The sequence below is a fragment of the Coturnix japonica genome, chromosome 30 (assembly GCF_054131305.1).
Source record: "Coturnix japonica strain WE chromosome 30, WE-NBRP24, whole genome shotgun sequence".
NCBI lineage: Eukaryota > Metazoa > Chordata > Aves > Galliformes > Phasianidae > Coturnix > Coturnix japonica.
This window is the reverse complement of record NC_140692.1, coordinates 2616050-2687992: the sequence shown is the minus strand read 5'-3', so window position 1 is coordinate 2687992 and position 71943 is coordinate 2616050. Positions and strand designations below refer to the sequence as shown.

The window sequence follows — 71943 nt, the reverse complement described above, 5'->3', positions numbered from 1 at the left end:
ACATCAGAAAATTCCATGGATCCAAACACATCTGGCACATGGCTACAGTCTGGCACATCTTCATATGTCAGAGCCTTTTCAGACTGAAATGTTCCATTGAGATTCTTTTGCAGAATTAAAAGGAAGATTTCATCAGAAGATTTCATCACTAAAATCTAAATAAGATTGCTTTGCAAGTTCCAAACTATGGCTAACAGCTAATGGAAGCCAATAGGCCAGCAGCAACAACTTTTATATTATGTTCTTAATACTGTAATTGTGGGTTTGACATTCATATCAAGAGCAGAAGGGAAATTACTCTTAGAGCTTCAAGTCATCTTTCACAGCCTGTGTCAACAAGAGCAGCACCTCACAGCCTTTGGTTTGAAGACCCAGACCACAAGGCAGCTAATGATTTTACACAGAAATCCAGAGTTCAAGTCATTGTTTACTTTAGGGCTGCAATTCTACTGAAAGCCTTCAAGTTCATCACACTGAATTATCACTGGCACAACACATAACTCCACGTTACATATGTGATCACAAGCAACCTGGCAACTTCAGACAATTCCCAAAGCACTCCACGTGTACTTCGCTACTAAAGTACAGAGAAAGGAATTAACATCAGAAATAGCTGCAGTCAAAACCATCTAAGAATCCAAGTCTCCAGGAAACAAGGAAAGCAAATCCTCTCCAGGACTGTGTTCTAAAAGGAAACAGATCAGAAAGGTGAGTTCTTCCCCCCTTTGACCACCCACTCATGTAACGTCCATGTCATTTCTAAGTATGCTGCCCAGACCAAGACTGAGGATGCTTCAGAAGAAGACCTTCCCTGCTAAGCCAAACAGAACAAGTAAGGTACCAAAATATGTAGAGCCAAACGAGGAAAGGTGCTCTAAGAAGGTAAGCATCACAAGAGACCAACAGGAATGCTTACACAATCCAAACAATGCACAATGTCTGTTCCACAAGCTGCCAAGAGGAATGTGTGCAGTACTCACAGCGCACCATGTACACTGCTTACTGCAGTCATACTACTTCGTAGGACCAGCCCAACTTAATAAAACATTTTAATGAGCAGTCCGAACTGTCTGGATCAGCACAGTTCACTTGGAAGGGACCTTCATAGATAAACCTGAAGAGGTGAGGCGACTGCACTATCTAAACCTTAAAGCATATAGGACCTTAAAGCATAAGCTTAAAGCACAGAAGCATGACCAGCAGGTCGAGGGAGGTGGTGCTGCCCCTCCACACTCCTCTCATTGAAACCCCATCTGGAGCACTGCACGCAGTTCTGGAGCCCTCAACACAAGAAGGACTTGGAGATGTTCAGGCAGGTCCAGAGGAGGGACATGAAGGTGATCAGAGAGGGCTGAAAGCACCTCTACTATGTGCACAGGCTGAGAGAGATGGGGCTCTTCAGCCTGGAGAAGACTCCAAGGAGACCTTAGAGTGGCCTTCCAGTATCTGAAGAGGGCCTACAGGGAAGGCTGGGGAGGGACTTTTTATAAGGGCAGGTAGCAACAGAATGAGGGGAAATGGCTTTACATGGGAAGAAGGTAGATTAGGATTGGATATTAGGAAGAAATGCTTTACTATGGGTGTGGTGAGACACTGGAGCAGGTTGCCCAGCAAGGCTCCAATATAATTGCTTTGCAAGTTCCAAACTATGGCTAACAGCTAATGGAAGTCACAGAATCACAGAATCACAGAATCGTAGGGGTTGGAAGGGACCTCTAGAGATCATCGAGTCCAACCCCTCTGCCAAAGCAGGCTCCCTACACCATGTCACACAGGTAGGTGTCCAGGCGGGTCTTAAATATCTCCAGAGAAGGAGACTCCACCACCTCCCTGGGCAGCCTGTTCCAGTGCTCCGTCACCCTCACTGTAAAGAAGTTCTTCCGCACATTTGTGCGGAACTTCCTATGCTGTACTTTCATCCCATTACCCCTAGTCCTATCCCCACGCACTACTGAAAAGAGACCAGACTCACCACTATGGCTCCCACACCTCAGGTATTTATAAACCTGGATCAAGTCCCCTCTCAGCCTTCTTTTCTCAAGGCTAAACAGACGCAGTTCCCTAAGTCTCTCCTAATTGGGGAGATGCTCCAGGCCCTTCACCATCTTAGTGGCCCTCCGCTGGACTCTTTCCAAGAGATCCCTGTCTTTTTGTACTGGGGAGCCCAGAACTGGAAACAATATTCCAGATGAGGCCTCACCACGGCAGAGTAGAGGGGGAGGATCACCTCCTTCGACCTGCTGGACACGCTCTTTTTAATACACCCCAGTATGCCATTGGCTTTTTTGGCTACAAGGGCACACTGCTGGCTCATGGTTAATCTGTTGTCCACCAGGACGCCCAGGTCCCTCTCAGCAGAGCTCCTCTCCAGCAGCTCTTCCCCCAGCCTGTACTGGTGCATGCAGTTATTTCTACCCAGGTGCAAGACTCTACACTTGCTTTTGTTAAACCTCATCCGGTTTCTTACTGCCCAGTCCTCAGTCCAGCAGAAAAAACTTTTATATTATGTTCTTAATATTCTAATTGTGGATTTGACGTTCATATCAAGAGCAGAAGGGAAATTACTCTTAGAGCTCAAGTCATCTTTCACAGCCTGTGTCAACAAGAGCAGCACCTCATAGCCTTTGGTTTGAAGAGCCGGACCACAAGCTAGGTAATGATTTTACACAGAATTCCAGAGTTCATGTCATTGTTTATGTTAGGGCTGCAATTCTACTGAAAGCCTTCCAGTTCATCATACTTCATTATCAATGGCACCACAGATACCTCACAAAGAAGCATTATGACATCACAAAGGGGCATTATGATGTCAGAAAGGGCATTATGACATCACAAAGGAGCATTATGACATCACAAAGGGGCATTATGACGTCACAAAGGAGCATTATGACATCGCAAAGAAGCATTATGACATCACAAAGGGGCATTATGACGTCAGAAAGGAGCATTATGACATCACAAAGGAGCATTATGACATCACAAAGGAGCATTATGACGTCACAAAGGAGCAATGTGACATCACAAAGGGCATTACGACGTCACAAAGGGCATTACGTCATCACAAATGGCATTATGACGTCACAAAGAAGCATTATGACATCACAATTTGGAATTATGACATCAGAAAGGCTCATTATGACATCAGAAAGGGGCATTATGACGTCAGAAAGAGGTGTTATGACGTCAGAAAGGGGTGTTATGACATCACAAAGGGGTGTTATGACGTCACAAAGGGGCATTATCACGTCACAAAGGGGCATTATGATGTCTCAAATGGCATTATGATGTCACAAAGGGCATTATGACGTCACAAAGGGGCATTAAGACCAAGAGTAAAGGTTGGAACAGCTTGTAGAATAGACCAATCTTCATCACTTCATCCTCCCATAAGAAAAGAGCAGCTGTAAAAAAGGACACAACTTGCAGGCTTCTACCTCCTTACCTTTCACTTCTAGAATTCTAAAACTAACTGAGAAGTATTAATACGCTGAGTATGGCCTAAGTAAGGCATATTTTCTATTCATTCTACTCCCAATCTCTTGGCCTCTTCATCTTGTACAACACTTTGCCACAGAACTGGGCAGTTCTGGGACACACAGCAGCAGAGGGGATTGTCTTAATCACCTTCCTCCCTATCTCTTTCTCTGCTCTTCAGAACATCCCATGCCTGCTTTCAGCTTCTGCTCACTGACACAGATCAGGTGATGAGGTGCGCAAAGATGAACAAAATCTATATAGAAGTTCCTTAGTAAAAATATTCCACAGCCACATTTTCACCTCACTACCACTACATTAAAAAGGAGAATCCAATTAGTGGTGTGGGTCATTGATGTTGTTCCAGGGGGAACTGTGGCTGTTCCATGCCCACAGGGTAGAAGACAGACAGTCTTCCTCTAAGCCACATAAACAGCTGCTTAGTGCTCCCAAAGCGAATATCAGCTCTTCTGTTGAAACAAAGTGTCAAATCTAGGCAAGAAAGAACCTAGGAACTGAAGGAACCAAGAGGGTCCTTGAACACCAGTCCCATGGTTGCAAGTCACTATGCAAACATATTGAACCCAAAAGAACATCTGTCCTGCAGGCAACCAAAACCTGAGTTCCTTTTACTTAAGACCCACTGTGAAACATCAAAACACATAAACATGTGATAGTCAAACCACTGGCTGCCTTTTCATGACACAGAACAGTACTCCTGGCTTCCTGATGGAAGGTTGGGAACATGCAGCCAAAGGGACAGGATCAAAGGCCTCCCTGAAATCTAGAAAGATTACATCCTTTTCCTTCATACACTGAGTCGGTGGCCTTATCATAGAACAAGATTTGATGACCAAGACTGGTTGCACACATGCTCCCTCACCGATGTTTAGGCCACCAGACTGTTTACCCGGGCAGAGCTTCAGCACACAGAAGCATTTTGACCAGAACCTTGTGCTGAACTCTAAAACTTACCCCCAGGCTTCCTGACTCTGTGGTACTGGCACGTCCTCTTTGGGATGGAAATCTCAAGGGAATGTGCTTGCCACGAGCCTTCTTAGACTGAAGCAACAGATAGGTTGCCACAACTGGTCGTAATTCTGCTAGAAAACAAGAGGATGTAGATCTCTTCAGAAACATTGTCAGTACAAAGAAAATTTCTGCATGTCTGCCATATTTTCCCCTTGATGTGCAACCTTCACGTCTGATCACATTAAGGTAGTTTCAGGCCTCAGCTGATTCACACAATATGTCTGAGATAAAGAAGCAGACTACGCTCGTTTTTGCTTGAAAGTTAGTGTATTGTACAATTGCTGGAAGTGAAAACTAAAGCTGGTGCCAGAATCTCTCTACTGAAGTGAATGGCAAAGCTCCTACTAATTCAGTTTGCACAGCATTTCAGCTGGACTCCCATTTCTGGGGGCAAGTTCCAGCCCAGCTCCAAGGAGCATCGACATTCAGCTGGATTTTCAGCAGCTTTTTGACTTCTATGAGAACCGTGGGTACAATGCTTGACAGACTCAGTGTAGTATAATAAGCTTGAATTACTTATCAGGCATTAGAAGTCCTTTGAGTTAAGACTGTGAAAATATCACAGACGTGAACGGAAGAACGTTTTTCCCTTGTAGGTCGATTGTTCTCTTTATTCCCTGTACCTAAAAAAGAAGTAACAGTGACTCCACAAACGATCTCGCCTAGATAAAACTTATATTTTATATCTAGTCTTACTAAGGTTATATGGAAATCTTAACAATCCTTCAAATTCTACCACTTTCTATTTAATAGAAAGACAACTCAATTGCAAGAGACAACTTTCAGATTCAGTTTAATGCCAGAGTACCCATCATGTTTTAAATCTCTTCTACACCTTGGAATGTCATTATTGACATTTATACAGCATCTCTAGCAGCACTCAGTTCAGCTTTTCCCATTTATTTTCTAAAGTTACTGGAATTAATTCATTTTCTGAAGTATTTGTGAACTGTAATTCCCCAAATTTGCTTGGTTGTCCTACCTGACGTGTTGATATTTTCCACCTATTAGTGAAATATTTCAAAGCAGGGAGTTAAGCCAGCATGTGACATCTGCTGTTCATCCATCAGTTTCTGTTTTGAGTCTGCCTGGACTTTCAGAGATTCATAAGGATTTCAGCATGGTAGAATATAACAGAAAGGCTCAGAAAACACAATTAAAGGAGAAAAAAGGAATAAATGTGAACTTCAGAAATGTAGTTATTAGGTAGACTATGAAGTTCTGCAGTGGTACCTTACCTCTGAAAGGTGTGAAATATTTCATGTTTGAGAATAAGTGAGTGTTAGAGTCTGTTAATACAGTAAGGTTATTTACTGTAGTAGCGGGCTTAAATACAGAGAATTACTGACATACGTTTATTACGTCTGACGTTAATGCTGATCTACTCTCTCTTCTCTTGTTGTGAAACACAGAAAGCTGTTACACAGTCTTCATCAAGGTGTCCCAGCTGCATGAATAAGACCTATACTGAGGAAACAGCTTTCAAGTCATCTCACAACCCAATCTCACCGTGGTAGTGTTCTGCTGTGCAGCAGTCAATAATTAGCCATGATTTCAGATGTTTTTTAAATAGTTAGTGTTATGGCTACATATTACAAGGAGTAAACAGGAAGAGTCATCCAACTTCAGCAACTAGTCCCTCTGTGGCAACAGGTCCTGAGTTCTGAATTCAAGTACAAAAGCCTGTCAGCAGATGAGACCTTTTACTAGAGCAGAAGTGACGCTTCTATCTCTTCTTGATTCCTAGTTCCATGGCGTGCACAGCATGCTGTGCTGCATGCACAGCACAGCTGTTCTTCAGAGCAACAGTGGCACCCAGTGACCAACAGCAGCCATTGTCTGCAAATACACAGCAACTTCCCAGGATCTGCAGCAACAATCTCCCCACATACTCCACTTCACACAGACACTATGACCCTGATTAGACTCAAGCAGCAGACTGAAAACAAGTCAGAGTTTTATATTTCAAGATCTATAATGTGTGAAATTCAGTTACACAACAGTGCCGAGGTGCCTGCGTTTCAAGCAACTTTCAGATCACAACCATGTAAAATAAAAACAAATTCAGTGCAGAAATAGCAAGCCTGTAACTTAATACCCATGAGATTATCAATTTTTATACTGCATTCTGATTAAGTTCTCCGAAAGGAAACAGAACTAACTGTTGGATTCTGAAGGCAATCTGTGGGGTCCTACATTACCTCCTGATTCTGGAAGAGGAAATTCTAATAGCAAATGCAGAACTTTGCTCTTCGTAGACATGAGAAGGGCTGGCATTTAGGAACATTCATTTCAGGGAAATCAAATGATGTGTCTGTATTTTTACTACAGATAGTATAGGGAGCAGCCAGTTGAAGAACCAGATACAAAAAATCCAGCCCATTGGCAAGAAAATACTTCTCCTTAAATTCTGTATGCTATCATGGTACAGAATTAGGCTACAGTGCCACATAGGCCAACCAAGCGTAGAACCAAATCCACAAAATACTGGTAGACAAAGCAGCAAAAACAGGGACAATATTCAGCAGACAGGCCTTTCTACCCACAGCTCAGCATGTTCTGCCATCCGAAAAGCAAGGCCTCTTGTCAAGCTCAGCTATTTCCCTTCTCAGTGTCTTCTAGCACCACTGATACCCACTGGTATCCTCCTGTAGAGTGCCATCATATTGTCATCATCCAAAGGGAAAACCCACACAGCAGAGCATACAGCAGTACACCCATGCTCCAAATATCCGCCTGAAAAACAAAAAGACAAGCTTACAAACCTGAAGCACCACAAATGGCTTACTGACAGACTGGATTGTCTGCCCTTTCCAAAGCCCACATATAGCCCATGAAAAGCTGGCTCTTTCCCTCAGGAAAAAAAGCCTTATCGTCCCAGAGAAAGCATATAACCCTAATTCAATTGCCCTTCCACTCAGCTTAGAGCACTACTAAAACCAGCATCTTCACCTTAGCTCATCACACTGCTGCAGTTCCTTTTACAAGGATTTCACTGGCAAAAATGAAATCAAAGCCATCACAAGGGATTTAGCACAGTTACGTGTTACTGGCTACGAGAGCTGTCAGCACAGTCACCTGTCAGGCTTTGCTGCTGTTCTATTTATGTAGAGGCACAACAAGGTTCAGACACCTCACGGTGTAATTCTCACTTTGACTGTAAAGAAAAAGGAGGCTTGAAAAGCAGCGTGTGGAAAACAAAGAAACAAGAATTAGAACAACAGTGGGGCCATGGCACTTGTAGGAATTGCTCCGCCTTTAACAGCGATTCAAGAAGGATGAGGGCATTCCAAACCAGACCAGTTTGGACAGATTAACAACTGCAAGTAGTGGGTTCCAAAATTCCAGACATGAAATCAAAGCTGGAAAAACTCTTTGCATTAACATCTCTCAATTTTTAGTACATTGTGCATTACAACGGAAACAATTCTTCACATACAACTTGGAAGCTAAAGACAAGTCTGACAAAACAGACTGCACAGAAATGATGGATAATTAACAGAGCAAATTGCTCTTTCAAACACTTAGTAATAGAAAGAGATCTCTGAAGTTGCTGTTCTGTAGAGCCCCAAAGCAGTCGCTTGAGGCAGTTCAGGATTAGCCAGAGACAAACCAGCCAGCTGTGTGAACTGAGACCAATTGCACTTTTCTAGTCTGTGGCCACTGACAGCTTCTGAGAGCTACCAAGCAATGCAACCTAGCAGAATTCAGAAGGGAAACCAAGAGAGCCTACCTGAGCTCCACTGCCTTTAAATGCTCTGTGGAGAGGGAAGGGAAAGAGGGGAAAACAAACACCGCTCTACATCCCTCTGAGCCAATAGACGCTTTGCCCTGGATTAGCTCTGGTGCTGCATAAGCTGGGCTTCCACAGCATGTGTTCAGGCGGTAATCAAGGCCTGCCTGGAAGAACACAAAAAAGAGAGAGAAACATTTGCTTTAACAGAGTTTATGTCTTCTGGTCATAACACTTCAGAAGCCTCAGAGGTTTCTTCTCCTGTGTATATTTTCATTCATCTTATATTTTGCTTTCATTCAATGTGACCTCTCTAGGCAAATATTGTCTAACACCATGAGTATCACATAAATGTGCAGATCTCAAGCTGCTCCCTTATCTAGTACCCTTGGCATGATGCTTTATTTTCCTCAGCTGATCATCTAGATTGTGCCTGTTGATTGTGCAACAACAGCCTGTTGGTCTCGATTACCTGTGAGTGGCTCTAAATTCGGCCAGGAAAAATCATTTGAGGATAAGTAATTATCTGGGACTCAGTAAGTCTTCCCATGCTTTCATAACAGCAGAGATACACACACACACAAACTCGTGGAACCCCACTGCTTTGCACAATCCTGTGCACACTCACATGTGTCATGCACTGATTTCCCAGCCAGTCCTCGTAGGGTCTCTTACTTAGGACAGGAGTGCAGGGGAGCAGTCAGAAGCTGTTTGCATTCCCTGCTGTCTGCTGGGCAGCTTTGCTGGAGATGCTTGGGTTGCTTTGTTTTTCCTTGGGAGGTGGGAAGGAGCTTTGGGTTGGAGGCACATCCTGTGCCAGAGCATCCCGATGGCACGTGTGGGGCACTGATCTGTAGCAGAGGAAGGGGAGGAGGTCCCAGCACAGCTCTGCACCATGCTCTGCCACACTGGGCAGCTTGTTCCTGGCTCAGCAGTGCCATCAGACAAGAAGCAGGGAAGGAAATCAAGGATGGGGGGTACTATCAAACGCAGTTAGTGCATGCCTTTGCAAGACAAACAGACCCAGAGCTTGCGGGTTGTTCCTGCTTTTGTAGCATTTGTGTGCTGTAGCTGAGCAAAAGGTTCTGCTGCTTGAATCTTCTTCTGCAAGAGCCGCCTACCGGTAAATGTCTGCGGGGATGTACTCGGTGTGCACTTCTGAAGCCATTTGAGAACCTAGTCGTTCTTGCTGCAGGACCCCTGTCTTCTGTTAAAAGCTGAACGGTCCCCAGAGCACCTGTTTCCATCAGCTGTCATCATCCAAAGCAGCCAGCCTTCTTACAGTCACCTGGCCCAAACATCCCTTTTGCTCTACACTTGATTCCTGCAAGAGATGGGAGCTTGGCACGCACACCATCATTCCAACACCCGACCCCAGCAGCAAGGGATCACAGCACTGGCACAGCTGAAACAAAAAGGGTGTGCGAGTTTCCTGTTAGCACTCAGTGTGAACAAATCTACCACTGAGCAACACCGTGAGCTCCCACTCACCTCAGCACAGGTCAACCTGTAACCCCAGCCTTCCCCTATCCATGTGCAAACGCACACCCGTGTGCCACCCTGCCTGCTTTGCACACCCCCATGCACGCACTGCATCGTGTGCCCTCCTTTGCATTCACAGACGTGTGCCAACCACCCCTGGGAACACCTACGTGCCTACACCTTCCACAAACACCCCTTTGTGTGCACCTGTGTGCAAACAGCAAACAGCAGAGGGTGCACGCGATTGCATCATTGGTATCACTGATAACCATGTTAAAAAGCACTGGTCCCAAGACAGATTCCTGGATGACACCACTTGTTATCGGCCTCCACCTGGACATCGAACCATGAATCACCACCCTCTGTCTGTGGCCTTTCAACCAATCCCTTATCCACCAGGTGGTCCACCTGTCAAATCCACATCCCTCCAGTTTAGAGATAAGGATGTGGTGGAGGGCCATGTCAAAGATCTTGCTCAAGTCCAGGTCAATGACATCTGTTACCTTCCTTTTGTCCACAAATGCCATCACTCCATCATAGAAGGCCACCAGATTGGTTAGGCATGGCCTTCCCCTGCTAATACCGCGCTGGCTGTCTTGGATCACATGCTCATTCCTTATGTGATCAAGCATGTCTTTGAGGCGGATCTGTTCTTCACCATCTTCATCACAGTTACACATTTGAATCAAATAATTGGTGTTCCTGTCACGAAGAAAACCTCTTTGTCTTCTACTCCTGCTGCACTTCTGTGCTTTCACCAGAAGCAAAGGGAGAGGCCACCTCCTAGATCCAAATTTTAAGAAACCAACACCCAATAGGTGTCATCTGAAGTAAAATAGCAGAGAAATTAAGATGACTCTTCTGCATCCAGCTTGGATCACTCCCTCACTCAGGCACACCACCATCAGATCAAGGAGATGCTGCCTTCAGCTTTGAGACTGTATGGGAAATCACAGCTTGAACCTTTGATTAATCAGCTGAGGCAAGTGTTGGGTCAGCTGCGGGAGCACAGGTGAGAGTAATCTAGCTGTGCTCCCAGAAGGGGTGGACCTTGACTCCACCTCCTCTGAGACCTCATTTAAAGGCTGACCACCACTGAGGCAGCATCTCTTGGAGATTGCTCCCCAGTTGAGACTGCCTCAGCTTTCTGGTCAAGGTATCGATATTGGTGAGTTTCCCTTTGCTAATAACCTTTGACTATTTACCACCATCTTGGTTAACATCTTTTTATTAGCCACCCTTACAGAGACCATAAGGGTTTGGGCTTCCAAACTCTCAGCAAGCATTTGGATCAGACAGCTTCCTGCTGGGGAGCCCCCTGCATCACTGCTGCCTATTCTGGTACCGGACCTGCAGATGCTTCAGAGCTCATTAGCATGGACTTCCTTCCTCCCCTCAGCAGCTGCTCCTGCACTCACCTTCATTCCTACTCAGATACCGGCTGCTTCCAGCACCAGCTGACCTGCAAGACACAGAAAGGAAAGGTGGGAGTCATGCAAACGCACAAGCCCAAGGCTGCGTCACCACCACGTATGGCAGCCTCGGGAAGTCAGCTGCAACTACAGCCTTTGTCAGAATGGAAACAGGTACCATCAATTCAGTGTGACTTCTGAACTCACTGCCACCATCAGAAATAGGCACTGAAATCGCTCACTTCACTGCAGCTGGTTACCTCCAAATACTTGCAGATGGCGTCATCTGCAAACTTGCTGAGGCTGCATTTGATTCCATTGTCCATGTTGCCTACAGAAATGTTAAAGAACACTGGTCCCAACACCACCCTCCACCTGGAGACTGACCTATTGACTGCAGCTCTCTGAGTGTGACCATCCAGACAGTTCCCTATCCTGCAACTGGTCCATCCATCAAAACCATTTTTCTCCCCTTTGGTGACCAGGATGTCATGCAGGACGGGATCAAATGCTCTGCACAAGTCCAGGTAGATGATGTCAGTTGCTCTCCCATTATCCACTGATGCTGTTACTCCATCATGAAAGGCCACCAAGTTTGTCAGGCATGGCTTGACCTTGATGAAGCCATATTGTTACCACCAATCACCTCATCTTTATTTTCCAAACTATGCCAAGGAGAACGAGACAGAACTCTACAATGTCGTGTCACTACAAACCTGTCTGAACCATTGGCTTCTCTGCATGCTCATCACTAGTCTCTCCTTAGCTTGTGTGCCCACAAACAATGTATGGGGAATGTCAGCCACAAATCTTACCTAGGGGACATCTTTGCTTCAAAATCCCTTGAACATCACACAATCCCTTTTAACTCTCCAGGTCTGCACTTATTTATGTCAGAATCAGACCATATTTCTGTGCTGCTATATCCTTTTCCTTCTGAAGGGCCTGGATACAACTTGGATTAACATCAGGAGAAGAGTTCCTGCATAGAATCATAGATTTACCCAGGTTGGAAAAGACATTGAAGATCATCAAGTCCAACCACAGCCTAACCAGTACCCTAACTCTAGAAACCCTACACTAAATCATATCCCTGAGTACCACATCCAAATGGCTCTTAAACACAACCAGGAATGGCGATTCAACCACCTCTCTGAGGAGCCTATTCCAGTACATAAAACCTCTAGTACCTAAATCTCTCTAAAAGAGCACAGGTATTAATCTGACCAGAAAGGTTCCTGTTTGTTCATAAAATGTGCCTTTTCCGCTCCATCTTGCATAGGCCACTGAGCACAGGGCAGCTGGGAGACCACAGAACAAGTGGTTCTGTGAGCAAAAGGGAAACCACTGCCTAATCCAACTCCTCCAATCTCTGCACTCTGCTAGGAGGGACATGCCTAAATAGGGTGGCAGATACACACAGGAGATAAATATTTCCACTTCCCTCAGCCAACACTGCTCTGAATATCTATGGGACACGCAGTTGGATGAAAAGGCATTTGACAAAGAAGGAAAAGAAAGAGTTTAGTCTGCTGTGCCATTCTCTCGGTAGCCAGAATAACTAACCCTCGCCAGTGTTAGTTCAAAGAATAGGCAGATTTTATCTCCTGACATGAGCAGTAATTCAAAGAAGCTGGTATATGATCCTGTATCCTGCATATTCACTGCAGGCAGGCAAAGACATTATGAGATAAGGGAGATCTACACATCACTTGTTATGAACACCTCATTGCATCAGGAACAGTTTATTACCCCAATTGTGAGAATCACCTTCCCTGTTACAGAGGGAAGCACGGACATGGTGAGGCATTTACAGGCCCTTTGGCTGTCACTTAGAGGAGGCCTGCCTGCTCTACCCAGCCTCTACCAGATGCTGGCTGATAGCTCAGTACACAGGGTAGTGTTCTCTGACTTGCCAAGTGTGGGTTTATGTACTAAATGGCACAAAGCCACAGACAGGTGTTAACTCTGACACTGCTGACACGGACCACAGAAGACAAATATTTCATGGCACACAACTCTCTGTGCAGTTTTCCTAGAGACAAGCCATACAGCACCCTGGTCCACTCTAACACAACAGCTTCCCTTTGTGCTAATTCTCCTCCAAAACAACAAACAAAAAACTGGACAGGAATGCAGAGATCTACACTGCAATTGAATCAAACCAAAAGCCACTTGCACGGAAAGATAAAACCACACACAAGAGGAGAGTTTATGAAGAGGACCACTCTTGGACTACTTTCCAAGAGGCATCAATTAGTAACTCTCTTTGCTCATTTTTCACACTACTCTACAGTGTCCTCCTGAGCCCCCTTACTCCTGTTGCCAACTACCTAAACTTGTCTTAGGCTGCTCAGCATGTGGATGTTCCCTGATCTTCATATTCACACTTGTGAATAATGAGACTTCTCTTATTTCCCTGGGAAGTAATGCCCACTTTTTTACTTTGACAGAGCTCCTTCCCATCCTAGAAGGGAAAATATCAAGTCAGATCTCCATGAGTCCTTCCATCTCTGCACTGAGCAAAGGGAGCCTTCAGATCTATGCTTAATTCACCCACTCCCCTAGAATTAATGGAACTGTGCTTACTGGAACATATGCTGAAGCTTAAGCACAGTGCAGTGTTTTCAACATGTAGGAATGGCTATAGAACATGCAGAAATTCTGGCTGACCTATGACAGCTTAAAGCACTGCAGAGGACTGTTAACAAGCCTGTTTGGACATCACCTTGAATAAATGACGTTATCCCCAAGTAAGGGAAGGAACAGCTGAGCACCGCGGAGGTACACAAAGTGCCAGAGCAAATTCTCACACTGTCAGGTGCAAAGAAAACTCAGATTTCACCCCAAAAACCCAGTTCACAACAAGGCTACAAAATCCCGGCTGAGAATTTCTGTGTTAGACTTGAAGCTCAAGACTGTACTGTAGTTCAACCAACAATATTTTGTGCAGCATGACCTAAAAAGTTCACAATAAAACCAAAACAAACTTCAATTTCAACTTGATAAATGAACTCAGGACATAATAACAAAGAGTGCTGATCTGGGCAAATAAAAGAGCATAAAGAAAAGAGAGCAGTGCAAAAGCTATCAAGCAAAAGCTCAGACTCGCATCCCTTGGAAGTGAAATTAAAGGCTCTCATTCATTTCCAGAGAAGTCAGAAATGAAAAAACCATTACATGCCATACCTTGAACCACTTGATGTCCACCTTGGGCCTGCACAGCTCACACTCAAACGTGACCTTGTCCTTCTGAATGACGCTAATGTCTGCAAATGGTCTGCTGATTTTCACAGGCAATTCTGAGAAGGAGAAAGAAGGATGTGGATTTAGTTGGAATTTGAGCACATTATCATTACTTGTGCTATATACAATCATGTTACAACAATCCTCTTGATATTTCACGGATACTCTGGTGGCAATAGCCCAGTGCATAACATTCTTTGCAGCTGGAAGGAAAGCTGGTTCTGCTGTTCAAGTAATCTGGGACAAGAGCAGATAATGACACTTTGCACCAACCAATACCTGTCACAGTGAGCCTCCCCGATGAATTAATGCCTTCTGCTTTAAAGGAAATGAGTCCTGCATCTTCAAGGTCATCTTCTTTCTTCCCCTGGGCACCCATCGTGATATTTGGTGCAGGCTTCAGCCGCACGCCGTCCTTCTGCCAAGTCCCTTCCACATCCTCATGGGACACCTCCACCGAAAAGGTGACAGTTCCCTTCTCAGGGAATTCCAGGGGCTGCAGACCTTTCACCAGCTTCATCTGCTGCACTGAAAGACAACGGGGAGAGGTTGGAGATCTCACACCAGCAGCTGAGAAACAGAATCATCAAAGGAATCAGAGAAAGGTTTAGGTTGGAAGGGACCTTTGAGATCATCCAGTTCCAAACCCCCTGCTGTAGGCAGGGATGCTTCCCTCTACACCAGATTGCACAAAGCCCCATCCAGCCTGGCCTTGAATGCTTGAATAGCATCAGGACTTCCAAAACAAGTTACTTCCCTCTTCCTCTCTGTCTCGCTCCAATTTGTAGGAGGGAGGCAAGGTTCTTTGATATGTGTATACCCGGCGTGAGATTAAGAAGCAACGGTTCAAATGTTGGTCCAACCAGTTTATTATTGTCCTAGCTATTTTTAGGGAGATGGGGAAGGGAAGGTAGGCGATAGAAAAAGTAGGAAATGTAAGCAAGGAGTCTTTGCAGAGAGCGAAAGAGATAGTCACCACCGTGGGTCCAGTGAGGTACACAGTAGGTCCATTGATCTCAGGAACTCGTCTGATCGCCGCAGGGGATGGGAGACAGCCAGGGAGTTCCGCAGCAAGCCGGTCCCGGGGTTCTTCCGACAAAGTTTTCCCCTCAGGGAATTCTCCGTCAAAGGTGTCTTTGGGAGTTTGTCTCCAAAGTCCCCAGTTTAGCGAGGGCCTTTTATCCCCCATTTCGGTGGGGGTTTTTCTTCTTCTTAACAAACACTTCTTTGTAAAATGATTTAAAACTAACTTTTCTGACATTCCTGTCCCACAGATAAGCCAGCAAGGGTTGGAGGTCTCTGTTGCCACACACAAGATTTACCACCTTCTGCAGGGGTCTGCTCCTCCCAGCAGCAACCCTGGAAAAGACTGCTTGTCTTGTTCCTGCTTATCTTTGCAGTCCTAAGCAGGGATGGCACGATAACACCCACCATTCACCCTCCTGGATAGTTAGCAGTTGCCTGTCAGAGTCTTATCATCAGAAAGGCCTCAAGAAAGCAAACTTTGAGACAATAAAAGAAAAACAGTTCTGTCTTTCACACTCTCCCAGGTACAGTATCTGCTAATTAAGCAACAGCCTTTGCAAAGAAGAAAACTTGTTCATAACCAGGTCCATGGGTGCTCTTAAATGGATCCTTCCAGATGGAAAAAACATTTCAGGTGGCCTCCTAGATTCTACCCCTTTTTGTGTTGCACACAAGACTGAAAAAAAAAAATTACTTTTGCAAAGTTCTTCTTGTCATAAGGAAACAAACATTTGGGGAATGGCAGAACCAGGTAAAATTTTCCTTCACGTCAAGAAAGTATAAATTTCACTCTCATGCTCTTGGTGTGCTTTCTGCTATGATTATTTGGACTAATTAAGCTTTTCCCTGATGAAAGCCTAGAAGTATATCACAAGAAGGACCAACTTACCCATGACCTTTTATGACCATAAATGACAATAAAATATTCAGCCAGACTACAGGTTTGAGCAGCTGAGTTGTTTCTAGGATCTCCTGCAATCTCAAGCTTGGAACACACACTTGTCTTTTGACTAAGTGTCTCTTATAGTGCAGTAAAACAACAGGTTTTCACATGGCTATTCCTCATTTACCTTGATCTGAAATCATTCTCAAACCATGCAGGCTCAGTCCAGGGAGAAGGGGAGGAGAGGGGAAGGGAAAGGGGAAGTCAGGTCCTCTAAAATCAGGCTTCTTAGCCTAAAGCTCAACAGCAAATAGCAGTCCACTTCCCCACATTGCTAGACTCCGAGCATTTAAAGAACATCAGCTGACCTCATGATGAGCTCTAACATAGCCAAAGGAATTAATATATTCAAATATTCCCTCAGGGGGAATTGTGGCTGTTCCATGCCCACAGGGTAGAAGACAGCCAGTCCTCCTCTCAGCCACATAAACAGCTGCTTAGTGCTCCCAAAGCGAATGCTCACCAGTTGTTTCCAACTTGAAGGTCATCTTCTGGCCAGCAGCCTCGCAGATGTATTCTCCAGCATCTTTCCTCTCCAGCTGCTCCACAACCAGACGCCGTGTTTTGCCCACAGATTCCAGTCTGAACATTCTGGAGGTGGCAAGCAGTCTTCCATCCTTGTACCATTTTACTTCGCTTGGATCCTGTGCTACTTCACAGCTGAGGGAGGCACTTGCTGCCAGGGCAGCACGCACCTCTTTCTGCACCTGCTCCTGGTTTATAAACACAGGTTTTGGCTCTGAGGGAAGAAAAGAAAAAGTATTGACTGAGGGACTGAAATGAGACCATCTTGCAGGTTTGTATGTACAGGTTGGAACAGGTTTAGGTTACCACTTGTGCCCAAACTAATAGCCTTCACTAGAGAATATCAGCTCTTCTGTTGAAACAAAGTGTCAAATCTAGGCAAGAAAGAACCTAGGAACTGAAGCAACCAAGAGGGTCCTTGAACACCAGTCCCATGGTTGCAAGTCACTATGCAAACATATTGAACCCAAAAGAACATCTGTCCTGCAGGCAACCAAAACCTGAGTTCCTTTTACTTAAGACCCACTGTGAAACATCAAAACACATAAACATGTGATAGTCAAACCACTGGCTGCCTTTTCATGACCCAGAACAGTACTCCTGGCTTCCTGAACAGACTCCTCATGGCCTCTACCATTGCCACAACTGTGACTGTCAAAGGCACAAAGGAAATATGCTCACCAACGCAGTCCTTTGTTCTTTGTGTGTGATTTGCAGATATCTATTTTACTTTGAGTTCTGGGAATAGTCAGCTCTACCAGGTCTCTTACTGTGAGTAGCAGACTCACCTATCCAGATGCAGCCTCCAACATAAAGGCATAGTAAAAAGGCAGTGTACTACTAGGAGAAGTTCCTGCTTCTCCTGCCATGAAAGGCTGCACGTAGAACATGCACTCCAGCCTCACTGCACATACTTATCTTAGTCAAATGTTTAGGTGAACAAGACTTACAGTTTGGGATCTCAGGCACAGGAGAGATTTGAATAATATCTTGAATATTGCTTCCATTGTACATATATCAGTAATTATTATTCTACAGACAGACTGAAACAGGTCTTTGTGCCATACTAAAACCACATACTTGCTACAAACCCAGGCAATCAAGTCTAGGGAAAAAACCTCAGCACAGACTACTGCACCTGGATCACTGTATAATAGAAACTAGATTTTACTTTACTGTTCTCTGCTGAATTTCAGACAACACCTGTCTTACCTGTGACATGAATCTTGAAGGTGAGTTTCTGGCCAGCAGCCTCGCAGCTGTACTCCCCTGCATCTTTCTTCTCCACCTGGCTCACCACCAGCCGACGCTGTTTGCCCTCTGACTCCACCTTGAACTTCTTGCTCAAGATGATCAGTTTCCCCTCCTTTTATCACTTCACCTCTGTCTTCTCCTGGGCCACCTCGCAGCTCAGCGTGGCATTTTGAGTCAGTACAGCCTTCTGTTCCAGTGTATCACCACCCTCATCATGAAGAACTTTTCTCATGTCCAAACTGAGTCTACCCTCTTCACTTTTGAAACCATTGCCCCTTGTTATGTAGCTATAGACCCTGGTAAAAAGCTTTTTTCCACTTTCTTATCAGACTCTCCTAATAAATAGAATGCCTGTCTTCCTCCATTTCTGGAATGAAAAGCACCAGCTTGAAGGCTTTCTATTTTTAAGCATTTCTTTTGCACCTGCTATAGAGAAGAAAACAAAAGAAAATACGGGAAAACCTTTTTAAGTGCAGGTTTCTTTAATTTAATAGAAACCACCAATGCTGCCATCTAGCATTGTGACCAAATGCTGTCTCTGAGACTATTTAGGAAGAAGCATTTGCAGGGGTGTGCTTGTGCCCTGAAGATATCTTTAATAACCTTTAATTTCCCCTGTAATTATTGACTTCTCATTTTGCTATCATTGCATCTACTTGAGATCCCCAGGGAAATTCCCAAATTATTTCCAGCCTGTCTTAAGCTGAGGCTATCCAAGTCCTAAGTGTTCATAGCTTCAGAAGGCAAACAGAAAAGCACACGAATTAAACAGAATTTAAGCACCGTCTACATCACTGAATGCTGGGGTTGAATGTGTCAAACCACTTAAATTTCCCCTCCTTCTTTGTTGGGGGGTTCAATACAGTCAAAACAATTTCTCTCACCTGTGACATGAATCTTGAAGGTGAGTTTCTGGCCAGCAGCCTTGCAGCTGTAGTCCCCTGCATCTTTCTTCTCCACCTGGCTCACCACCAACCGACGCTGTTTGCCCTCTGACTCCACCTTGAAATTCTTGCTCGAGGTGATCAGTTTCCCCTCCTTGTACCACTTCACCTCCGTCTTCTCCTGGGCCACCTCACAGCTCAGCGTGGCATTTTGAGTCAGTACAGCCTTCACCTCCTTTTGTACCTTGTCCTTGTTTGTAAACACGTCTTCTTTCTCTGCAGGGACATCACAACAGTCACACCATTTTGCTGTAGTCTGCTGCAGACCTTACTCCAGTTCCCCATTTTCACTATACTTGCCCTTCACAGGGACCATCATGATGCCTCATTAAGACAGGAAAATACTTTCCCCTCTATTTTGCCTTGGGAAATGATAGGCATATCAGTTCATATCATATCATAAATCTAAACATTTCGAAGTCTGATAGCAGATTTGGACATGAGATTTAGATCACCTGCATGCACTGCTGAACCTCCTCCCTTCTCTTTTTTTCTTCTGATGTCTCTCTACATTTCCAGTAAATCAGAAGGGAACGGCCCTCTAGAACAGGTTGCCCAAGGAGACTGTGGATGCTCCATCCCTGCAGGCATTCAAGGCCAGGCTGGATGTGGTTCTGGGCAGCCTGGGCTGCTGCTTGGCAACCCTGCACATAGGAAGAAGGGGGCTGGAACTGGATGAGCACTGTGGGCCTTTGCAACCCAGGCCATTTATGAGTCTGATTATTTGCATTTTCCACCTAATTGTGTCATTCAAATTTTGTAACCAGATCTCTTCAAACACCTCCCCTTTTCTCACTCCTTGCATGCCTCGTGTGCTCTTGCACTGTAACCCTGCAGACACCAGCTGACTATAAGAGCTGCACAAGTTACCCTCCTTGCCTATGGTTTGTTGCAGTGATTCATTCCTGGATGGAAAAGCACATGTAGAAAAGTGTAGCTATGACACTAGATGACAAAGAAAGTCCTATAGCCAAAGTGTTTCGCACCAGAGAGGCTGTCAGTTGATCCTCCAAATGTAAGACACACAAAATGAAGCGTTCCTTTATGTCATCAATTTATAAGCAATGAGCCGATAATGTTCCAATTAGAAACTTTTATTAATTGTAGCGGGTAAAACAAAAAGGCAATTCAGCGCTGGGCGACAGGGGAATCCTCGTTCCTCCAACTGCCGCACCTTCCCGTCCCTTGCAACTTCTTTTGTAAGGTCCATCCCGAGTGTATTGTCCTTTAATTGGTCGGTCGTGATCGTGCCACTTGGTGTGTCGTTCCTTGGTTGGTCCTTCCGTGAAACTTTGTATCCATCGGGGCGCGCTTTGCCTGTAACTATGCAGAGTACACAATCTACCCATAAAATTAGAGTGTTCTGCAACCCTTGTGGCCTCCATATTCCACCATCACATCCCGGTCCTAATGAACAAGCACTCCACCACAATGCTACCACATCCCGGTCTTAATGAGCAAACATTTTATCACAGTCCCCACTTTTCTTTTACTGTACTATTTTGTTTTGCTCATTAAACCGTTTTAGTTCTTGTCGACTCCATTCTAGAGCATCCTCTTCTGGTTTCCCATCAAGGGGTTCATATCTTTCTCTAATTACCATTAGGTGGGCTGCCTCTAGCCTGTTCTTAACGATAACGATTAGTCTATTTAAAATACAGGGTCCAAAGGTCAAACCTAATATTATCATAATAACTGGTCCCATTATTGTGGATAATAATGTAGTGAACCAGGAGGAACCATTAAACCAACTTTCATACCAACTTCTTTGAGACTCCTGGGCTCTTTTTCTTTGTTCTAACTGTTTTCTTAGTTCAGCCATTGTATCTATTGCTACCCCCGTTTGATCAACATAGGTGCAACATTGTTCTTTAAGAGCCACACATAGTCCCCCTTGCTGCAATAGGAGAAGATCCAACCCCCTTCTATTTTGTAACACTACTTCTGATAAAGACCGTACCGATTTTGTAAGCACATTGATGGCTTCATCTATTTTCTGTAGATCTTCATCCACAGATTGTCTAAGGGTTTTCAGTCCCTGTGGCTTGTTTATTAAAGATGCTACTCCAGTCCCCAGCCTGGCCCCTCCTATAGTTAATAGCATTGCAACGGTTAGGGCTGTGAATGGCTCCCTTTTAATCAGGTGATGTTCAGAGGTTTCTTGTTGACTGATCACATAATCTTTAGGGTGATATATGATTCGTGGAACTATAATTACTTGTACACAGTAATTGGTGGTTTGATTAAATATCTTAGTCGATAAGCATGTAGTGACCCCTAATTTGGCACATATCCATTTAGCATTGTCTGCGGGTAGGAGCCAGTCTGAGGGTTTCTCCTGACTTTGTACTTCTATAGTTTTATTACATAGATGTCGTTTTTCTAGAGGTATAGTTCCCACACACACACCATTTCCAGTAACATGTGCTAGAGTTATCCCTGGAACATTAGGCCTTCCCTTTTTCCATAGGCACTCTGCTGGGTTAGTCCCATTTCTTCTCCTAATCTTCGCTACGGACCCTATTGCTTCATAAAAAGGGGGTCTTATATCATAGCATAGCCAACACTCCTTAGTTAATTCTGGGTGGGTGTTGTTTAACACCTTGAAACTAGACTGAATTATTTTCCAAAGGGTGCCATATTCGGTAATATAAGGGCTTGCTTCGGTCGGGCCTACAGTAACAGCTTCTGTCTTATTCTGATTGTTATTTATTACTACGTTAGGTCCTATACCTATTGGGGGGTCTGGCGGAACTCTTTCTTTTTTAATAAGGAAATGGCCCCCTCGGTCTCTTCCAGGCTCCCACATTCGCACCCCCCAAGTCTTTCCTATCCACCACACTGTGTTTTCTGTTTTAAGGATTTTTATCTCTAAATGTTGGCATGTTCCTTCACCAGAGTGAGTCCCATAAGTCGGAGGTGTACAACCTGAGGGACCCCAACTAATTGTTATATATTCATCTTGTCCCCCCCCTGGCAGAAATCCCAGTGAAACCGTTTCACAACCCCAGTATGCACAATAATATTCCCCTGGGTAATTACAATAACTTTTCCCTGGATTTGATGCTGGGCAAGCATAGATTGCCTTGCGATTCAGGCATGGTTGTGTTGGTACTAAGTCACATACTTGACTTTTAAGGATGGGAGCGCCTGGGGTCACGTCTGTGCTTATCACCTTCTGATCTTCCCATCTGATTAGGGACCACTTAAATGGCTCGTGTGTCTGTACCTCTGTACCCCAACCCTCATTAATGAGACTTAATATTATTATCAATTGAGCTAGTTTTAGATAGGCAGTTTTCCCACTGCAGTAGTGAGTCTTTAATTGCTCGGGGGAGTTATTTCCAGTCTTGGGGTATCTTCTGGATCCTAAATCTTTGGATTCATTCATAATGGAGCAGACCCCTCCACATGTTTTATCTCCTCTGCCTCGCCCATCGACTCGGTTGCCTCGAGCCATGGGGTGTATAATCTTCTCGGCAGCAAGAGTATTCTTCAGGAGGGGCTGGTTTTGCTTCCCTTTTAAGTGGGTCTTTGGGGTACTGCACCCTATTCTTTTTCCCACTGGTTATACACTTAAGTGATGCTGGTAAGGATCCAAATTCACCCCCAGGTTTACCCCCTTCTATTAAAATTTCCACGGCCACTCTGAAGGCTAATAACCAATTTGTGTATTCCTATTTTCGCAGTGGGTCCACTACGTTTCTAAAACATATCCCGACAGTTGCATTCACAATAGTCAAAATATTCCCTTCTACATTAAATTCTATACTGATACGTTTATACAATCATTGTTAATTCATGTTCTCATTTTCCTTGACGGAGGGTTTCGTGACAGTTTTACTTTCAAATCACCCGCTGGACTAGTGACTCTCCATTCGTGATTTTGTACTGGACCCTTAACACGACTAGCATGTGTCCATCCTTTTTCAGCAGTTCTGATGGCAGTATTGGTAGTCAATAATACCAGATAGGGACCTTCCCAGCGAGGCTGCAGTGTGGTTTCTCTCCAGGTCTTTATCAGAACCCAATCTCCAGGCTTTATCTGATGGAGGGTAATGTCAAGAGGGGGTCTTTGAGTCAATTGTCCCTTTTTCCACAATTCCTGTTTATACTTCATTAATTCCGTGATATAAGCTTGAATGTTCTTATCTAACACCCCCGGGTGATCTTTAGGGGTTCCCGCATCATATGGCATATTCCTATGTCAGCCAGGGGCTGGGCCCTAAGGTTTAAGAGGGCAAGGGGAATGCATTTTATCCATGAGAGCTTAGTTTCTAGTGTTAATTTGGCCAATTGCTTTTTTAGTTCCCCATTCATTCTCTCTACTCGCCCTGAACTCTGTGGGTGCCAGGGAGTATGTTCTTCCCATTTTATTCCCAAGGCTTCAGCTATATTTCTAGTGATTCTTGATGTAAAGTGTGGTCCTTGATCTGAATCTATTACTTCTGTTACCCCATACCTAGGGATGATTTCTCAATTCTTTATTCTCTACTTCTAGTCCTATGCCTAATGCAATAATCAGATCCCGTCCTAACAAATTGAACTCCGCTTCAGGCAGTATCAAGAAATCACCCAACCCCACTTTGGACTCTGCTTCTATCATTACATTTTTAACTATTCCTACTGTAAAGGGTTCTCCCTTTGCTCCTATTACTTTGGTAGTTTCCCGGGAAGGTTTGCATCCGAGGGGGATCTGTTGTATAGTAGACCTTTCTGCTCCTGAATCTACTAGAAACTCTACCTCCGCAGCCTGGGGACCAATTTTCAATTTTATCAAGGGCTCCTGTTGTTTCTGGGTCCCCAATATATAGAGCCCCTGACACCCCTAGTCTTCTTGGAAGGACTTTTCGTCTCTCATTCTAACCCTGCAGTCCCTCTTCAGGTGTCCTTTTTTCCTGCAATAATAGCATATTCTCTCCTCCTCCCTGTTTTCAGGCTTCCTAAATTTTTGCTGTCCTGGAATTTGATTTTGCGTCCATCCCCCCATTTTCCTTTCCAATTCCCTACTTTCTCTGACCGCTGTTACCATCATCCTAACCTGCCTATTATGTCTTTCTTCCTCCCTTCTTACATATACCTTCTGAGCTTCCCTCAAAAGTTCATCAAGCCCCCGATCCTGCCAATTTTCTATCTTTTCTAGTTTCTTGCGGATATCTTCCCAAGCCTTAGCTACGAACTGTGTTTTGAGCAGAGCCTGGCCTATCGGTGTATCGGGATCCAATCCTGAATATAGTTGTAAATTCTTGCGTAACCTTTCTAGCCATTCAGTGGGTGTTTCCTCCTTCTTTTGTCTTTCATTAAAAGCTTTATTTATATTCTGACCTCTTGGGACTGCCTCCCTAATGCCCTGGATAATGATAGTTCGCAGGTCCTGCATGTGAGTCCTATGATGTTGATTTTGATGGTCCCATTGCGGATTCTGTAAGGGCCATTTAATATCCGCAGCGGGCCCGTGGGCATGTTGAGCATCCCAAATGCGCATCCCTGCACGCCTAATCATACCTCTCTCTTCTGCTGTGAACAGTATACTTAGAATAGATTGTAGTTCCTCCCAGGTATAAACATTTGGCCCTAAGAACTGATCTACTCTGTCTGCCACCCCCAGGGGATCTTCTAGTATTACCCATTTCCCATTTCCTTCTTAAAATCTCTAACATCCCCTGAATTTAAGGGCACTGATATAAACCCCATCTGAGGTTGTGGACCTCCCATGGGCATTTCTCTTAAAGGGTAGAGGTTATTTTGTCGTGCCTTTGCCCGTGTCACAGGCCCTCCCCCTTCTATCTTTTGTACTTCCGCCTCTCTCGAATCCATCTGCCCATGATCCAACTGAGGAGGAGAAGGTAGGGGAATTGCTGGTGGTAAAGCATATGGTGGGTGTCCCACTAAGGCCTCCTCTTCCCTTCGAGGTTTACGTTTTTCGACATCTTTTTCTTTTCGTGTCAAATTAAAAATGGGGACTCCTAAACCCTCTGGGCGAGTGACCCATACTGCTGCATAGTCACTTTCTTCTTGATTGAAAGGGGTTTTGGAGTTTACCCAAAAATTTAATTGCTGTTGTACCCAATCTTCATTAGAACCATACTTAGGCCACCATACTGCCGGGCCAATTTGTTGTCCGCTCCAAATTTCTATACAATAATAAATCATCTTTGCCTTATCTTTATTTCTTGTTCCTGGATAGTGCGTCCAGACACTTAGCATGAACCCTAGAGGTGAGTCCTTAGGAATGGATGGTCGTTTAGAAGGGGCGGATGGTTTAGTTTTACACTGCCCCATCTCGTTCTTTACTTCTTGCTCTCTTGTTTTATTCAACGTCTGTAGCTCCCCCTAGTGCCCGTAGCTCTAGGATGCAATCTTATAATATCCTTCCCTAGAGCCCGTAGCTCTAGGGGTACACCTAATAGTAATCCTCCTCCCTAGTGCCCGTAGCTCTAGGGGAACACCTAAATAATAATCCTCCCTAGAGCCCGTAGCTCTAGGGGAACACCTAATAGTAATCATCCCTAGTGCCCGTAGCTCTAGGGGAACACCAAAGAATAACCCTCCATAGAGCCCGTAGCTCTAGGGGAATACCAAAGAATAACCCTCCATAGAGCCCGTAGCTCTAGGGGAATACCAAAGAATAACCCTCCATAGAGCCCGTAGCTCTAGGGGAATACCAAAGAATAACCCTCCATAGAGCCCGTAGCCCTAGGGGTTGTGGTGGTGAAAGGGTCCCGCTTATACCCTGTACCCACCCTTCGGCGTGCCCTCACTCAGTGTTGCATTCACTCGCTTCCCCCAGGTCGTGGCCCACGCCCTCGCGGGCAATGGGAACCGCACTACTGTGGGGTCCACACTCGCTCGGGTTAGTGCCGGCTGCCGGCCCCCCTTCACAAGCACACAACACTCGCCACACGCCGGATTCCCAACCCAGACCGGACTATACTCACCTGTCCTGCGTCTTCGTCCGGACTTTCGTGCAGGAAATTTAAAGGGTTAACCGGTTTTTCCTTGCCTTTGTGTTTTAAATTTCGGATCGTCGGCGGGAGTAGGGCGGGAGGATAGGAGCCGAGGCCGCCTATTTAGGCGGGGCGCCCCCTCAGGCTCGTACCCACAGCGCTGGGCGACAGGGGAATCCTCGTTCCTCCAACTGCCGCACCTTCCCGTCCCTTGCAACTTCTTTTGTAAGGTCCATCCCGAGTGTATTGTCCTTTAATTGGTCGGTCGTGATCGTGCCACTTGGTGTGTCGTTCCTTGGTTGGGCCTTCCGTGAAACTTTGTATCCATCGGGGCGCGCTTTGCCTGTAACTATGCAGAGTACACAATCTACCCATAAAATTAGAGTGTTCTGCAACCCTTGTGGCCTCCATATTCCACCATCACATCCCGGTCCTAATGAACAAGCACTCCACCACAATGCTACCACATCCCGGTCTTAATGAGCAAACATTTTATCACACTTTATCTCTGGGATTCCAAGCATTTTCTCACCTCTGACTTTCACTTGGAATGTTGCTTTGTCATCTTTTGTTTCACAGCTGTAGCTCCCTTGGTCTTTCAGGGTCACATTTTTGACCATGAGCTTGAGGTGCGTCCCCTGGCAGATGATGGTTGTCCTCTGGTCCTGCTTCACCTCTGTTTGATCTTTCTTCCATACGACAGCTCCGCTTGCAGCTGACACCTCACACACCAGCTCCAGGTCTTCAGAAGGACTGACTGATATTTCTGGAGTCGTTTTGGGCTTGTTGACAACATTAATGGCTTCATCTGAAGAAAAAAAGAGAAAGTGGTTTACATCCTGACTCAGGCTTATTCAGCATGAAGATACAGTTAGAACTGATTGTAATGTCTCTGCTCATTACATTTGGGTGATGGAGTTTCACCTCTGGAGGTACTCACATACAAACGTGTGCTTGATTCTCCTGTGTAAGGAAAGAGTAAGTTCTATGCAGACAGTTCTTATTTCTTTTAATCAATTCTGTATTCTGCACACGTTCTTCTGAAGCTAAAATGAAGGCAGCTAAGTAACGTGTTTTCAATACATGAACAAACCTATCCAACACCTTGTCTCTAAGCTAACAAGCAGCGTTTGATGAGCACATCAGTATTTCAAGCCCTTCATTCCATCCAGACAGAACCTGCCTGAGGAGCAAGCTGATGGCTGTCAGCTACAGGCAGACCTAGCTTAGTACTGCATTTCTTACAGCAACAACTGTTGCTTTCAGTCACTGAATATACCAAGGCCACTTGCTATGCCAGGCACATTTATGGCATCAGTGAACAAATAATGCGTTAAAAATTGTAATAGACAGGAGCCATGTATTCTTTTAAAACTAGGTGACCAAAGAAGAACAGTCCCTCTAGAGTCAAGCTGTTAAGAACTAATAGCATCAATCAATATCACATAGATAGATTACAGCGAAAGGCTTTCAGTAGAGCTTCAGTTCATAAATGAAAACTGGGTTATGGAAAATAGGCTCAAGATATACACCAAAAAACAGACCTTAACGCCAGGTTCTGTGAATGCAGCCAGCTGAATTTCACAGATATTGAATTTCAATGACAATTTCTTGTGGTATTTTACCCTCCAGCTCCACCCTGAACAGGAACATGTCAGTGACAAGCATTACTCCTCCAGGCTTGACCTGACAGTGTTTTACTTGCACTATGAGCTAATGGCTGTGCTTACAGCACCTCAGGGAGACACCTCAGAGATCACAATGTCCTTCGGGTACAGCAGGAGACACTCAACTCTCCAAATGTGGAGTTTAATTTGCCTCACAAACTTACCTGAGACTTTCCAATCAAAAATCAGAGTGTCATCTCCAATTGTGTAGATGTATGTTCCCTCGTCTACTTTCGTTACAACTGAAGCCACAAGCTTATGCAGTTTCCCTTTATCTTCCATTGTGAATTTCTTACTGGTCGTGATTTCTTTGCCATTTTTGTACCACTTCACCATGACATTGGCTTCAGAGGTCTCAGAAACAAATTCAGCTTGCTTTCCAGCAACGGCCCTGATTACTCCTCCAGTTGTCTCTTTGATTACAAAGTTTGCCAGTGCTGAAACAAAATATGGACACATAAAATATGTATGATGGTAAAGAACTGCAGGGACATTGGTGACCATGAGGCATTCATTTATCATAAGATCAAACGTGCACGTTTAGTCCTAGTTCTAATTGCTGGATTCTAATTCAGATGCTGGCAAATTGGCAGCTTTTATAAACCACGTACCAGATTACCTTATCTCCACAAGTTGAAGGACATACACTGGACAGGGGACAGAGCCAAAGGAAGAAGCCCAAGGCTTCAAGAAAATGTCTAAAATAGGAAAACTGAGGAAAGAATTGGAACAAGCAAACTAGAAGGAAATCAATGGAGGGAGTATCTATTACTGCACTGTAACCCCCTGGCAAACAAATCGAGCCTAAAAGATGGAGATATCACTTAGGACTGAAAAGATAAACAGAATTCCTTTATGGAAATTAATTGGAGCGCAAAAGGTAGATGATAAAACTGGCCCCTATTAACACACAGTGGAATAATTGATTTAAAAGATTCATGTGCATACACTACTCTAGGGCTTTGTTGTTTCTCCACGGACCAACAAGGGTGACAAGCCAGCAGAAGATGATGAAGAGCCTCATGCAAACTCAGTGTAAAAAAAAAAAAGGCAATTGTTGCTGGGAAGAAGGTGCATTTGCATTTGTGTCATCTGCAGAGGGTACTGCAGAAATGGAAAGTCTTCCACTGGAGCAAACAAAGGGCTCTCATTTATTGCAATCAAGGCCCAGCGTGTGGATCTCAGAGATCAGACCTACACCCTGCAGCAAAACAGAGACCTGCGTGGGAAAGTTCAGTTTCTCTCTCCATCTGTGTCAGAAAAAGCCCACCATGGAATGACAGCTAAGTAAACATCCCTGTGACTCTTCACAGGTCTCTTCTACATTTGGGATCACTGCTACAAAAAGAGCTGTTTACATCATCTCTCGTGGCCACCCTGAGAGAAGAGCAGGAAGGCTGGGATGCTCTTTTTCCTATCTTTCCCTTGACTTCCTCTATATCTTAGGGACGAATCACAGGACAGAACACAGAAATCAAATGGCTCTACAAAGCAGATTGGCCAGTTCAAGTCAAAACAGCCACTGAAAACACCCCAGATGCTGTCTGACAACAGCTGGACTGTCGGGGAGTTAGGTGAATGCAGTCTGCTGGCCCTGGGCTGGAAGAGCACAGCCCAGACTGTCACATACCTTTCAGTGAAAGCTGATAGAGCATTTTATCCCCCTCACAGATGCACTGACAACTTCCAGCATCATCCATTGAGACGCTGTGAATTTTCAGGGTGTGTTTCTTCCCCACAATTTGCAGTTCATATTTTTCACTGGCCTTGAGCTCCTTCCCATCCTTCATCCACTCCACAGTAGCACCTGCGTCTGAAAGCTCAGCCTGCAGTTTGGCTTCCTCACGCAGCCGAGCGGAGATCTTTTCTACATCTTTGCTCTTATTGGTAAATCTCACTGCAGCACCTGTCAGGAGCAAAGGCCTCGTTATTTCAATTGATATCAGGGTAAGGTGGTCAATGTTTGCTGCAAGATCTCTGAAAAAGTATCACCTTCTGTTCCTGCACTCATCATTGTGTCAGTGCTGAGCAATTCAAGATATTTAATTTGTTCTTCTTGCTGGATTTACTAAGTAAAAATCAACCAAACATCTCCTTCTACTGATTAATAATGCTCTAAACATGCTTCTGCAGAGGTTTCCACCCAATGACAAACAAGTCCTCCCATAATGAATGTTTATTTTTAATATTTTGTCATGCAAAGCTGATTGATAAAGATATTATTGGAATGATTGCTCCCCTACTTCTAAACTATTCCAGTGCAATCAGAAAGGCTATCTGAACCTGGAGCTGAAAGTACTGCTCTATGGTGATGCAGTGGTAAACCTGCTGACTGAATGCAGTGGCCAATAGCTGTGAACTGCAGACATTCATCAGCTGGCATGAAGCAATCTGGTTCAGATACCAAGCAGCTGGGTAGATTGGCTTACCCTACACTCAGTGCTATCATGTTTAGGTCACTTACCCTGGACTAAATATCTCTGTGCATTCCAACCCCACCACAATGGCAAGTCAACAGACATGATGAACAGGGTGAAGGAAGGGCAGGAGAAGAAACAAAACGGGAGGGATATCAGAGCTGTTATCTGGCCTTCCTGCACAGATCCAAATCCACTTTGCTACTGAGATAAATTCCAGTGCCACTTCAGAGGGAGAGTCTCTGAGAAAAGACCACCCAAAAATGGCCTACAGTGACAGCCCAAACAATCTGAACTAAGAGAGATGATGATGCCGTTCCTTCCTCCCTTTTGTGACCTTACAGACCCAACATCAGGAGGTTCCGTGCAGAGGAATGTGACAGAGCTCAGCACTGCACAATTATGCCACAGATTTTGTACCGTATCAGCCCAAGTCGCCTGTCCTTATTACAGGTGAAACTTCATCCAGTTTGCACTGAAATCAACAGCGATTTCCTTGATTTCATCTAATTATTTTTTTTTATCAGTACCCAAATGCATTTTACAGAGAGGTGAAAATTCTGCAATTTAGGCCTGCTGACCTTCGTATGGGACAAAAGGCAACAGAGGCGGCACTTCAAACTCCTACTGAAAAGACAAAACAAACAAAAAAAGGCCTGTGGTTCTGCCACTCTCTTCCCTACAGAAAAGTCTTTCTTTTCACTGCAGCTGTGGGTCAGGATGCATTAAGAAACTCATAGTGAGCATCATGCAAGCAGAGGGACTCCTCACAGTCTTGTTTACTTGAAGAACAGGAGTGAACTATGTAAATCCTGTGCTCAGCTGAGCTCAGCGCAGAGCACAGCGCCTGCCCTAAAACGAGGCACTTTGCACCCCAAAGCAATGGAAAGGCACAGCGTGGTTTTCTCAAGACCTTGAGACGGGCCAGTGTCAAAACCTGCAGAAAGCTACACAAAAAGCGGATCAAAACACAGCAGACACGTGAACACCAAGCAGGAATAGCCTCCTGCCCAGGAACCTGCCAGTGCAAGGAACCAAGCAAGGCAAAGGTGGGAGAAAGTCAGCAAAGCCAACCGTGATTGGACAAGAGCAGGGGAGTATCACACGTGTATACCATATCATTGAGTCTCAACGAGGTAAAAACAAACAAGAAAGGAAACTGAGCAGAGCAGAGATACACACCTGAGAACTCCCCTATGGGCCATGTCCAGCGAAGCACAGAGAGACAAGGGAAAAAAGGAAGTGAAAAAAAGGATCGATCAGTGACTGAAACCAACAAAACTAAAATTTTGTTTCAAAAAAAAAAGAATTAACAATGATTCAGCCATTTCAGTGTCAAAAGGCATGAAATAGTAAGGACGGGAACTGCCACGACTCTACATACAGGACAAAAAAACCAAGGAGAAGGAACCCCTGTTAGAACTGCAGCCACACGCCTCAGCCACCCCCAGCCTTCCAGACACGAGTTTCAGACAGTCGCATCTCAGCCTGGATAAACCTTTCTTTTCTCAGTCACACAGCACTAAGCGCAGAACGGCCAGTTTCCACTGCCTTCTTGTTCCCCTCCCTTTGTGATCATTCTCCTGTTAGCAGACAGATCTGCTGAAATTAAACGTGCACTTCAGCCACATTTCAGCATGCAAAGGACAGCTGCATTTTACAACATTTTTTTTTTCCAACAGCAGCGCCAGGGCTCAGTCTGATAATTTCATTTAAACTTCTGTATAGAAAAACATCATTTATATACATGAACTTACCACTAACGTAACAACTGCTGTTTTCACCATAAAACACCCATTAAATGAAGTAAGATTTTAATCTCCAAAGCAAACACAGGAGGCCACCCTAACACTGAAAAAAAGGACTTCGCAGGGCCCATTACCCAACTGTTAGTCCTACCCTATGTCCAGAGTAAAGGGATAATGAAGACCAGGAAAGGAGATATGAGAGAAAGGGGGAACAACCCACAAGCAGCTGGGACTGCTACACTTTCACAGCTTTATCAGACTGCTACCTGACACAAAGCTGCTTCTCTGACTGCTTCAAAGTCCTCATTGGGAACATAGAACATAATCAGACTTCAGATACAAGAAGCTCCTTCAATATCAGCCTAAAAGGAGAATGCAAAACTCTCTTGGATTGACTAAGAAGGTAAAAACTGCAGTGAAATCTATGTTTCCATACGAGAACGACAATTGTTCCCCTTAAACTTAAAGAAATCTTAACAAAAGGGTTTTTTTTTCTTGCAGACTTCCAAGAAAAGCTCTATTCCAAGTGAAGCTGCAAGAATGCAGAATTACTGGCGTGAAGATTTGTGGGAGGAGGGGAAGAAGCAATCTTCAAACAAAGGAAAATAACTTACAGACACAAAGACAGCCCAAATACACAGCCATTAACTCAAGCTGTTGGGTAAGAATTACTGCTGTAGGTGCATATTTCAGTCACAGTGTATCCCAAATTCCACGCCATTTTCTAAAGGTCAAACATCCAAGTTCGGAAAAAAGAGTGAATCTAAACGCTTCTAGAAGCCTAACGGAGCTGTCTTTGCTTCAGAGAAAACAGAACAGTCCCAACAAATTTTACCTAGCAGATCTGCTCCTTCATCAACATCTCCGATCACCTCGGATCCTGCTGTGGAAAGTTCATGATAAAGGGAGTCTGTGTTGATGCCAAACGCTTTGTTCACAATCCCCTGGGTTGGGCTGTGGTTGGAAGAAAGAAAGGCAAGGATTCTTCTTACTTGGTGATGTTTAAGCCAGAACATAACTCTGAAATACTGAGCATCACAGACCAGTACAGTCAAAACTCTGAGAGTGGATTCTGCCACGGGTTGACTGAGGGAATTCAGTAAGTAAAGGAAAAAGAATGTTTTATTCCCCATACCATGTACCAATACCTACCTTGCATGACCTCAGCCTTGCCTCGCTGATGCCTTTTCAAATAGCTGGTAACTACTCAAAAATTCATAGAAAACCTTCCACTGGCAGTCCTAAGGCTGTGCAGTGATGCCTACACTCCCACCAACTTCAACAGCAACCCTCACAGCAGTAAGATCAGATAAGGACTCAAATGCTGTGAACAGCCCTGGATTTCTTTTTTCCTGTCTCAGAGCAGCCTGGGCCACTCACACAGATCCTTCCATATTACTGATATGTGCCTTCCCTGGAGATCTCAAAGGCTGCCAGCACCTCATTTTTGCATTAGGCAGAATTTATGCATTTTCTGAAACAGCTGCATCTTGAGCTCTGGACCACAATATCCACCCTTCACAAAAACAAGACAGAGGGCCAAGAGCAGAAAGTCACAACCAATACCTGTTACCAGGGTGCTCCAGGCGGGGATCCTGACACATATCCAGCTTAGGAGTAGAGTCCATGATGTCCTGAACATTGGACCACTCGTCACTGCTTCCTATACCTACGTAAGACAACACATGATCTATGGCAACAGTGCTCCTTAAAGGCATTTCTGCAGCTGCAAATAGCACAGCTTGACAATGTCATGGTGCTGCATATAGTTAAAATTTCACTTTGAAACTGCACAGTTCAGTGCATGAAATCTAACCTGGTTTCTGTATAATCTGTAGCCTAAGACCAATATTTGAGGAAGAAAATAAGGGACTCCCCCTTTTGCCAACTTACATAGAAACCAACATGCTTAGAAACCAAAACATTTGAAAGCTGAGGCAAGCAACATAAACACAATGTCTGTTTGCATAGAGAATTCCCGAAGGATTAAGGATGTCACCTGTGTACTACATTAGCCCCTTTAATGTGTTAGAGGTGACATTTTTGTCCTTTCCAAGCTGCCCCAGAAGTAAAATCTACAAAGCCCATGAGAACAAGAGCGTTCATTGCTTGGTTGAGGCTGGCACTGTGGGCAAGCAATAATAAAATACAGAACTGGACTCAGCTGTGAGTCTTTTTATTCAAATGCTACACTAGAGGATGTTGCACGTTGTTTTATAGTCTCAACCTGTTAGGAAACAGCTGGTGAACGTTAGCACAGGAATTTCCTCTGTATTACACAGAAAAGGTTCTGGTTCTGATGCTAACCTCAGAAACCTGTATTCATAAACATGCTCCAGCTCCCATACCTATGCTGACATTCCTCATCTCCTGCGTGACCTGGACTTCCATGTTCCGGCTGTTCCGCTTTTCTCGTGTCCTCTTGTTGCTCTTGGTTGTGCCATTGTATTCGCTGATGGGTTGGATGCTCTCATTCAGGGGTGTGACAGCAGCAGAGGGCACAGATGATGTGGGAGTGTTGGACTTGGTTCCAGTGGTGCTCAGTGTGGTAGCTGCTGAGGACTGCCCAGATTCAGACATTTCATCCTGGGGACATTATGGCAATTCCAGGGTAGGGAAAGAATAAAAAGGGAAAAGCAGAGCTATATATTTCAGTTAATCTCCGGTTTGTTGGTATATGGCTGCCTTAAAGCATTAAGCAAAATGAGCCTTGCTCACTGCACTGACTAAATGCCCAGCGTTCACTGGAGACACGTGGCACTGCAACCAGAATGCAGCAGTGAGTTCCCATGCTGAACTCAGAAAGCAAATCCTACCTGTGAAAAGATTGACATCCTTCTTCTCTTACTATGAAGAGTTATCTTCACAAGCCACATCATTATGCGACCTCTTCATCATGCACCTCAAGGAAGAAGGTCTTTTCATAAGTGAAAAGCACCTCCAATTGCCACTGACTACAGCAGAAGCTGAAGGGCTTTGGCACTCGCAGTAAGCCAGGACAGCATTTCCCAAGACTGGAAGGTAACACGGACATTGCTTGGGAAAGATGTGAGCTCTTAGAGGATCCAGAAGCTGCCATTACAGTAAGCCACTGACATAACAAGAATGAGAATCCCCTGCGTTGAGAGAACAGCAGCGTATTTCTTACACCAAGCTGCAGAAGCAAAGCAGATAACAAACTGATGGTCCGATTTTGCTAGTGGGGGAAGCCCTATGTCCCCGCATGATGTTACAGAGAAGCTTGCCAAGCATGGGTCTGGCTTGACAGCACAGAAGAAACAGGTGTGGTCTCCCCAAATTGATAAGGCAAGACCCAGAAACTCAAAAATAAGAAGCTGACAAATTAACGAAGGCAACAGACTTCCATTGTGAAATGTGCATGAGTGAGTCTCAGCTTTACAGACATTACAGCCCCATTTCTTGTATTAACACCTCTTGAAAAACATGGGAGACTTGTAAGGCTTTGTGAGGATTTTACACTGCAGCCCTTGTTTGTCAATTAAAGCAGCGCTGCTTCAAAGTCAGCCAATTAATGTCTTGACCGATGCAGTAATCATCCCCAGTACCAAATGAGATCTCTCCTTTCTTCACGGCAGCCCACTCTAATTGCTGCCAGCAGGGAGATGGCAAAATGAATTTGGAGAGTTCTATGTGCTGATGACTTGCAATTGGGTGCAGTGACGCTCAGCAGCCGCACACCCAGACTCAGCTATAATTGTTACTGCTTGCCTCTCCCCTCCTGTGCAACTGCTGCAGAGGCTCAGACTGCTCAGCAGCTGCTTCAGGCCTCCCATCCTCGGAGCTGTGATGCTGGTTCACTAATTTCTAAGTCTTGCTCTACTGTTCTAACATTAACTGCACAACATAACAAAGCAATTCAAAATGGGATGAGAGAAATACTGAAATATATTAACCCTTTGCAGCCTTTTTTTTTTTTTTTTTTAATCTGGAATCTTATTAACACCTTCCCTTAATTAGACCGGCCACTATGCTTATCTTAAAACACCCTGCAGTGCATTGCATGGCACAAGTCAAAAGGTTCTATATTACATCTGTGCATTTATATAGAAAGGTTTATTTTTAATATTTGACCATTCAGAAAAATTGATGTCTTGTTTGGTTTCTGCACATTCAGTCCAAGCAGCCCCCACGCTCCCACATGGAAGTTCCAATGGCTTCCCTGCACATTTGCTGATTTTACAAGCAAAACTGAGATGGAAACACTTCACTGTGGCTACATGTGGAAACCACACTTCTCACCTCCACTCCAGATTCCTGTTTTGTGAGTTACTTTTCTAATAGTTTAGTTCATTTTTTGGGAACGTGATCCAATAAACCTTTTAACACTTCAGCTGCAATTTACCTGCTGTGCTTTCTGTCATACAGAGGGACAACAAAGAGTTCCAAGCATAAAGTGCAATCATAAATCCTCTTCCCCCACCCAAAAAAACACTTCTGTTGGATGAACAGATTCAGAGCTCCTTCTTGTACCCACAACCTTTAAGCATAACTGAAGTCTGTGAGAATTTCAGCCCTGCAAAAGGGATGTGCAGATGTCAATTCTTGGACTTGGGATCTAGATGTCATTTAGAAGTTCTACAGCATCTATAGAGTGATACTTGTATTGAGAATACAAGCTTCCTGCTTGTTGACATTATCCTTCTCTCACCCAGAACACATCAGGGAGTTATTACAAATGTAATTACACTCTATGATTATACACTCGTAGTTTGTAGTCATCTAGAGAGTGTCCTTTATTAAGACTACCAACCTGCCCTGGAGAAATTCCTCTCAAATGTTAACACTACCAAGGCACTTTTCTTCGCAGTCCAGAACATCTATTAAACTTCGCTGGTATCTTCCTTCTACTGTCCTTCTGATTGTTCCACTATTACTGTTCCAGATATTTTACCGACTGTACAGCTCTCCTCTGCAGTCCAGGAGGCACACTGCATTGCCCAGAGCTCACCCAAAGAAAACTCCACAGCCACCACTTACCTACAGCCATACCTGTCAACCTCCTAAACATCAAATGTGCAGTAGTGACCTCCAAAATGCATTGCAAAGGCTCAACATTCATAGCAGTCATATGTCACCATGAGTAGTCACACTTGTATGGTTATAACACTGAAAGCATAGTACATAAAAACAAAAACGTTAAGGACTTTCATCTCCAAATCATTATGTAAAATAAATGTGCAACTGAATATAAAAAGAAAATAACAAAGGACAGCAACTTAAACAGAAAATAGTCATAATAAGTACACAAGTACAATTAAAACATAACTAATGTATGGCCCCGTAAGAAGGAAAACTAGCCAGAAAAGCCAAGATACACATATTAGGAAAATAAAGTCAGTTACGTGTCTGCAGTCGATGTCAGTGAAATATCAGAGCAGATGAAGAAAAAGCAAGAAGTGCACGAGCACCACTGCTGAGATTTCAGCCATGCAGAAGAGCTGAAAAACAGCATTTTTAGTCAGAGTGCACACAAGTAGCTCGCAGGAGGAAAATTTTCCATTCCAAACTGCAAATCCAGAGTCAGATAATCAGTCCTTTTAATTATTCATATGTTTCTTCAACAGCCTTAGGAAATCCTCCCTAACACCCCAGCTATCCAAGTCTTCCATAGCCCGAGCTCTATCTGCACACTATCAGCTGACCTCCTTATTGTGTTTCCCACTTCTGAATTTTCCTAGCAAGCATCAACACAAGCCCCAGACCCACCCATCAAATACATGTAGAGCAGCACGGTACTATTTCTGCATGTTTTCTTTTTACCAGAAATGGACTTTTTGCCTGACATCACCAATAATAAATGACAAAGTCATCAAGTCAGTAACTCTCCATTACTTGAGCTTGGAAACCAAAGCTTACAATCTATGTGGATTCCCGCTGTATTCTCCTGCAATGCAGATCCTGAATTACTGCTGAGTTCCCCTCAGCTCTCACTGAAAACCTCTCAGAAGCCCCGCAATGATATCTCTGAAAGAATGATGCCTTCAGTAGTCTGGAAGGTGGATCTCACCTCAACTTTGTTCCAGCTCCTCTAAAGGCTTACACCTGCCACACATGCCTGACCAACAGAGAGCTCAAGAGCATACCCATACCACAGTGTGCAGTGCTGTTCAGAGATCCAAAGGAATAAATTTTTTCCAGAAGTACAAATACGCTCTCTGTACATTTTGGCTGCCGTGTGATTGTGTGCAGCAATGTGCTGGCACACGTCAGACTATCTGAAGCTACACCTTCACATCCACATCCCACTGCACTGTGGTTTTGCTATTCCCTAACTGCAGTAAAGCTCTCCAGAAATTAGTGTAGGATCTGATTAGTGCCTTTTAAGACACCTTTAAAGCAGACCAGAAGCTCTGCAGGGAGGACACACTGCAAGCCATGCTGGGTGGATGCATCACTGGCTGTCAGGGCTGACACCAGGCACCTGGGAAACATCGTTTAAGAATCTGGTAGGATTCTGAGTAAAGACTGAGAAGTTTGCAGGCACAGAATGTGGGAAAGATGGCTCATCATGAGCGGCCTCAGCTGTTAATAAATGCACAGATCTGTCAACTAAGAGCACAATCTCTGGGTCTTTGAACTCAGACCAGTCTCCAAATGGCACAGCACCTGAAGCAAAAGGCACAACGATCCAGCTGCTCTGGTGTGGCTGCCATGCTGTGAGGCTTTTGGCAAGCCCCAGTGCAGAAGGCAGTGCACTGAATGTGACAGGCGTACTGGATATACACAGCACAAGACTAGAGCTGCAGACCAGATGTGTGAGGAAGTGAAGAGCTTTAAAAGCACAGTGCAGGACTTGGGCAGTCAGATGTTTAGTACCCCTTTTAGCTGAAAATAGGAAGGCCAGAAGAGTGGTAAGACAAAAAGAACAACTGCTGAAGAGCAAGAGTAACTCTACTTCTAGCCCCATCTGAGGAGCAAAAGCTTTGCTCTTAGAGAGGGAAAGAGAGGAGGCAGGTTCCATCATTTCCTCTCACAAATAAGCTAAAAAAGGTAAGGATTTTATCTTCACTATATTTCTAACTGTCCTCACATATACTCTTTTCAACTTAGGGCCTGCCAAGAGATTAACACTGAGACAAGGGGGTAACAAGCATGAGGAGCCTTATAAATCCATCCCACACTGTACACCAGATCTGCGATGGGACATCCTCCCACCTCATCACAGCCACCACAAGAGTAAACTCACAGCAGGAAGAGGCTGCAAAGGGTTATGGACACAGGTTAACCTCCACCTTAATGAAAACATGGATGCTATTGACAGTGGCAGAGTGGGAAACCCTTGCTCTGTGATGGTCTGTAAAACCTTGTAGCTGGAGTTGGACTGCAGCTGCCCGAGGCCACTCAGGTGCCAGTGGTCCAGTGTTGGGACGATCTTGGCCCCTATCTGCCCACGTACCATGCCATCCGCGAGGGGGAAGACATTCAGAGAGTTAGGATGCTCCTTCCTGCTAAACAGAGAAACAGAGAGAGAGGGAAAGCCAATCTGTTAGCTGTTTACGAGCTTCATACACAAAAGAAACAGCACACTAGCTCATGCAAAATGTTAGTCATTAGAAACTGAACCGCACTCCTTGCCCCAGCTTAGCAGTTGTGTGGATTCCCAAACCCACAGCTCCATGGTGCTGTTTGTTCAGACCCAGAGTGTCTACAGGTAGAGCCAACCATCTGCCTAGAAAGTCAAAGGGGGTCAAGTGACCAGGACAGGCACAACTGACATCAGCACCCCCATGCAGTGTTTGAAGGAAAAGCAAAAGTGCAAAGAAACCGAGCAAATTCAAACCAATGTGTCCTTTGAGAAATGGGTGCACCGTGGGAAAACGCCACAGCAGACAATCCCACAACAAAATGGGCATCATTGAACGAAGAAAGAGGCCGAAGTGAGTCACCTACACGCCACTTCTGCACATTCCACCCCAAACCTGGTTTGCACCAACAGCAGAAATCAGTGGGTTTTGGATCACTTCTAATACTAAGCAAGAGAAGTAATACTTGCATTCTGTGATTCCTCCTCCATATCCAACTACAGTCTTCTCAAAATTCAGAATTTATACAAACTTATAAATAAATGCATCACTCATAAAGCCAGATGTCTGTATTACTTTTTCTTTATCACTCTCCTTTCTGGCAAGTGCAGGTGACCAGCAAGCTGTGGATTTGATTCTCAATATGGAAGCTGGCACAGATTTGGGGACCAAGTTCCAGTGGGAGAAAATGTAGAGCAAGCAGTGGAGGTGGAAACTCAAAAAAGAAAGTAGCTTGTCAGCATGAACACTCCAGAAACAGGGCAGCAGTCAACACCTCCTTGCAAGAGACCGATCTGCTTCCCTGCTCCATCAGGCTCCATGCCAGCCCAGTACAGCACTGCTCCTGGACACAGCAATCATTTCACCAAGACTCAGCTCAGCTACCACCATCACACAGTGGGACCGGCAGCCTCCAGCAGTCCCTTCAACCCAACCTGTTCTGTGATCCTGTGATCTGTGACCACGGGTGAAAAACAACTGCAGCTGCATCTGAGGCTGCCCCAGGACTGACTCAAACACACTGACATGGCAGGGGCAGAAAAGAGTTCATTTACAAAGTGAAAGCAAAATGTCTAACGGAAGAGACCAATGCTCAGCCTTTCCATTCTGAGCACTGTCCAGCTGACACGGCGCACTGCACCGCTGTGCCAGCATGGCTCCTGCTTGGAATGGCCGCTTTCTGTGCCCCATCAAGGAAAAACTGCAGGAAAGATAACTTCAGTTTCACAGTCCTGACGTTGGTGTTACCAGTCCCCAGAGTAGTTCAGAATATCCTCAGGGTTGCTATAAATTTTCAGTGCTGACTACAGCCCTTTGGAGTGACTTTCATACACCCACGTCCTTCTGGTCCAGGGGGACTCTGAGCACTTGGTTAGTTCCACCTCATGTTGTGAGGAAAACAGCAAAAGCCTCTATAAGGGCTTGCAGTAGCCAAAACCTGGATCAGAATGCTCCTCCTGTAAGACCTTAAAGCTTAGAAAATGTAACAGAACTACTAGGTTTGCCATCATTGCAAGGTGGCAACAGCCCTCTTTGTAGGCTGAGGGTGCAGAACTCACTGCCTCAGCCAAAGTCAGATGTGCATTCTGACAGTTACTGGTGACATGCATTTCCTGCCCTGCTTAGAAAAGAGGTGTATTTTGTGCTTGTCACTGTTTGATCTAAAAATCCACCTGCGTCCGTGACAGGGGGCCGTGGGCCCCGGAGGGGCCCTAGGCCGAAAGGAAAAAGTTAATTAGGAAAAGAAAACAGCGGCAACGATCTAAGGAGGCACACTTATTTACTAAATGCTATATCGAAATACCGGATAACACAATATAATACAATATAATTGAAAATTGAAAATTGAGCTAACAAATCAAGCAAAATAGGAGAGAGAATGAGTCCCGTAACCGAGAGGCCTACTGTGAATCTAGGCGAACGGCTGAAGGCTCCCACACACTCCCCTGAACGCCAGAACTCGAAAGACGTCAGTCTGTTCTGCGACCGAGTTAATATAGAGTCCAGGTCCCGTGACCCATCGTGTTGTTCTCTGGGAGATGTAGTCTTCTTCTGTAAGTTGCAGATTCAGTAAAATTATTCATGCTTTATATGATGTTATGATGTGGAATACTGATAGCAAAATTACAAAATTATTAAACCATGACAGTGCTCATATAGGAAGTGCTCAAGAAACGTGTAGATGCGGTAGGCAGGGCATGGTTTAGAAGGGAAATATTGGTGGTAGGTGGACACTTGGATCATTGGGGATCTTTTCCAACCTTGGTGATTTGATGATTCTAATTTAAAGGAGAAAAGACAACTTTTTAAAGTAATCTGGAAGGTGAAGTTAAAATATCCAATCACACAGGGATGATCCCGGTTTGGAATCCAGCCTCTGCCCCTTCTGCTTTGGGTGCATGAGCTCCTTCCTGATGTAGCAGCTTGCTGGCTCCCTCTGCACCAGCCAAGGGAAGTGTGCCATGTGAGTGAATCTAATGCAGATGTCAGTACACAAAGAGGGCAAATAGGCCAGCACAGAACCTTTCAGCATCACACCACGACCACCCAACAGCAACCTCCAGAACTATGATTAACAAATAGCAGTAGGATTTACCTTTTCCTCCATGACTGGCGATGACTGCAGCGACAAACGTAACAGCCAAAACAGAGCAGCAATTGCACAAAAAGCAAGACAAAAAAAAAAAAACAACAAAAAAACACAACAACAACTATTAGAGAATGAAGACCATGCAAACATGCAGCCCTATCAGAGACAGTGAATGCATGCACTTTTATTCATACTACTTGGAGGTGTGCACTGTACCCATTCCCCTCCTCAGATGGCAGCAGACACACACACCCCCCAGCAGTTCTTGCACCATCTTCTCTCAAGTGACAAGGAAGCACCCTTGGTGCATTTACAGCCTTATGCAAATATGTATTTACACAGTCTACCATATAAAACACACCCAAGCACATCCACAGGTGAAGGTAACCAAATGCACTCACAAACATGTAGGAAGACATTGAGAGATTACACCCATATCCCCCCCAAAACACATCAGTGTACCAACTCACAAGTGCTGGTGTTCACCCACACGCAGCTGTGCAGACACAGGACCACACAACCCTCAAAGGCACAAACATACACAAATACAGCACACATGAACAGCCCAAAGTTTGAAATGAAGGAAAACGACCCACTTCCCAGCTGCTGTTCCTACAGATTCAGATGGAGGCCTGGCAAGGGCTGTGACAGACACAGAGAGCTGCTCTTTCTTCCCATTCTTCCAGGAACTAGCAACACGTTACATGGAATAGCATCCCTCCAACATAGAGACAATCCTCAGTGCAAGGTTTGTCCTTCATACCAGAGAACGGGGTGTGGGGGGGCAACCAGCCTAACACACTCCAACCATTACAGCTGTGATCAGGATTGGTTTGGGGCAGAGGAAAACAGAAACAACCTATTGAAGGAGCTGTCAGGAACACACACTCTCACAATCCTAACAACCTACTGGTTCTTTTCACCCCATATCTTCTCTTTCCATACCCATCATGCCTGCCTCCATTCACCTACAGAGGCCACCATCCAGCTTCTGCTCTTCTTTCCTTGTATAGATTTCTATATTTTTCCACTGGTCTGCTAGAAAAGCATTACCTTCAGATGGGAAAGGGTTACACTGTATTCTGTAATCAGTTTTATTTTTCTAAGCCACTCTCTGACATGACACCAATTTACTGCTCTGCAGACAACACAGCACTGAGAACTTACTATATGGAAAGAACTCAGCCAGATCAGAATGTTCCTATTCCAGTTCCTTTTAGATCCGCTACAGATTTGTGCTGTCCTTCAGAGTTTGTGCAGGAGAAAGCTTAGATAAGTCTCTCTGCCTCTGGAGTTTAGGGTATAACTGCTTCAAACTGCTATATTGCTGCCCCTGAAACACTGCTGGATATTCTCCATGGCAGGAGAGCTGAGCTGCTCTCTGCAGAACAAAAGAAACAGGACCACACACTGACGCTTGGCTTCCTGCAATGCTGCACCCTGCCAGCTCAGCAATTCCCAGCTCCCCCTGTTCCCAGCTGAGACATGGAGATGGCAACAAGACAGAAACGCACACATCAGCACAGCTGTTCTTCCTACAAACATTCATACCTTTCAGGTAGGTGGGAGAGGTGAGTTGGACTGAACAAAGACCTAATCCACCCTGTTTCTCCTTCACCATGGGTGTGCCTAAGAGCTTGTACAGAGACATCTGACAGCAGAGGCACACAGCCCAGCAGAAGTCTCAAACATGGATGTTCTGCAGTTACAGAGCCCATTTTCCTTCAGCATCCTCCCTTCCTTCTAACACAATGTTATGTTACCAACAGCTGTGAACAAAACTCCCGTTCCCCCCAGCAGCCCTGTGTGCACACCAGTAAGGCACCAGTACAGAACCAGAGGCTGACCCCCAAACCTTCCCCTCACAGCACGATGCTCGGGCAGGAGGCCAAGCACTGGCTGGGGAAGGAACATCACGTCTGCAAGGAATCGGGGAGCAGTTTGTGTCTCTCTTGCTCTCTCCTCTGCTGTTTTACAATACACAACCAAAACCTTGATGATCTGAATTCCTTCCCAGGCACTCCAACCCAGCAAAAGGAAGCCACAGCTTCCAGAGAGCTTATATTGTTTATTTCAAGACCTGACACTTCCTTCCACTTTCTTTATCCCAAACCTAATGGACACACTAGTATTTAAATGTTACGGATCTAAACAGAAGGTACTAAAATAACCTTATGTTTAGAAAATAGGAAGAATATTTCTTCTTTTCTTCATTTGAAATTATCTTTTTATATGTGGTTTTAATATAGTGGTTTTATATACTGCACTTCATTTCCTGCTACTGCCATTCCTTTAAACAGAGGCTGGCTCTGATCACTTTGGGGAAAAAAACAAAGCACTTTCATGGGCATAAGTAGATCTATTGAGTGACTGACTCAGATAAATCTTCCCTTAAGAAACTGGGGAAGAAGTTACATAAAGGCTAATGCGTTTAACTACTCCAGTTTCGCTGGCTATCACACATGCACACAGACACACACAAATGAACACTCTCTTCCATCCCCATCCATTTTATGGATCAGTCTTTTACATGATACCTGAGAACACAAACGTTGCTTTCCAGAAGACGTCCATCTGCAGCAGCACAATGAAGTCTAAGCTTTGTAACAGAACACAAAAAATCTTCTCTGTCAAACCTTAGAGAACTTATCCACAACTCACCCTCAACCCATTACAAAAAGCTTCAGGTACAATCCATGCCCACAGGGAAAGATCCTTTGATTTCTTTCTCTTGCAAATATGCACTCAATTGATAAGTTCCTGGATGGCAAACATTATATGGAGAGGTTATGGCCCTACCTTCTCCCAGGTACACTGCCCTCAGTTTGATTATTTCCCACAACCTGCTGCATCTTGGATCGTTCGATGTGTTCCACATAGGTCTGGATCATCTGAGAAGAGGAAAAAATACGTGAGGCAAACAGAATAAAACAAAAGACTCCATTGGACTCCATGATCATTATGGGTCCCTTCCAACTTGGGATATTCTGTGATTTCTGTTTTTTGAATATTGTTTTCCAGCATTTACTTCCAATTACTTAAAATTTCTTTTAAAAAGTGCTATCTGCTGTTCAGACAGAACCTCCCGTGTTCCGGTTTGCACCCTCTGATTCTTGTTCTGGCACTGGGCACCACTGAAAAGAGCATGGCTTCATCCTCCTTGCACCCTCCCTTCAGATAATGTTGATGCTCTCAAGTTTCTGAAGCTCTAGTCACTGTCAGGATGAAAAACCCAATTCTCTGATGTGGTTTTATGGGTAAGCTAAGAGTTTGTTTATTTGGAAGGAATCAGGCAACAGCTTACCTCTGTGTGACGCTGATGTAAAGCATTATACTCTTTCCTCATTTCTGATTCACGCTCCTCCAGTCGTGAAACTGCCAAGAAAAGATTCCACCCATCAGCTAACATACAGATCTAGACATGGTCCATGCAAGAGAAGCAATGAAACCTGCACTACACTAGTGTGGATATGTCGCACCCTGTAGATTGCTCTGATTTTTATACCAAAGAAAGGGACAGCCACAGATTTCAGGCTTTCCACAAACTACATTAAAACAAACAAGAAAAAACAGCACATGAAGAATATCTGCAAGTATATGCTCATGGAAAGCAAACTACATAATCGTATCTGGTGCACAACTTTGCTTACTCTGATCTGCATAGTTTTTGGTCTTCAGCTCCAACTGTCGAGTCTGAAATTCAAGGTGTTCCACTTGGATTTGTAGCTCTTTCTTCTCCTGTTCCAGTGCATCTTCAAACTCTATGAACTTCTGTACAGGGAAAAACCAGAGAAGGAAGCAAGGATGAGGAACAGACCTAAACGTATTTGACTTTTCCTCTTCTCTCCTCCTATACTATGTGTGCGTATATATACATATATATATGTACACACACAAAAAAAGCAAGAGATAAGAATTTCTATGTGCTTTAAGTTAAAACAGCATTTACTCAAGCTAGAAATACTTATCTTCTAAAATAAAGTAAAAGATGTACTTTGTGTATCATTAAGATATAATCTGCTGGCCAATGCAAGTTATGTAAACCAACACGGTTCCATCATCTTCAACAACACCTTTATCATGCTAGGCTGAATTTGGATTCCTGTTAGTTTTATGTCAGAAAAGCCAAATTCTGTGTCTACGGTCACGCATTTAGAAGTGCCTACGTCAGAAATCTCCTTCAGACATCAAAAAGTTCCCACTATTAATGATGTTGCATCTAAATTTTGCAGGAAACATACAAGCCTTGTGGAAAACCAACCCACAACCGTCACACCTCACAGTCTCCTTTGCAATCCACTTCCCACATCTCAGACCAGAGGTTTTTTCAGGCACACATCAGAGAAGGGGTAGAGAGTTACATGGTAAAAACCAGAGAACTTTGACAGGTGATTCTATAAGGATGGCACATTCAGCTCCAGAGCTGCTAAGAAAAACTTGAGTCTTACTTTTTCAGTTCTGTAAGTTGAGTTATGCCTCAATTGGTGCAGAATGGAAGCAGTGAGTGATGAGACCTCACAGCAAGAAAATCCCGGCCAGTCTTCTCTGGGCATCAGTAAAAAAGAAAAAGTTCTAACCAAGACAGCCACACTGAGCAACAGGCCTAAAGAAGCCATTTCACTTGGTTTGGACTAGTTGGAGCTATGCTAAGAAAAGCAGTATTTCCCTCTGCCCCCTCTCAGGGTTTGCTGGAAGCACTCCATGCTAATGCTCTGTTGACAAACTTCCAATTACAGCCCAGCGCTAAATCCCTCTCCCTTCTCACTTGCTTGGCTTTCACTCTTGTGCAGCTCTCCTGGCACAAGGTGCCCATCTCTTCCCAGCTCCCCACCCAGGCGTGTGCCACCCAGCCAGGCAGGAATTGTGCTTGGAGTAGCAATAAACTTTAACTGACTCTAAGGAAAACATTCACAGAACTCTCAACAGTAAAACAGGAAGCAAAAGAAAGCAGGAGACCAATTTTATTCCCACTATGTAGGTCAACTTTAATAGGATTCCTGGATTTGCTACCGTTGCTTTGGTTTAGTTTAGTGAAACCGATTGGAAGATTAAACATTCCACACTAAGGCTCTTCTTAGTCCTTGCAGCCTCAAAGTACTCAAACAAACTGCTAACTAGCAATGAGCCGACCACGTGGAGAAGAAACAGAGACAGCAGCATTAAAAATTAATGCCACTCTAAGTGTTCTCAGGGAAGAAGAGCATCTCAGGTGAGTGCACTGCAGCAATATCCTGCTCCATCTCCTACGGAGATCGAACACCAGCTCTGGGCACAGGGACCCAACGGCTCCTCACTCTGTCTGGCTCCAAAACGCTTCTTGGCTGTTCCTCCATCAGAATCTCCCAGCCAGTGTCTCCCCCTGCATCAGAAAGTCAAGACAAGCAAATAAAGTGGGTGCCGTGGGAGTGGCCACCCAGCAAGCATGGGGACATGGAGGCACTGTTCTCTAAGGAACTGAGAGAGACCTGAAATCCAGCTGCCCTGGTCCTTATGGGTGACTTCAACATTGCAGATGTTAACTGACAGTAACACACAGCTATCTATTTTCCACACATATGTTTACAAACTGCACCAGAACAGAAGGAAGGGATGCCATGGAGCCTGGACAGGCTCAAGAAGTGAGGTCTCAGGAACGGGTAATTCAAATGATGTTGAAGGGAAAATCTTCCTTTCTTTTCTACCCCACTACAATGAAATCAATGGGTGAACTGGAAGAACAAAGAGCCCACTCCCACTTGTCCTGGGAGAGCAAAGCCGAGCACAGCATTACTATTTTTTCCAATCCCTTCATACTTGCTTTCAAAGGATAATTTTCCAGCAGTTATAGGAGCCAGATATATTTTAAACAGTTAGTAATGATGGAACATGACGCTGCTGTACACATACAAAGTAGTCTTGCTGGAGCCTCTCCCTGGATTTCAAGCAGGATTGCTGGTCTCTAACATCTCAGGATAAGGTTACAATCAGCACCATGGTTCACACGCTCATCGTTAAATGGAAAACAACGAGCACAAAATCATCTTAAGTGAAAGAACGAGTATTCCTCTGCAAAGCAGCGGTACACTGGAGATGGCTGAGCTTCCTGCATTACTGGCTTTCAGAGGAAGAAAATGACTAAAAATAGTAGCATGCGGTCAGAAACCATCATATCATATTAACAATAAATCAGGCAGAGTGAGCTAGATGTGCATATATGCAGAAATCTTATTATAAGGTCTTAATCTGGGCTGGCTGGCAGCACGTATTACATGCTGACGGGAACAGCAGCAGCTCAGCCGTCACCTTACCTTGCGGCTGGGCAGAGAGCAGCGCTGGGATGTACTGCCCAGGAGAACAGGGAGGATGCACAGCTGGATGCACAGCTGGATACACAGCTGGACACACAGCTGGATGCACAGCTGGATGCACAGCTGGATGCACAGCTGGACGCACAGCTGACTGTGAGGAGGGGGCTGTCTGCAGGGCAGGAAGGACTCACACCGCATTCCACTCCCCACCTGCAGGAAGGCTGTCAGCCAGGGAGCCAATGCAGGCTGTGCAGCCTCCAACTCACAATTTGGGGCAGTAATTAACTGGCAATTCGGGAAGTTACGTTGACAGTATTCTGTCTTAGGAGGCCAAGACAAAGAAATAGGGCAGAACCCACTGGTGGCAGGACGCAGTACTGCCTGGTGGGCAGATGCTTTGAGCTACACCCCACGCTCAAATCTTTGCTATCCTCCCCAAAGAGAAACACTCCTCTGAAGGAACACCTCCACCTGCACAGGAGCACACAGCCTCAGTGAAATAACATCCCCTTGACAACTGCAGCCCTTAAGGGCTTTTGCTTCTCTTGCTAATTTCAAGGATTCACAAGCACATCTTTTATGTGTTAGCTACTTTATAGTTGTAGATTGGTCTTCAAATGCTTCTGTGAAATCAAATGCTGTTATTTTGGCATATATCAATAAAACCATCTCCTGGATCCCTATTCCAAGGGATCTGAGCCTTTTTTAGAAGAATGAGATGCTCTGCCCTTTAAATGCTCTCCATGAAGCAGGCCTGGTGCTATGGCAGAGCCAGGGCAGGCAGATGGGCTCTTCCCAGCCCTGACACAGCTCTGCCCCCGCACACCATGGATCACTGTAGAGGAGCACAAAGGGAGCACGGGCAGCTAACAGAGCTCTTCAAGGCAGCCTTGTGGTAAGTGGGGCTGACAGGGCAGGAGGTGCTACTCAAGTGCAGCAGATGAGACCGGACTGGGAGATGCCACTCATGAAGAGAATCAAAACATCACACAGGAGGAACGAAGCGATGCTGATGGTCAGAGAGGAGCTGGGACTGGGCAAGGGCATGCAAACATCGTGACTGCAATGAGAAGACTTGAGAGAAGGGAGCTGAGCACAAAGCAAAGATGAGCCCCAGGTCAGCTGCAACACAGTGTGAGGAGACAGACAGACGTGCTGCCATCTCCAGCCAACAGGATGTCACACAGGTGAACACGCAGGGTGATCACACCAGATAAATCCTACCATTGTCATTTTGAACAGTGCAACACTCCAATTCATGCTAAAGCCTTCCAGGAAAGCCACCTGCTATTGCAGCCCCACATGCCCAGGGATCAAACCAGGCACAGCCAAGTGTCACCCAAACCAGCTGCACACAGATCCCTCCATGGGGCACTCCAACCTGACCCTCCTCCAGCAGGCAGCGAGCAGAGCTCGGCTCGTGCCACCAACACAGTGCAGACCAAAGGCAGGACTGGTTTCTATTAATACTTCAAAGGCACAGATATCTCATGGAGGCAGAAGTTACTTGGAGTAAAAGTCAATGCTGGCACAAGAACAAACCAGTAAAAACAGGCTGCAAGTTAAAAAAAAAAAGAAAGTGGAATTCAGGAGGAGGTCACTTTTAGAAGAGCAGACGCAAGAGGTTTAAGTAATGGCTTTAAGACAAAGCCTGATACATTTATGAAGCAGCTTCTGTAATGCAACTGCCTGCAGTGCTGAGGAATGGGCTGCTGAGTCAGCAGGTCCCTCCCAGTTCTGTGCTCCTACAAGTGGGTGCCATCCTAACACCCGCTACAGAGCAGGAAGAAAATTCCTATGCAAGGTCCTATGCATAAGATGCAGATGTCACTAAATAGTGGGAGCTGCTGGCTCCCTGGGGTGTAGGGAGGCCTTGCAGTGAGAGCTTGACGAGTTAGTGGGATGTGCATTAGGCTCCACATGAGGATTAACAAGGGAAGTGCTGTACTCTGCACTGGGACAGGGCAGCCCCAGCTCTGTGCAATGACAGGAGCGGCACAACAGAGGTGCTATAAAGGAAGGGAAGAAGATCGCTCACCTGGAGCAGAAGATCTTGGATTCACATGGGAAAGCTGCACCAAGGGGGGATCTCCAGAAAGAGACCCTTGCCAGCAGCAGTCAGCCCTTAAATGGGCTCTAGGAGAGGTGCAGCCATTACCCTGCGCTCACACAATGCAAAGCAGGTGGAAGAACACGGCAATACTGAAAAGCTGACGCTGTTCCACAGCTTCAGTGGTTTGGAGGTCAAGGAAAAGAAATGTGACATTCTGAGCCCTGCAATCACAGACTGACTGCACTGCTTCATTTCAAGGGACTTCTGACTTCAGTGCTCTTGTCCGGGTGCTTCTGCTGCCCTATTTTAGAGCAAGTGGAAAATATTGAGTCACTCTGCAGTCAAAGTGTCCAGAAAAGCTTCGCTTTTGGCTGAGAGTATTTTGAAAGATACTGAATGCAACCATCCTGGGGAAATGAGTGGCAGAACATGGAGACAGAAACCTCTGCTTCAGAGGAAGGGAAATGAAGGCTGTGCAAGCTGCCCCAATGGAGCAGGACATGGCTGGGTGCATGCTTATGTAAAACAAGATCTGGTGGTTCTGCAGTAGCAGAAACAGGAGGATACGACACAACTTTTATGCCAGAGAATAACATCCACTGCTGGTTTCAGTTCACTTAACATCAATAAACTAACGATGTAATCAGACGCCCATGACATGGTATTGCAATACAGGAACAAATTACTTTGTGATCACCGACTCCCAGCTCCCCAGCATTGCTGCAGCTGTTGAAATGATCATTGATACACGCAAAGAACTCAACAGCAAGGGACTGAACATCGCTCCTGGAGGTGGAACCCCCACTGAAGGTGGGGCTGGAAGCTGCAGACCCAGGACAGGCAAAGCACACAGCGCCGAGTGCTGCTCAGGGACGGAGATGGGCTTCCCCTGCTACAGAAGTGCAAGGCGTGCTCTGGTGGGGGGTGCATTTCTCTGCTTACAATGAGCTGATGAACAGCAGAATTCTCTGTAGCATAAGAGATTTTCACTTCCATAACACGTAATCCACTGCACAGGAAGAGGCACACAGGAAACTGCTGCAAATAATGGTGTGCTTTGGTCACACATAAAGGGAATGACAGCTGTATCTCACACACGTGAGCTGATAGCAGAGGCTACACAGGGGGCAAAACCCATTTGTTCTCATAGAAGCACATTATCTATTCCTTTCTGCTAACAAGGCCCTATGCAGATACTTTTTTGCCCATTCAGCTCAGATGCGCCTGAGGATGACAGAGTGCTTTTACATCTGCCAACAGCACCGTGCTGTGGGTCCGAGCGTCCCTGCAGGACGTAAATGTTGTCACCACATCTGCTTCCAGGAGCAGGCACAGCAGGAAGCAGCACCCCCTGTACCTGGTAAACTGAGAGCAGAAAGATACGAGTCCAAAGATGCAGGATCCATCCATGGGGCTGTTCCACCCCACGCCCCGAGCCACACTCCTCCCCAGCAGCAGCACATTTCCAAGTATTTAATTCTCAGAAGCTACAAAATACCGGCTTGTGGAATGAAGTCCCACACTTGGAATTGCTTTTCAATCCCTCCCTGCCTTCATATGAATTTGAAAAGATCAGCTGTAAGTTTTATTAACACATACTTAAAACTTAAGGCTACAACCCAAATTGCCCAGCATTAGTACAGGACGATAAATGTCCTGGGCTCACGTCCTCGCCATCCAGCACCCAGAGCACCTCCATTGAAATACTGCACGGCGCTTTACTCTGGAGTCATGAAGGAATTTCATTTACCACATCTAAGCAAATCAAAACCTGACTCTGAGCAAGACTCCTGGGACGGAAAAAACCCTCTACTCTCCCAGTGTTAAAACACAGCCAATACAGACGCATACATTCCTTTCCCAGCAGCTTTGCAAAGACACGCTGATGACACGGCAGCATTACACTTCTAGCGGTACCAATGTGTCCGGCACGTCGCAGACCGGCCCTGCTGGAGGCCGGAGCCGCCCGACTGCGCCTATGGCCAGAAAGATGCCGGTGGTGTCGGCGGACTCGAGCGCTCAGTGTGGAGCAGCGCGCTCAGCTCGGCTCCTTTGTCCCCGCCTGAGGCGCTGTGCCCCGATGCCGCCCGCTCCCAGCACCTGCCGCAGCCCCGGGGATCCGGGACCCGCAGCGCCCGGGGAAAGGCCGCTGAGATCAGACAGGGAACCATCTCCAGGGCAGGGGAAGTACAGGGAAGACATCAACCATCTGAGGGCCGCGTTGAAACCCGAAACCGGCAGGAATCCTCCAGTCATCCCTGTGCAGCCGGTGTTCGAGCTCGGGGCAGCGCAGCAACGCGGAGCCATTCCCAGCTATTCCCAGCCATTCCCAGCCATTCCCCTTCCCCTCCGCACGGGCTGCGCGGAGCGGATGGAGCGGGGCTGGGAGTGCGGCCTGCGATGCGGGTACCGCCGCAGCACATCACATCACATCGTATCAAATGGCATCATATCACATCATCACATCATCACATCGCATCGCATCATATCATCGCATCACATCGCATCGCATCCCCGGCCCTTGGCGCCGCGCACAAGATGGATGCCGGGCCCCGTTGGCGCTGGGCTGCTCTCACTCACCTCCTCGGCCTGTTTGCGCAGCACCTTCTCCCACTCGTACTGTGTGAGCAGCTGCTCGTTGTCCTCCTGCAGCAGCTCCAGCTCCACCTCATGCTCCTGGTTATCGGTCAGCACCGAGTCCAGGTTCTCCAGCACCGTCACCACCAGCGGCATCAGCTCCTTCACCACCTCCTCGTTGTAGCAGTGGATGAGCCGCTCGAACTCGCGGTAGATGCTGTTGGCCAGGCCCTACAACCGCTCCGACATCACCGACCCCGAGCAATAGTCGTCGCCCGGGTACCCCCCCACGCCGCCATCATCCAGCTGGATCTCCAGCATCGTGCCGGCCCCACAGCGATGCGCTGCGCCCCACGTCGATCCGCTCCATTCCGTTCCGATCCGCTCCGTTCCAATCTGCTGCTGCCGAGACCCGCCGCGCTCCGCCCGCCAACGGGACCCAATGAGCTGCGCGGCGCCGCCCCGACACCGAGACGCGGCACTGAGCGGACAAAGCTGCGGCCGGGCGGGGCGGGGCGGAGCTGCGGCATCCCTGTGTGCGCCGCGCGGGCCGCGCTGCCGCCGTGTGCGTGTATGGAGCCGTCAAGGGGCGGGGGGGGGGGAGTCACAGAACGATGCGGGGCCGGAACGAGCCGAGCTGGAGAGCGGCAGTGGAACACCGGGAACACACAGCATAACACAACACAACAACACAACACAACAACACAACACAGCCCGACCCCCGGTCCCGCACGCACCACCCGATCCCGGCGGCGGGGAGCCGAGTCCCGTGAGCTCCGGCAGCGCGGGCCGATATAGGAGCGATATTTCTGGATGGGAGGAGTCAGGAGCTATAAGCTCATTTTGCAGCTCAATTAGTGATGCCCCAAATGCCGTCAGACCTGAACGTCTCTGCCCAGAGCCTGTGAAAACCAGGGCACTCCTGTGCGCCTGCATGTAACAGTAGTTTCAATGTAGGTAATGATCCTTCAAGGTGAAGTGCCTGCGGGTTCTGCAGCAAAAAGGTTTGATGGCCCCATTGAGGCGGGGATGGATCCAGAGAGAAAAACAGGGAAAACTGGCTGCCTGCCGTCCCCTTGGTCACCCCCATAGGACCCCACTGAGCTCCAGGCCCTTCTCAGCTCCATTGCTCCTCTCTGGACACTCTCCAGGGTCTCAGAGTCCCTAATGCTCCGAAAAAACAATAAAGGAAGTTGTCCAAGGAGAGGTGAAAAGAACCTCATCGCTTATTCACTGCAGGGAAACATCTTCAGTTTGGGGGGTAAACGGAAGAGAAACGGCTGCATAAAATGACAGCTTACAGACAGGAGGAGGCTGTCAGGTGTCACGGTGTTATTAAAGGCCACAAGAGCACGAAGGGAAGGAGTGCAAGAGTGGGATTAGGGCAGGGGAGCTCCTGAGGGCTGCCAGCAGATCTGCAGCCTGCGTTCGATCTGTGTGAAACCCACATGGCACAGTTTGACTTCAGCACATTGGCACATCCTGAGCACAATGGAGTTATTGGTGCGAGGGCAGTGCCTGTGGGGTCCCAGCTATTCCGTGCTGTGTAACAGCAGCAGAAAACAGCTGCAGAGAAACCTCAGAGTGCTCTCTGAGATCTCAGCTGCAGCTTATCTTGGGCTGTGGAGTCTGAGCACAGGGACAGCAGAAATCCATCTCCTGTCCTGCACTGAGCTGGGCCCAGCAGGGCAGACAAACCAGGGCCTGATCTTTGGGAAGGCTCCTGACGTGGATGTGAGTTAGAGCTCAAAGATGAGTGTGATTCCACAATCATTATTGTCATCCTACAGACTCCACGTTACACAAAGCGGAAGGCACTTAAACCTGCCCTAAAAGCATCATTGCAGTGGGAATATCACATCTCACCCGTGATTCACGGCCTTAAGCCCTGCAAACACTCCATTCTATGTGATGTCATTATACCTAGCTATATTGCTAGCATGCTGTAGATTCGGTGCACGACGACTTTAAAAAGACACATTTAAGGCTTGTCTCACAGAAAGGAAGAAGTGACCATGAAATATTATTATTTCATCTGAGATGTACTTAGTTATGGAATGGAGCACTGATGAATCACGAGGCAGCTCTGCTCCGAGCATCGTGCAGAGGAGCTCATGGGCTTCTCTGGGACTGCAAACCTCCCTCTGAGGAATCTTAACTGCAAGAAACCTGGCCTGAAGGTTTGGTCCCCATTCCCAGTGTTGTGACAAGAGTCACCTCAGTTCTGTTACTTTACTTCAGATAACCCCACTGGGTGACCCTTGTGTTGGTCTCTTACAATTGGATCTAGGAGGTACTGGCTGCCTGTGTTTATGATGAAAGAGCAGCAGTGATGTGGGTCTGTGTGAGGTCACAGTCATTGCTGGGTTGGGAGGGTTTGGCCCCCAGCTGTCAAGCAGAGCTGGTGCTCTGGTGAGCGTGCTGCACACAGACACTGAGCTGTGAGCATTCCCTGTTGGAGATCATCCTTTGGGAGCCCATTGCAGGCACCGCTGCGGCGTGTGTGTGAGCTGGGCACAGCCTGGACTGAGCAGGCCAATAAGGTGAGCTGGGTTTGGTGCTGGGCGGCTGCTGGAAGGAGTCTGAGCAGAACAGCTGGGCTGGGGAGGAGCTCCCAGCTCAATGGAGGCCCTTCCGAGTGGCTGTTTCCAGGGGAAATTGATTCCTTGTGAGATTCTGTCACACGTTTTGGTGAGGATGATGAACTGCCATTACTGCCCTGTGTGATGCTGCAGTGCAATGGAAAGCACAGCAGTGATAACGGGGTATCAAAGTCCTGGGCTGCAGCAGGTGAGGATAAGCCCGAGTGCAGCAGCTGTGGGCACAGAAAGGAAGGAAAAAACTGCTGACCATTGGAAGGGCTCAGGCAGGCAGTGATCTCCAGTCAGACACCCTCACCTGCACTGCCAACCCTTCAGTGATGTCTGGGAGGGGTTTGCATGTGCCTGAGCTGCCCTGGGTTGGCCCTGCCATCCCACCAGGTGCTCAATCTCTGCTTCAAGCCATGACTGAGCATCGCTGCTACAGCCCTGCAGAACTGCTGCTGGTCCCCAGCCTTTGTTTTAGACATTAGAAGGGAAGGAGAGCACAGACTTCATGGAGTGCAACTTGTGCTTTATTGACCCCCGGATCCAGCACATTTTTAACAGAACCCCCTGAAGTCCTGGTGAGATCCAGGTGCTGAGCTGGGCCGTGGGCTGTGCAGTGACATCACAAGCACAGTGAGCTCACAAGCGCTGCCTGGGGCCGCGGCTGCCACCAGTGAGTGCCAGAGCCGTGAGTGCTGTGCAGAGTGTGGACACGCTGTGTCAGCCCTCGTCCCGGCTGGCAGTGACGGTGGTGGTGGCTGCTGGTGCTACCTGCTCTCACTGACGGTGTTGCCCAGCCATTGCACTGGTGTGTTAGCTGGAAGGGAGGAGAACTGCAGCTGTGCCCGGGTAAGCCAGAACTGGAGGTTTCTCAAATGTGTGAGTGGTAGCACTGCATCCACTGTAGCTGCAGCAAGGGTAGATGATGGAGTCCTTCTCATGGCAGGGACACAAAATGTGTGCTGCAAGGTATATAACTGCTGGTGGGATGGAGAACAGCACTTGCTGGGGAAGTCATGGCACTTAGACACACATTGGTTCCAGAGCTGGCACAGTTCTTGCAACCAGCTGCTTCCAAGGCACTGCCCTCCTCGAGAGCCCAAACTGCATCAAAAGAAAGCTGGGAAAATGCTTATTCCTCATGATTCTTCCCTTGTAGGCACTTCCTGTAGGGTTCCGGTCCAAGAGGACTCTTTGGGGATCCAAGCAGTTCGAGCACAACCGTCTCTTTGCAAGAGCAGGGAATTCCTCTGGAGATAACCCAGACGGGCTCTAAGAATTTCACCATGTCTCAGCAAGGAGGCGACTGCTACTTCTACTTCTACTCCACCTGCACTAAGGTACGGTTGACTTTCTTCTGCCTGGGTTTTCTTCCATTTCCTCATGTTGAAGAGAAAGGGGTGGAGCAGGGGAGACCTGCTGGTGATGTTAGGCTCATAGTGCTGCTAACAGCCTGGGCTAATGGCATGGACACGTTTCAGGCTGTGCTCTTATTTTCCTGTGGTTTCCTTGTGCTTGCAGGGAGACAGCTGCCCCTTCCGCCACTGTGAAGCAGCTCTGGGGAGTGAACGAGTCTGCAGACTGTGGATGGAGGGCGGCTGCTCGAGAAGTAACTGCAAGTTCCGTCACATGAGGATTGATGTGAGTGTTTGCCTAAAGATGTGCTCTCCAGCTTAGTCTACAACACCACTTTTCATGGCTGTGGTTGGGCTGAATGCACTTCTGCAGGCTGGATATGTTTGCTGTGAAAATCTTACTGGTTTCTGTTTCTAGAGGGGACTGGGAGGAGGTAAAGAAGGCAGAGAATTCAGTGCCTTAGGTATATCACAGTGGGAGATGTTTGCATTAGGAGCCAAAAGCATTTTCTCCCCAGATGCAAAAAGCTCGCATTGCTCAGCCTCCTAAAGCTGCTGGAGTTGGGTGGTAGGAGAGAGTGGCACTCCCCTCCTGCCAGCAGGGCTCGGTTGTGCCCTATCAGGCCTTCTCCATCCTGGATTTCTCCAGAGCAGTTCGTTCTGGCTGCTTGGAGTAGTGAAAGGAGGGGCAGGAAATGAGGGTACAGAGCTAAGGCTCCACACAATGGTTTCTGATGGCTGTTGGAGCACGGCATCGCCCTGCAGACCTGATGTGCCTGTTTCCATGGCCCTTCCTTTCCTTCTCTCTGCAGAAGCAGCGCAGTTTGATTCCCTGCTTCTGGGAGAACCAGCCCGGAGGCTGCCAGAAACCACACTGCGCCTTTCGTCACCTGAAGGAACGTGGTGGGAACAGACCGACTGCACTGCTGAGCCACAGTGAGTGTCCGATGGCGTGAAGCATGAAAGGCTCAATTCTGAATGTCAGTTCTGAGCGGGTGCAGGATGCATGTCACCATTCATTGGGGAGGCAGGGGAGAGTCGTGATAGTGAAATATCCATCTGTGCTTTGGCTGTCAGAGCAGCGCTGGGCTTTTTCTGGAGTGAGGAAGATGCACTGCAGGTCTGTGCTGACTGCACAGCATTTGGGCAGCGGAAGGCAAATGTAACAAACAGTGCTTGAAAATGTGAAGCTTGTGGTTGACTGTGCTCAAACCTGCCTCCAAAGAGACGCTCATCAATCATTCCTTGTTTCCTTTCTGCCAGAAGTTGACACCAGTGGCCTTCCTCCAAAGAGCGGCCTTGCAGCAAGTCTGGGGAACCAGACAGAGGTTGACAAGGCAACAGAGAGAGGTACAGATACTCAACAGGCTCCTGGGTTTGATGCACTGTTTTTCTACAGAGATCTGACTGTTCTTTCCTGGGACTCTTCTCTGCAGTTGACATCCCAGCTTCCTCCCATGGCCTGGCTGGACGGAAACGCAAACAGTTGGAGGAGGAGAAGGGAAAAGCGGGGGAATTGCCCTGCAAGAAAAGAGTTAAAGGTGAGCACGAGGAACTCGTTATGGTGCCTCAGAAAAGCAGTGCTGTCATTTTGCATTGCTCTCTGTCAGACTTTTCCTTGCCCTGGATTATTACTGAGTGCAGCTATTGGGTTTCTTTGTTCCTTTGTATGCATTGTTGGTACACAGAGATGACTGTGTTCAAAACATGGCTGAGAATCCCGGACAGGGCAATGTAATTCCACTGGCCAAATGTATTTAACTTTGTGGAAGGGTGGTGGGACTGATAAGAGAACTTGATCTCTCTTGAGGCACAGCAAGAAAGTACCAGCTCTCTCTTCCTTTTACTTTAGGTGGGCGCAGGGTCTCTGTGAGGCCCATTGATTGGAAAACCACCTTCCCCCCAATGCGGAGACAGAAACGGAAAGCAGCAGAAATTCATCCATCTGCTGCTGAGGACGCAGATGAGCCCCCAGCTAAAAAACTACCAATGGTAAGAGCAGTGGCAAAAGCAGAAGTGGATATGGAAGGTTTACATTAACCTTGAAGAAAAGACAGAAATTCCAAGTGTTCTACAGCTCTTCCGTTTCCCTTGAAGGCAGCAGATGTCTCACAAGGTACTTGTGGAAACTCTGACCTGTGCTTCATACTCTGTCTTGTTTCTTCCTAGGAGACTCTTGCTTCAGTCCCGCCCGTGCTCAGCGTCGAAGTCATAAAGCTTCCAAGCAGGTGATGACCACAACTTGTTCTTCCCTAATGCCCTTTTTCCATCAGACTTAAGTTCTTTCACACTGGGGGAAAATGGGGTGTTTGAGATGTGTCATGGCGTAATGCAACAAAGGAAGAGGTCATCTGAGATCATTGAAACTGCTTTGTCAAAACCTCTGCTGAGTTCATGGGGAAAAGTACCTCAGCCAGCAAGCAGGATTTTGCAGAGGATGATTTCTTGACATGTTTACAGCCAAAGCAGTGAGGGTGGCAATGTGTTTCTGCTACAAAGCTCAGCCCCTGATTGCCAGACTCAAACTGCTCTACTTGAACAGATGAAAAAGGCACCTGCTGGTTTCCTTAACTCCAAAGGCAGCCGCAGGTTAATTGAATCACCATCCCTATGTGGGTGTGAGGGGTGGGAGGGTCAACTACAGACCTCAGAGCTGAAAGCACATCTCAGAAATGTCACGTAGATTGTTCTCTTCCTTCCCACAAGTCTGGAGCTGCTCCCAGGAAGCCACGCAGACCCCATGGCACAGCCAGAGGAATCCAACACTACATCATGTTCCTCACAAGCGGCAGAAAAGTAGCAGCTGAGCTGCACAGGGGCGGGGGAAGCAGCCATCACTGAAGACAACAACCTTGAGGAGCTTATGATGGAGCTCATGGAAGAACTGGAAGGAGAAACTGATGTGATGATGAGGATGTGGATGAGCTCCTTCTGGACCTGTCCGACATGACGGCGTAACAGCATCGCCTGATTGGATAGTTTAAAACAACAACAATTAAAACCAACCCTGTTCCTTTCCAGCCTGTGGGTATTTCTGTGGGTATTTCTGAGACTCTGCACAGAGTCTTAAAGCCGAGTCAAAGCAGTGACAATCAGCACTGACTGCATCCTGTTCTGATTTCCTTGTGGCTCTGAGTTCAGGTCCTGCACCCGCCGCCAGCTCTGGGTGCTGCTTCAGCATCGAGGGCACAAAGCTCCTCTGTGGGCACAGAACGGCGTCCATCCAGGGCTGAAACTTCCTCCTTCCTTCACCCTCAGCAAAACTCTGCCTTGGGCCCAATGGGAGCTCTGCTGTTCTGATTCCTTGGGCAACCCTTTGAGAAGGCAGTAACAGTGGGCTCAATAACTGAGGCTGAAGCACAGCACTCAGGGCAGGGGCTCATGGGGGAACACAACGACGGGGGATTCAGGAGCTGGGGGCAAAGCCGCTGTGCAGGGAGCGGCCCCAGCAGCCACCATGGCTTCGTGGTACCCCGGTGGTCGGGGCCTGGGCGGCCTCTGGTGGCGGCATTGCCGGCACAGCCCTTACGTTCCTTTCCATTCCCTCCCGTTCCCCATCCCATCCCATCCCACCCCATCCCATCCCCATCCCATCTCCATCCCATCCCATCCCATCCCATCCCATCCCATCCCATCCCATCCCATCCCCATCCCGTCCCTTTTCGTTCCTCCCTGCCCACCCAGCGGGGAGGATGCGGGATCATCTATGAAGGTGCGGGGCCGGGCAGGGCTGCGGGGTGTCCGTGCTGCGGGTGCCATTGCCATTGCTTTGCCCCATGTTTGGCTTTAGCGTCCTTCTACTCCATCGGATCGGATCGGACCGCGCTCCGCCCGCAGCGCAGCGCACTGAACTCACCACACCAGGTCTCCGAGCCTCAGACTCACGGCCGCCATCTTACCGACACCGCGCAATGCACCACGGGACAGCACGGCACCACGAGGGGCGGGGGCGGCGGAGACGGTGATTGGACGGTAGCGGTCACGTGGGCGGGAGGGCTGTCCTTCTTGCTGCATAATCAAGTTTCTGCCAGCCTGTTAGACTTCCCCACATAGATACCACTTGGGAGGTTTCACAGAAGGAATGGATATCTCGCATTCAAATTTGGCTTTTTCAGGCTCAGTCACATCCTCATCACACAGCTCCTTTACTAGATTAACAGATTGCTCTTTAAGAAGGATGGAACAAGAGAAAGCAGATATTTAGAAAGAATGTAAAAAACTCTTACATTATCACCCTACTTATTCACGTCAGCATTACTGCACATGAACACTACACCTATCAGCTCAGAATGCCTTGAAACATCATTAAAAAATAATAGAAAGAAAGGAATGTTGTTAAGAAGTCAGACAATAAGACTGACAACCTGAAGAGAGCCCAGATCTTCTGATTCCCAGTTCAACATCCAAATCAAACCATGACCTTCCCATCCCAATATCAAACTCCTCGCATTACGAAATGGAAAAGAGGTTCACTGAAACATGGACATTGATAATTACTTTGGTTAAATACAGCAACTTAGCTCTGAACAACAAGTTTTCACCTAGTAAAGGTCTCTGTAGCTCAAATGTAATGACTCAACTTAGGAGAAATTCCTTTTCCAGGATGTTCTTGCCCATATCATTATAACAGTGGCAAAGCTGGGGACTGAACTCTTGAGTAGTGTGCTAACTCAAATGTCTCCCTTTTCTTTATCACACTTAACATCATATATATACCCTAACATTGTATATATTAAAAAAAACCCAAAACCTGTGCTCTTCTGAAACAAACAGAGAAAATGAAGAAAAAGTCAAGCTATGTTTTTTATCCCTCAAAGTTCAAACACAAATCTGAAGACTAAAGGTAGAAAATCAACCTCCTAAGAAAATAATCTGTTTTATTTAGCAAAAGTAAATCCCAAAAGACAAGCTGGAGATTTTGTGGGCACAAAGGTAGGTAGGTAGGAGTTTTAATTTCTGTCAAAGGTCCTGGTGGTGTTTAACTTCCTTGACATTAAAGCAAAGGATGTTAGCTGGTTTATAACATAATTTAAGCAAAATCATCATCAGAAGCATAATTACCTTTAACTGTAAGATGGGCACGAGATTCTGCCCTTTATGCTACAAATTCGATTTCTGCTGCATCATTGACTTGGACACATGTATAAGTCAGCGAGTAGGTCTTTACTGAAGCAGAGAACCACAGAGTCACTAAGGCTGGAAAAGACCACTAAGGTCATCTAGTCCAACCGCCAACACATCCCTACCAAACTGTGCTCTTGAGAGCAAACCCACAACTATACTTGGCTTCCTTGAGCAAAGAGCTCTGAGGCACATGGCCAGGCTGAGCATCATCCATCTGGTTTCACAGCATCACTGCCTGTTCTCTCATGTCAATGAAACCACCCATTCCCCCACATCCACATCCCCACCAAAGTGGAATCTAAACATGGCTTCTACAAGGACTGACCAAATGCGGCTGCTGTCACCTTCAAAGTACCTGATGCAGAAGGATCACACTCACTGTCAGACAAAACCTCTTTGGAGAGGTGAACTGACTGCCCTGGTCACCCCCACTTTGGAAAGAACTGCACTCATTTCCTACCTGCTCCTGGCAGTGTGGGATGCTGGGATAGCATCACACTTCCCACACTAAGCTTCCCACCTGTCACTTGTTCCACCATAACCTCAGTCCCAAAACAAAAGGGGAACTCCCTTCTGAACCTTCTTCACTTCATTTCAGATGTCCTTTCTGCTTGATCTCCAACCCACCCCCCACTCAGGAGAAAGATTTCCCTCTTACACCCTACCATCTTGCTGCATTCTGATGTTGTCATCAGCCTTCAGCTTGTCGTCATCTTTGTACCACTGGGTCTGAACCTCATCGTGTGAAATCTCACAGACAAAAGATGCACTCCCGTATTCATTCACTTCCACATCTTCCAGTGGTTTAACAATCTTGATATCTCCAGCTGTGAAACACTAGAGATATATTTGTCAGGGTATTTCCAGAACTGAGTGCAGCATCTTTTCCTTACACATACTTGCTTGGAAAATAAGTAGGATTATGTTTTATTCTAAACCATCATCCATTCCTGATTCATTTCTCTCTTCAACACGGTAAATGCATTATTGCCTTTGAACTTAAAGATAAACTTACTAGCTACAATGGAGCTCCCTGCAAACACTTTTCACGGAAACCAGAATCTCATTTATTCTAAAACTCTTCAAGCAAAATTAAGGTTAGAAAAACAATAGGATGGAATGAATCTTTAAGGTCATTTAGTTCCAATCCCCCTGCTATAGGCAGGGACACCTCCCTCCAGACCAACTCTTCTCCTCAGGGTCAAGGCTTCTCTCAAATCAATCTCCTCTAAGCCTGTGCCTGTGCTTGGGATTGCCCTGACCCAGGTGCAGGGCCTTGTACTTGGCCACACTCAAGTTCATGAGGCTGCCAAGGGCCCACCTCTCCAGCCTGTCCAGGTCCCTCTGGGTAGCATCCCTTCCCTCTAGCACATCAACAGCACCGCTCAGCTTGGTGTCATCTGCAAACTTGCTGAGGCTGCATTTGATTCCACTGTCCATGTTGCCTACAAAAATGTTAAAGAACACTGGTCCCAACACCACCCTCCACCTGGACACTGAGCTATTGACTGCTGCTCTCTGAGTGTGACCATCCAGACAGTTCCCTATCCTGCAACTGGTCCATCCATCAAAACCATTTTTCTCCACTTTGGTGACCAGGATGTCATGCAGGACGGGATCAAATGCTCTGCACAAGTCGAAGTAGATGATGTCAGTTGCTCTCCCATTATCCACTGATGCTGTTACTCCATCATGAAAGGCCACCAAGTTTGTCAGGCATGGCTTGACCTCGATGAAGCCATATTGCTTACCACCAATCACCTCATCTTTATTTTCCAAACAACAAACCTGTCTGAATGATTGGCTTCTCTGCATGCTCATCATTAGTCTCTCCTTAGCTTGTGTGCCCACAATGTATGGGGAATGTCAGCCACAAATCTTCTAGGGGACGTCTTTGCTTCAAAATCCCTTGAACATCACACAATCCCTTTTAACTGTCCAGGTCTGCACTTCTTTATGTCAGAATCAGACCATATTTCTGTGCTGCTATTTCCCTTTCCTTCTGAAGGGCTCGGATACAACTTGGATTAACCTCAGGAGCAGAGTTCCTGCATAAAACAGCCAGTACTGAAACAGCAACTCAACCTGGTTGCAGACTGAGAGAGAAAATGAGAGTTCACCACTTGTGAATAATGAGACTTCTCTTATTTCCCTGGGAAGTAATGCCCCCTTTTTTACTTTGATGGAGCTCTTTCCTATCCTAGAAGGGAAAATATCAAGTCAGATCTCCATTAGTCCTTCCATCTCTGCACTGGGTAAAGGCAGCCTTCAGATCTATGCTTAATTCACCCACTTCCCTAGAATTAATGGAACTGTGCTTACTGGAACATATGCTGAAGCTTAAGCACAGTGCAGTGTTTTCAACATGTAGGAATGGCTATAGAAAATTCAGAAATTCTGGCTGACCTATGACAGCTTAAAGCACTGCGGAGGACTGTTAACAAACTCGTTTGGACATCATCTTGAATAAATGACGTTATCCCCAAGTAAGGGAAGGAACAACTGAGCACCAGGGAGGTACACAAAGTGCCAGAGCAAATTCTCACACTGTCAGGTGCAAAGAAAACTGAGATTTCACCCTAAAACCCAGTTCACAACAAGGCTACAAAATCCTGGCTGACAATTTCTGTGTTAGAGTTGAAGCTCAAGACTCTACTCCAACCAACAATATTTTGTACAGCAAGACCTCGGGAGTTCAGAAGAAACCAAAAACAAACTTCAATTTCAACTTGATAAATGAACTCAGGACATAATAACAAAGAGTGCTGATCTGGGCAAGTAAAAGACCATAGAGAAAAGAGAGCAGTGCAAAAGCTATCAGGCAAAAGCTCAGACTCGCATCCCTTGGATGTGAAATTAAAGGCTCTCATTCATTTCCAGAGAAGTCAGAAAGGAAAATTCCATTACATGCCACACCTTGAACCACTTGACGCCCACCTTGGGCCTGGACAGCTCACACTCAAATGTGACCTTGTCCTTCTGAGTGATGCTAATGTCTGCCAATGGTTTGCTGATTTACAAAGGCAATTCTGAGAAGTAGAAAGAAGGATGTGGATTTAGTTGGGAAAGAGGTCTCTAGGAGCATCTGGCATAAAGAATAATGAAAGGCAGTGCCTACTCTCCATGCTTACTAGAGCTTGAAATTAACAACAATAAAACCTGCTGTTTTGAGCCCATTATCATTACTTGTGCTAGGGACAATCATGTTACAACAATCCTCTTGATATCTGAGGGATACTCTGGTGGCAATGGCCCAGTGCATAACATTCTTTGCAGCTGGAAGGAAAGCTGGTTCTGCTGTTCAAGTAATCTGGGACAGGAGCAGATAATCACACCTTGCACCAACCAATACCTGTCGCAGTGAGCCTCCCCGATGAATTCATGCCTTCTGCTTTACAGGAAATGAGTCCTGCATCTTCAAGAATCACAGAAGAAAGTGTCAAGGAATGTTTCTTCCCCTGGACACCCATCGTGGTATTTGGTGCAGGCTTCAGCCGCACGCCGTCCTTCTGCCAAGTCCCTTCCACATCCTCATGGGACACCTCCACCGAAAAGGTGACAGTTCCCTTCTCAGGGAATTCCAGGGGCTGCAGACCTTTCACCAGCTTCATCTGACACACTGAAAGACAATGGGGACAGGTTGGAGATCTCACACCAGCAGCTGAGAAATAGAATCATCAAAGGAATCAGAGAAAGGTTTAGGTTGGAAGGGACCTTTGAGATCATCCAGATCCAACCCCCCTCTGCTGTAGGCAGGGATGCTTCCCTCTAGACCAGATTGCACAAACCCCCATCCAGCCTGGCCTTGAATGCTTGAATAGCATCAGGACTTCCAAAACAAGTTACTTCCCTCTTCCTCTCCCAGGTACAGTATCTGCTAATTAAACAACAGCCTTTGCAAAGAAGAAAACTTGTTCATAACCAGATCCATGGGTGCTCTTAAATGAATCTTTCCAGATGGAAAAAACATTTCAGGTGGCCTCCTAGATTTTACCCCTTTTTGTGTTGCACGCAAGACTGAAAAAAAAAATAATTACTTTTGCAAAGTTCTTCTTGTCATAATGAAACAAACATTTGGGGAATGGCAGAACCAGATAAAATTTACCTTCACGTCAAGAAATTTGAAATATCACTCACATGTTCTTGGTGTGGTGTTTCTGCTATAATTATTTGGACTAATTAAGCTTTTCCCTGATGAAAGCCTAGAAGTATATCACAAGAAGGACCAACTTACCCATGACCCTTTATTTGTCTTACTCAAGCATCTCCTCCTGATCATAACTGACAATAAAATATTCAGCCAGACTACAGGTTTGAGCAGCTGAGTTGTTTCTAGGATCTCCTGCAGTCTTAAGCTTGGAACACACACTTGTCTTTTGACTAAGTGTCTTTTATAGTGCACTAAAACAACAGGTTTTCACATGGCTATTCCTCATTTACCTTGCTCTGAACTCATTCTCAAACCATGCGGGATCAGTCCAGGGAGAAGGGGAGGAGAGGGGAAGGGAAAGGGGAAGTCCACGGTCCTCTAAAATCAGGCTTCTTAGCCTAAAGCTCAACAGCAAATAGCAGTCCACTTCCCCACATTGCTAGACTCCGAGCATTTAAAGAACAGCTGATCTCATTATGAGCTCTAACATAGCCAAAGGAATTCATATATTCAAATATTCTCTTGAGTGATGAGAAATATGGAGCATAACTTCAGACTTCTGCTGTTAAACTCTCACTTCTATCATAAACCAGGGTAAGAGTTCAATGCTGTTTTAGATGGAGGACTCTTATTTTAAATAACTCATCTTGGATTCCCTACTACAATTAGATAAATTCCAGTTTGGATCATGCTTCACCTTGGATCACTTAGGGCTTCAGCCACTTATTGGAACTAACTCAGTTTGTCTACAGAGAAGCTGTTTTCTATAGCAACAATAAGCTGTGATTGCAACTGGATGTCGGGAGAGCACAAATCCCGCAGTTATCCTGCACCAACATCCTCTCCTTCCATCAGAACAGCAAGTTTTTAAACCAGACTCATGCAAGCTTGCATGACACACCTTGTGCAAAACTGTTGGCACCCATCAGGACAGCCAGTTGCTTCCTGTATAGACACTGTTCCATCAGTTTGGGTTTTTTGCCTCGCTAGAACAACAGCTAGTGGCTGAAAACTCACACAACTGAAGCAACCACGCTGATATACCGCAGTCACTGGAGGTGCTCAAGAGCCACGGGAATGTGGCACTGGGGACGTGGTTAGTAAGTCCAGTGAGGGTGGGCAGGGGTTGGACTCAGCTATCTCAGTGGTCTTTTCCAGACTTGGGTGCAACTTGTAAGAGGGAATGAAGCAGCAAACTGCCCAGCATTGAGCTGCATTCTTCTGACACGTGGTATCAGTGAACTGCTGTATTTCCCTATCTTCTCTGGAGCTATTCATCTAACCTAACTGAAAAAGTAAGCCTGAACCTAGATATAAATCAGGATCATAGTCACCCGTGGTTGCTTATATATTCAGAAAGACACTCTAGAGGGTAATTCAGTGCATCTAGAAATTAAAGTAGAAGTTCCTTAGTCAGAAGTATTCCACAGCCAGGTTTTCAGCTCGCTACCACTACATTAAAAAGGAGAATCCAATTAGTGGTGTGGGTCATTGATATTGTTCCAGGGGGAACTGTGGCTGTTCCATGCCCACAGGGTAGAAGACAGCCAGTCTTCCTCTAAGCCACATAAACAGCTGCTTAGTGCTCCCAAAGCGAATGCTCACCAGTTGTTTCCAACTTGAAGGTCATCTTCTGGCCAGCAGCCTCGCAGATGTATTCTCCAGCATCTTTCTTCTCCAGCTGCTCCACAACCAGATGCCGTGTTTTGCCCACAGATTCCATTCTGAACTTTCTGGAGGAGGCAAGCAGTCTTCCATCCTTGTACCATTTTACTTCGCTTGGATCCTGTGCTACTTCACAGCTGAGGGAGGCACTTGCTGCCAGGGCAGCACTCACCTCTTTCTGCACCTTCTCCTGCTTTATAAACACAGGTTTTGGCTCTGAGGGAAGAAAAGAAAAAGTATTGACTGAGGGACTGAAATGAGACCAACTTGCAGGTCTGTATGTACAGGTTGGAACAGGTTTAGGTTACTACTTGTGCCCAAACTAATAGCCTTCACTAGAGAATATTAGCTCTTTTGTTGAAACAAAGTGTCAAATCTAGGCAAGAAAGAACCGAGGAACTGAAGGAACCAAGAGGGTCCTTGAACACCAGTCCCATGGTTGCAAGTCACTATGCAAACATATTGAACCCAAAAGAACATCTGTCCTGCAGGCAACCAAAACCTGAGTTCCTTTTACTTAAGACCCACTGTGAAACATCAAAACACATAAACATGCGATAGTCAAACCACTGGCTGCCTTTTCATGACCCAGAACAGTACTCCTGGCTTCCTGAACAGACTCCTCATGGCCTCTACCACTGTCACAACTGTGACCGTCAAAGGCACAAAGGAAATATGCTCACCAACGCAGTCCTTTGTTCTTTGTGTGTGATTTGCAGATATCTATTTTACTTTGAGTTCTGGGAATAGTCAGCTCTACCAGGTCTCTTACTGTGAGTAGCAGACTCACCTATCCAGATGCAGCCTCCAACATAAAGGCATAGTAAAAAGGCAGTGTACTACTAGGAGAAGTTCCTGCTTCTCCTGCCATGAAAGGCTGCACGTAGAACATGCACTCCAGCCTCACTGCACATACTTATCTTAGTCAAATGTTTTGGTGAACAAGAATTACAGTTTGGGATCTCAGGCACAGGAGAGATTTGAATAATATCTTGAATATTGCTTCCATTGTACATATATCAGTAATTATTATTCTACAGACAGACTGAAACAGGTCTTTGTGCCATACTAAAACCACATACTTGCTACAAACCCAGGCAATCAAGTCTAGGGAAAAAACCTCAGCACAGACTACTGCACCTGGATCACTGTATAATGGAAACTAGATTTTACTTTACTGTTCTCTGCTGTATTTCAGACAACACCTGTCTCACCTGTTACATCAATCCTGAAGGTGAGTTTCTGGCCAGCAGCCTCGCAGCTGTACTCCCCTGCATCTTTCTTCTCAACCTGGCTCACCACCAGCCGACGCTGTTTGCCCTCTGACTCCACCCTGAACTTCTTGCTCGAGGTGATCAGTTTCCCCTCCTTGTACCACTTCACCTCTGTCTTCTCCTGGGCCACCTCGCAGCTCAGCTGGGCATTTTCTGTTGGTGCAGCCTTCACCTCCTTCTGCACCTTCTGCTTGTTGATAAAGGCATTTTCTTCTTCTGGAATTTAAGGCAAACAGGCAAATTTAAGACATGAATCTTTTCTACACAGCATTCCCCAAATGCCCAAATTAGTCTTTGGACTGTACCGTTGAGGACAGCTTTCCCACTCACATTTCCTGACAGTGCTATGAACTGAATGCCAACATCTGAACTATATCAATTACCAGTGAAGAGCTTCCTCCCTGCCAGACCAAAACAGCTTAGATAGCCCTAACCTTGTTTTCATTTCCACCAGTATCATTTTCCAAAATCTTCAAAAATTAAAAAACACCCCTTTCCCCACTGTCCAGCAGCACACCAGCATACGCAGTCATTGAAAAGTCTGTTTCATACAAGGGGACAAGCATTAAATTGTCCAAACAAGCTGACAGCTGTAAGTTGCTTTGCCAGCAAAAGCCAGGTGAGGGTCAAGGTTAAATTCTGTTTGTGATTAAGTCATAGTGAGGAAATATATTTTTCTCACCTACTTATTTCTGAAAACAGTTCTAATATCTCCTGAGTTTTCAGAGGCAGTAATAAAATGGTTTCCCCTATGGAATCATAGAACGGTTTGGGTATAGAAGGAAGCTTTAAAGATCATCCAGTCCAACCTCTTGCCATGGTCAGGGACATCATTCACTAAATGAGGCTGCCCAGGGTCCCCATCCAGCCTGGCCTTGGACACTCCAATGATGAGTCACCCACAACCTTCACTGGACAATCTGTTCCAGTGTATCACCATCCTCATCATAAAGAACTTTTCTCATGTCCAAACTGAGTCTACCCTCTTCACTTTTGAAACCATTGCCCCTTCTTATGTTGCTATAGACCCTGGTAAAAAGCCTTTTTCCACTTTCTTATCAGACTCTCCTAATAAATGAACGCCTGTCTTCCTCCATTTCTGGAAAGAAAAGCACCAGCTTGAAGCCTTTCTATTTTTAACCATTTCTTTTGTACCTGCTATAGAGAAGAAAACAAAAGACAATACGGGAAAACCTTTTTAGTTGCAGGTTTCTTTAATTTAATAGAAACCACCAATGCCGCCGTCTAGCATTGTGACCAAATGCTGTCTCTGAGACTATTTAGGAAGAAGCATTTGCAGGGGTGTGCTTGTGCCCTGAAGATATCTTTAATATTCTTTAATTTCCCCTGTAATTATTGACTTCTCATTTGCCACGGGTTACTTAGATTTACCTATGCCCGTGACAGGGGAAGCCACCCCACGCCCCCCCCCGGGGCCCGGAAAGGAGGGGGAAAAGGGGAGTGGGATAAAACAGCGACAATCTAAGGAGGAAAAACTTATTTTACTAAATATGATATCGAAATACAAGATAACACAATATAATATAATTAAGGCTAACAAAATCGAACGAAACAGAGAGAGAGAGTCTCCGAAAACCGAGAGGCCTACTGTGAACTCTAGGCGACACGGCTGGAACGCTTCCCACTCTCCGAGAAGTTCGAGAGAAGAAGGAGGGCACTCCAGCCTGGGAACGAGATTATATAGAGTCCTGGTCCCGTGACTTATTGTTACTCCTGTTGTTCTCTGGGATATGTAGTCTTCTTCTGTGGACTGCACATTCAACAGAAGTATCCATACTTGACATGATGTTATGATGTGGAATACTGATAGCAAAATTACAAAATTACAAAACCATGACATTCCACCCCTTATTCTACATTATTACATCATGGTTAATATATACATATATATACACGTATGTAAAACTGTGATAGATAAATAGTAGAATTGCATGTAACATAACTAAATGTACAACTATAATAACTAAAATACACTACACATGCAAACATATATATATATAAATATATAGATACATAAAATTATTGACTGCACTCCCCTAGCATCAAATTCCCTTGTGGCACACATTGAACATCCCCATCCTTCTGCATTACCCACCAAGTGCACCCAGGTCCCTGGGCAAAGACAGTTCCACGGATAGGTTTGCCCTTTCCAGAAGCTGGAAGGACCCAAACAGCTTTTCCCAACATGTTCTTTACATGTATAACAGGGACCTTATCTCCTTCTACAGTGTGTAGGGGGCTAGATTGACTAGGACCATCACGATTGACAAATCCTCTAGTATTGACCAACCAAGTGGCTTCTGCCAGATTCTTCTCCCAGTGCTTAAATGTTCCACCACCCATTGCTTTCAACATAGTTTTCAACAACCCATTATATCGTTCAATTTTACCAGAAGCTGGTGCATGGTAGGGAATATGATAAATCCACTCAATGCCATGATCTTTGGCCCAAGTATTTATAAGAGAATTTTTGAAATGTGTCCCATTATCAGATTCAATTCTTTCTGGGGTGCCATGTTGCCACAGGACTTGTTTCTCAAGACCTAATATGGTGTTTCGAGCAGTAGCATGGGGTACTGCGAATGTTTCAAGCCACCCAGTGGTTGCCTCTACCATAGTGAGTACATAACACTTACCACTGCGAGATCGTGGCAAGGTGATATAATCAACCTGCCACGCCTCCCCATATTTATACTTTTGCCATCGCCCTTCCTCCCAGAGAGGTTTCATCCTTCTGGCTTGTTTAATTATGGCACATGTTTCACAATCATGAATAATCTGCGCAATAGCGTCCATGGTTAAGTCCACCCCTCGGTCTCTGGCCCACTTATATGTTGCGTCTCTTCCTTGATGGCCTGAGGTCTC

General features: G+C 46.0%; 2 protein-coding genes and 1 long non-coding RNA gene across 3 annotated transcripts; all 3 read right to left on the bottom strand.

The window, feature by feature from the left end:
- Nucleotides 1-14152: 14152 nt before the first annotated feature.
- On the bottom strand, nt 14153-39778 carry LOC146755797 (myosin-binding protein C, cardiac-type-like). Its single transcript, XM_085525243.1, has 8 exons — nt 39762-39778; nt 39175-39319; nt 34199-34436; nt 33417-33519; nt 32686-32804; nt 16812-17087; nt 14659-14907; nt 14153-14435 (listed from the first exon to the last, which is right to left on the bottom strand). Exons 1-8 carry the CDS (start codon nt 39776-39778, stop codon nt 14263-14265), a joined length of 1320 nt encoding a protein of 439 aa, XP_085381369.1. The 3' UTR covers nt 14153-14262.
- A 1985-nt stretch (nt 39779-41763) lies between these two features.
- On the bottom strand, nt 41764-45342 carry LOC146755796 (uncharacterized). Its single transcript, XR_014937935.1, has 3 exons — nt 45289-45342; nt 44784-44875; nt 41764-42014 (listed from the first exon to the last, which is right to left on the bottom strand). It is a non-coding gene; the product is annotated as an uncharacterized LOC146755796 (long non-coding RNA).
- Nucleotides 45343-45568: 226 nt separating this feature from the next.
- Nucleotides 45569-54391, bottom strand: LOC146755795 (C-Jun-amino-terminal kinase-interacting protein 3-like). Its single transcript, XM_085525299.1, has 2 exons — nt 52905-54391; nt 45569-45755 (listed from the first exon to the last, which is right to left on the bottom strand). Exons 1-2 carry the CDS (start codon nt 53055-53057, stop codon nt 45600-45602), a joined length of 309 nt encoding a protein of 102 aa, XP_085381425.1. The 5' UTR covers nt 53058-54391; the 3' UTR covers nt 45569-45599.
- Between the last annotated feature and the right edge of the window lie 17552 nt (nt 54392-71943).

Excerpts from the sequence above, each read along its gene's own strand:
- LOC146755797 (XM_085525243.1), bottom strand. Across the intron at positions 17,088-32,685 it reads TGAAGGAGCAGATCTGCTAG|AGCCAAAACCTGTGTTTATA; the intron begins GTAAAATTTGTT and ends TTCTTCCCTCAG. Across the intron at positions 14,908-16,811 it reads CTTCAAGTTGGAAACAACTG|TGCAGCAGATGAAGCTGGTG; the intron begins GTGAGCATTCGC and ends GTTGTCTTTCAG.
- LOC146755795 (XM_085525299.1), bottom strand. The coding sequence starts at position 53,057 with ATGCCGCTGGTGGTGACGGTGCTGGAGAACCTGGACTCGGTGCTGACC. Across the intron at positions 45,756-52,904 it reads TGCGCAAACAGGCCGAGGAG|AAGTTCATAGAGTTTGAAGA; the intron begins GTGAGTGAGAGC and ends TTCCCTGTACAG.